Raw genomic sequence first — 72,089 nt, forward strand, 5'->3', positions numbered from 1 at the left:
TCATAACATTTCTTTATTCCTAATTACACAAAACAATCAAATGAACAACAAAAAAAATGTGTACGTTATCGCATTTCAAATTTCTAGACAGAAAAATCCATTAACCCCCCCCCCCCAAAAAAAAAAAAAACAACCAAAGTTGTGAAACTCCATATGTACCTGTCACAATGGCGTAAAGTTCTGTCGGTTGGAATGCCCTTTTGGAACCGTGGCCCTACATATTGAATGAAGACATCAGGGAGTTTGTCATCAGCCTGAAAAAGTAGCACAGGAGGTGTCTACACTTACTGGTAATCAGTTAACTTCTTGTGCTATTTAAGAGCTGGGGAGAGACGATGACAGGTGAGGTTTGGAGGAATATTATGTTTGATGTTCATAAAAAGTGTTTACATCAAGTTGTCATGTCCATATTCATGTTCTCTCTCTCTCTCTCTCTCTCTCCCCATCCCTCTCAGCTGCCGAATGTTTTTTTTTTTTTTTTTTAAACCTGTTTTCAGGTGGTGCTAAAACTTAATCAGCACTCCCTCAAGTCCATGCCCTTTTTAAAATTGCAGTTAACTCTCTCCAAACAACTGCAGCTACAGAAACACTTGTGCCCTCTGGTCAGGCTACCTGACGCTAACGGCGAAAAGGAATGGTGGGCATTTATGAAGGTGTGGTTGTCAAGCAGAGGTGGAGATATTTGAATTAGGAGCATTGTGAGCTGGCAAATTACATAGCAAGCCAATCAAATCCTTAACAGCATGTTGACTCTCATGGAGTCTGATCTGGGCAGACCACAAAAAATGACTCGGTTGTTTGAGTTCACATTTTGTGGATTGGTAGACACACCAGATATCCAAATATGGGTGCTACAGCAATGGAAACGTGAGCTTAGCATAATATGTCCCCTCTAAAATGAGATGTGGTTATTGATGATGTGATCAAAACCTTCAAAATACATACTATTTTTTGGATATTGTTTTAAATACTGACCATGTCATATTTTTATTCTGGGTGTTATTCTACTTTACACTAGTCGACTACTCTTAATTAAAATGCGTCTGTGTAGGCTCTCAGTCGTACAGGAGTTGTCCATCGAGGAAAAGGCTTCTTGAGACGTCATCTGTACTTCTGTGTAGAAGGTGTCGGACGTTTCGCTCCTCATCCGAAGAGCTTCGTCAGCAAACTATTAAGTGCTGGTAGCTTAGGCCTTAAATATAGTAAGAGTGGGCGGAATTGGTGTGCCAACACCCTCCTCCTATTGGTTCGTTACACTAAGCCTGGGCGGAGCAGTGGTATAATCCTATCCTGTTATTCACACCTACGATAAAAGGGAAGTGTCGCTCCCTGAATTGGGTATGAACGACTCTGATACTGGCTTGTTAGCATCTATTGTTCTGGCTCGGCCCTGCCTTCACCTCATTTGCAAGACTAAGAGCTGTGGGTTTTGGTCTCAGTAACCTGCTGAACACAGGGTCCAAATTGAACCTCAAACCACCATTCCGATTCAATGATGGGTTCTGTTGTTTGACAAAAATAGCTTCCTTTACTCCTCTTTCAAACCATCTGTTTTCTTTGGCCAAAATCTTTACCTCGCTGTCCTGAAAAGAGTGATTGGTAGCTTTCAGGTGTAGATGTACTGCTGATTGAGGACCACTAGCATTGTCCCTGCGATGTTGATAAAGCCTTTTTTGGAGCATTTGCTTAGTTTCCCCAATGTAGTGCTCTTTGCATTCCTCATCTTTACAGTGGATGGAATAGACCACATTGCTCTGTTTCTGGTTTGGAGCCTTGTCTTTAGGATGCACTAATTTTTGTCTCAGGGTATTTACTGGTTTGAAATAGGTAGGAATTTTGTGTTGCCATAAGATCCTCTGGAGTTTTTCGGAGACCCCCGCTACATAAGGGACTACCACTCCTCTCCTTTTTGCTTCTGTGGGCTTTTGGGTTTCTTTCCCTACTCTCTTCTTTTGACATTTGTTGACAAGGCTCCAAACCAGAAACAGAGCAATGTGGTCTATTCCATCCACTGTAAAGATGAGGAATGCAAAGAGCACTACATTGGGGAAACTAAGCAAATGCTCCAAAAAAGGCTTTATCAACATCGCAGGGACAATGCTAGTGGTCCTCAATCAGCAGTACATCTACACCTGAAAGCTACCAATCACTCTTTTCAGGACAGCGAGGTAAAGATTTTGGCCAAAGAAAACAGATGGTTTGAAAGAGGAGTAAAGGAAGCTATTTTTGTCAAACAACAGAACCCATCATTGAATCGGAATGGTGGTTTGAGGTTCAATTTGGACCCTGTGTTCAGCAGGTTACTGTGACCAAAACCCACAGCTCTTAGTCTTGCAAATGAGGTGAAGGCAGGGCCGAGCCAGAACAATAGATGCTAACAAGCCAGTATCAGAGTCGTTCATACCCAATTCAGGGAGCGACACTTCCCTTTTATCGTAGGTGTGAATAACAGGATAGGATTATACCACTGCTCCGCCCAGGCTTAGTGTAACGAACCAATAGGAGGAGGGTGTTGGCACACCAATTCCGCCCACTCTTACTATATTTAAGGCCTAAGCTACCAGCACTTATTAGTTTGCTGACGAAGCTCTTCGGATGAGGAGCGAAACGTCCGACACCTTCTACACAGAAGTACAGATGACGTCTCAAGAAGCCTTTTCCTCTTAATTAAAATGTTCATTTAGTTGACAGGGAAATTAGCCACCAGGAACATCCCTCGTTGTGATGAGATTAGAACTGTTCAATCTTACCATGTCTGGATGTTGAGTGTCCTAGAGTGGAAGGTGTAGGACTTTGATGGCTTGATCGGTGACTGGAAGAGTTGGGACGCTCCCTTCTAGAGCAGGACTGCCCTGGAACACCAACATGGCACACGTGGGACAGGAAGATAGGAAATTGCTTTGAATGATTACGTGAACTGAGGAAAAGCTATGTAAAATCAATTTCCCTCACTTTTCCAAGGCCTGGAAATGACAATTTTCTAATTCTATGACTGTTCCAAGGTTTTCGTATGTGTAGGATTTCTGTATTAGTGCACTTTGTTTCTACACCCTTCCCCAAAAATAGGTTGCCAACAATGTCTAAGTTGATATCTTACCATATCTGGAAGAAGAGCGTCTGGGAGTTGAGCCCACTGATGACTGAGAACAAGAAGTGGAATATCCTCCATCACTTCCATGACTTGATTGGTGATCGGGGGGATCAGTTGGAACGCTCCCTTGACCTTGACAACCCTGTAACACCAAGATGGCATGTGTGGAACAGGAAGACAGGAAAATGCTGTAACTGAGAAAAAGACATGTTTTAAATACATTTCCAGAACTTTCCAGGCACTGATACTGTATATTTGTATGTGTGACACAAGCCTGATGATTACTACATACCACATCTTACCATGTCTGCTGTCATGTTCACTTTCAGCATCCTCTGGATGAATTTGGCAGCCGTCTAGTCCAAGTACACACGTCATTATCCATGGTGGATTCTGTAATCAAATATCAAATGCAGCTTATGAAGCTTATTTCACACCAATACAGATGGCCTGACTTTTATTCAAGCTTTGAATTCAAGTCATATATAACTTTACTGTATATTATGCAGTGTGATTATGTGCACAGGGCCTCTTCAAATGGCGGCCCGCCATCTTTTAATATGTTTATTGTGTGTTTTGACTCATTTTAGCAAATACACTGGATTATTCCCCTAATATATCTTTGTGCTCCAGCAGATTTATTTACATTTTTTTAAATTAATCTGTAAAATCTGTCTATTGTGGTAGCCCACTGGACTTACCCTTAGGAGTGGTTTGATCGATGGTAGCAGAAGCAAATTCGTTCTTCTGGATTTCAGGAGGCTTTGGATATGCATGCAAACCTGTATCCTTATCTAGATATAAAATAGTCAAAACAGAATTCATATATCACTGTTTGCAAAACTTTCTAATAAAATAATTACTTGAAAAAAAAACAGAAAAATCTGATTTGACCTAGATTCAAGCAATTTATATCTAATCAATTGTTTTTTTTCTTCGCCGCTGAGATATCTTCTGACAGAATTTGTCCTAAAATTGCTACATAAATTAGCCTACTTTTTGCAAATTAAACAATATACAGTACAGTTTTAAGTTGAGAACATTTACCATCAACAAAATCATATGCCCTCTTCTTTACATGTCTCTTCCTGATTTCTTCTGGCACGATGGTGGAACCCTCATGGTCAGTTTGGGCTGATGAAGTGTAGTTATAGTCTTCACAATCTTTCTCATTGTCTAGAAAAGTCATGCCCAAAGTTAGGATGCACCAAATGTCAAAACAACCTTTTCCAGCAGTAGTTTATTTATGCATCATAAAAAAAGTTAAATGACATACCTGATATTGTCTTTATTTTCACAAGTGGGAACGTGTTCCAGTCATCGTCTGGGTCCTTTTTTTATGGGCTGAATGCACACTTTTCTTTGGCCATCGCACAACATTTCCTTCTTCCTATATCCAGTTTTTTGGGGTAACACCCTCAAACTGTTTGTGACCCTCAAGCCAAACAGCCTTTGCATAAACCATTGTCTGTAACACAGGCAAGGAGAACAGCAAGAGTAGAAACTCGACATTCATCTTATAAAATCTAACACTGTTTTAGTACAAAGTGCATAAGTGTAAAAATGATTTTAGTTTAGTCTCAAAAACAAAGCTTTTTAAAACTCATTCAGAAAACACGTCTCTCAAGTAGGTCAACTTTATAAAGTAGAAGTAAATTAAAAAGAAATATGTTCATAGCATTTATACACTGCTCTTCCATGTCTACTCGCGGGCTGCAAAATATGACCGGGCAGGACACAAATGGCCCGCAAGTTTGACACCATTGATCTAACTGCACCCAAGCCTTTTTTCATAGATTCTGCAGAAAATGGTCGCTAGCTGCATCTAGGAAACTTTACAAGTGGAAATTCAGCATCTGTGTGGTCAGAAACATTTAATTTGACACCAACATTATTCAAATCCGACAATTCTATCAAATTTGATGTCGAAAATTTGTATGTTGGAAAGTGGCGGGCACCTGGGAAAATGGCGGCCATCTTAAAATGTTCCGTGGCTAACGGGCTTTTTTCGAAAAATGGTCCAGTATTCATGTCAATTTCGGTGCTTGCATCACTATTTGAAAAATTATCTCACTTATCTACTACACTATGGGTCGCATGTAGGCAGAAATATGGATACTGGTCGCATTTCGCTGCCGTGTGAACTACTGCGTTAAAATATTGTGCTTGCAGCTAACCTGTAGATAGACAGTTTGCAAAGATAACTTCAACCAGTCATTCTCGATTAGCATCCATTAGCGCACTAATGTTAGCAAGACCAAAATTCAGTCAAGCACACGTTTTATACTACAAACTATAAGAACGTGATACTTACAATGTGCCTGTATCCGTCGCTCTCGTTCTTCAATTAAGTCCAATATGTCTCCCACTTCTTTTGCCGCTTCTTCAGACTCCAAGTTGGATTTGAGTGACGCATGCGCAGCCGAGTACGTAAGACGCTGTCGATCGTCATCACGTGGGTGGTACATCCTTTGATTCGCTGATGGCTTCTCTGACCGCAAAATGATAACCTAGGTTTGATTCTATTGGTCCTGACGGTTCCAGGTGTCAATCACCGGAATCCGCCATTCTGAGCCGGAGTGAGCAACTGTTGAACAGCTGGCTGTAATAACGCAGCAGGGCGCAATGCGCACAGGCAGTTCGTCACTATTTTTAAAATCACAAGCGGTTTTTAGAGCCCCAGTGAAGTTTAATTTAAATGAATTTTTTTTATAAATTGGAACCGAAAAAAAATCTCAATTGACGCTCCAGTTAAATGTGCCATGGAACGCCTTTACGCTGTAGTTTTGCTCTGCTTTATTTTAGCAGCATAAAACTTTGCACATGTATTGTTAGAAGGTTATTACACGACTTCTTCAGTATTTAGGCTTGATCAGCCTATTTTCCAGGAGAATAGATAAAAGTGATTTTTTTCAAATATTTTCCTGTGCTGCTCTGCATTTACTCTGACACATCAACAGTGATGATTACAGATTAAAGTGTTAGCTTTCTTTTGATATCAAGATTGATCACATGAGTTTATATTTACAAAGTTAACTGTTTAGTTTGGGCATGTCATTTTTGGGCAGAAGCGTAAAAAAAATAGGCCTCTGAATATTCTCATTCATCCAGGTCATTGTATTCTCAGTGCATTCAATCGATCGTAACTGATGTGTCCCACCTAGTCTTTGAGCATGAACTGGACTAGAGCTGTCCTATCTAGTCTGACTGGTGTGTGTCCCAACTAGTCTTTGAGCATGAACCCATAAAGCCTGCTTGGATGAAAGGCAAAACGTCCTCTAAGACAACCCGAACAGTCCACCTGCCTCAAAAAATAGAGTTTCAATAAGTAAATATATAAATCGTTTGCATGTGAGAGTGAATGGTTGTTTGTCTATATGTGCCCTGCGATTGGCTGGCGACCAGTCCGGGGTGTACCCTGCCTCTCGCCCGAAGTCAGCTGGGATAGGCTCCAGCATGCCCCCGCGACCCTAATGAGGAGAAGCGGTATAGAAGATGGATGGATGGGTAGATCATTTGTAGATATTAAGCAAAAGTGTATCATTAATTCATCCATTATCTGGTTCACTGTGGATTGGGGGCTGTGGGAGAATGGTACTAATCTGATGTCATTACCTGCCGCATGCCGAAGTTTTCCAACCTCAGACATTTTGACCTTGGCTCATTCATTTTATTTAAGAACCACAAAAGTGCAACATCCCCCATTATATACATTGCTAAATTGGTAGAGGAAGTGTTCATGATGGAGGAAGGTAGGTCAAAGTTAAGCAGGAAGAAGTATTGTGGTGCACAAAACCAAAATGGGTTATATGCGGTCCGAAAAATATTAGTTTGGTCCAGATCAGATGTACGGACTCAACACAGCCCAAATTCCAATTTCTATTTTTGGGCTAAATTTGGACCAACTCAGACGGGCTAAACTCAACCCAATTTTCAACATCTATTTTTGGGTTAAATTTGGACCAAATCAGATGGACTAAAGGCAGCCCAGTTTTCAACGTCTATTTTTGGGCTAAATTTTGACCAACTCAGACGGGCTAAACTCAACCCAATTTTCAACGTCTATTTTTGGGCTAAATTTGGACCAACTCAGACGGGGTAAACTCAACCCAATTTTCAACGTCTATGTTTGGGCAAAATTTGGACCAAATCAGACGGACTAAACGCAGACCAATTTTCAACGTCTATTTTTGGGTGAAATTTGGACCAACTCAGACAGACTAAACTCAACCCAATTTTCAACATCTATTTTTGGGCGAAATTTGGACCAACTCAGACAGACTAAACTCAACCCAATTTTCAACGTCTATTTTTGGGCTAAATTTTGACCAACTCAGACGGGCTAAACTCAACCCAATTTTCAACGTCTATTTTTGGGCTAAATTTGGACTAACTCAGACGGGCTAAACTCAACCCAATTTTCAACGTCTATGTTTGGGCTAAATTTGGACCAAATCAGACGGACTAAAGGCAGCCCAGTTTTCAACGTCTATTTTTGGGCTAAATTTTGACCAACTCAGACGGGCTAAACTCAACCCAATTTTCAACGTCTATTTTTGGGCTAAATTTTGACCAACTCAGACGGGCTAAACTCAACCCAATTTTCAACGTCTATTTTTGGGCTAAATTTGCACCAAATCGGACGGACTAAACTCAACCCAATTTTCGACGTCTATTTTTGGGCTAAATTTGGACCAACTCAGACGGACTAAACGCAGGCCATTTTTCAACATCTATTTTTGGGCTAAATTTGGACCAAATCAGACGGACTAAACACAGGCCATTTTTCAACGTCTATTTTTGGGCTAAATTTGGACCAACTCAGACGGGCTAAACTCAACCCAATTTTCAACGTCTATTTTTGGGCTAAATTTGCACCAAATCGGACGGACTAAACTCAACCCATTTTTCAACATCTATTTTTGGGCTAAATTTGGACCAAATCAGACGGACTAAACGCAGACCAATTTTCAACGTCTATTTTTGGGCTAAATTTTGACCAACTCAGACGGGCTAAACTCAACCCAATTTTCAACGTCTATTTTTGGGCTAAATTTGCACCAAATCGGACGGACTAAACTCAACCCAATTTTCGACGTCTATTTTTGGGCTAAATTTGGACCAACTCAGACGGACTAAACGCAGGCCATTTTTCAACATCTATTTTTGGGCTAAATTTGGACCAAATCAGACGGACTAAACACAGGCCATTTTTCAACGTCTATTTTTGGGCTAAATTTGGACCAACTCAGACGGGCTTAACTCAACCCAATTTTCAACGTCTATTTTTGGGCTAAATTTGCACCAAATCGGACGGACTAAACTCAACCCATTTTTCAACATCTGTTTTTGGGCTAAATTTGGACCAAATCAGACGGACTAAACGCAGACCAATTTTCAACGTCTATTTTTGGGCTAAATTTTGACCAACTCAGACGGGCTAAACTCAACCCAATTTTCAACGTCTATTTTTGGGCTAAATTTGCACCAAATCGGACGGACTAAACTCAACCCAATTTTCGACGTCTATTTTTGGGCTAAATTTGGACCAAATCAGACGGACTAAACACAGGCCATTTTTCAACGTCTATTTTTGGGCTAAATTTGGACCAACTCAGACGGGCTAAACTCAACCCATTTTTCAACATCTATTTTTGGGCTAAATTTGGACCAAATCAGACGGACTAAACACAGGCCATTTTTCAACGTCTATTTTTGGGCTAAATTTGGACCAACTCAGACGGGCTTAACTCAACCCAATTTTCAACGTCTATTTTTGGGCTAAATTTGCACCAAATCGGACGGACTAAACTCAACCCATTTTTCAACATCTGTTTTTGGGCTAAATTTGGACCAAATCAGACGGACTAAACGCAGACCAATTTTCAACGTCTATTTTTGGGCTAAATTTTGACCAACTCAGACGGGCTAAACTCAACCCAATTTTCAACGTCTATTTTTGGGCTAAATTTGCACCAAATCGGACGGACTAAACTCAACCCAATTTTCGACGTCTATTTTTGGGCTAAATTTGGACCAAATCAGACGGACTAAACACAGGCCATTTTTCAACGTCTATTTTTGGGCTAAATTTGGACCAACTCAGACGGGCTAAACTCAACCCAATTTTCAACGTCTATTTTTGGGCTATATTAAGGCAATGACTGACCGACCAGATTTAGTCCAAAAAAGAACGTCCAAATGACGTCTGGTGTTTGGTGGGTCAGGTCTCGTGCTTTTTTGGCGATGTCAGAATTGCGTTTTGTCAGATGCTCATTCATGTAGATGTTGGTGGTGCCTCTTAGCTTCTTTCCCTGTTTCAGCAGTGCAGTTTTGGATTCCCTGTTGGTGAACTTAATGATGACAGGTGTGGTGTTGTTTCTGCCATGTAGTGGGACGCAAGTGTCAATACTGTTGACATCGACATCCACCTCCTTCGAGTGTAGGAAGTTAGCAATCTGTTGCTTTATTGAAGGAACGTCTCTTGACTTGGGTGTGATTTGGAGCCCTGTGAGGACCACATCATTCATTTGTGCCATCTGATCCATCTCGTCAATGAAGTTTTTAATTTGCTCCTTGATATTCTCCTTTGCTTCTTTCTCTTCCTCAAGAGTGGTGCGAAAGTCAGCATTGTCCTTCAATAGTGCCTTGATATCATCCTATAAAATGTTGATATCATTGCATAGTGCTCTATTTTCTTCCCTGGGGTCTTTAGCATCCTTAAGATCAGTACCTGAGGTGGCTTCCATATGGTTTATAGCATCCTTGAGAGCAGTGCGCAAGGCAGCATTATCTTCCAATAATGCCCTAATATCATCCTGCAGAACCCTAACATCCTTGCAAAATGCTGTATTTTCTTTACGGTTTATCGCTTCCTGAAGAGCAGAGCGCAAGGCAGCATTGTCATTCAGCAGTACCTTAATGTCGTCCTGCAGACCCTTGATATCTTCCATAGGGTATTTAACCTCCTTAAGAGCAGCGCTCAGGTCTGCAGTTTCATCTTGCAACTTCTTGACTTCTTTTGTTAGTTTTTTGATATACTTGTTCTGTGCTATATTTTCTTCAGACTGTATCTCTGCAGTTCAATGCAGCTTCTCAATTGCTTGCATTATTTGTGGTAGAGTGATCTCTTTACTCTCCAAGCGACTAGCGAAGGTTTCGTTGAACTTTTTGGTAGCATTTTTCCACTTTAGGTATCCTGGAATATTTAGGTATCCTGACTCTGTTTTTATGTCCACGTCCACTTCGAATTCAGAGCCAGAATCATTTTCCCTTGTGTTTGACATTGTTGCTAAGCAACCTCTTTGAACTTCAGCAGTTCGCTAGTTAGCTAGACTTGCTAGCAGGTATCGATACTTGTATCTGTACCTCTCGACTATCCAAGTTAAAGTTGGGGGATTCAGCAAGCAGCACTGATCTTGTGTTCATGAAGTGTCGTCAGGAAAGCACCAAAATAGTTAAAAATTTCCAGTATCATCAACAGAGCTCCTGCCATACACGTCCTTCCCCGTCAAGGAAAAAAAAAAAGTATGGGGAATGATCATGTAAATGGCAGGGCAAATGAGAGAATATCGAAGCCATGTAATGAAAGATGGAAGAGAGGGGATCATAGGAAATAAAAAGAAGGCCGAACTGCTGGCAAGAACATTTGTGAGTGCATAGCACAGATGATCTACGAAACAATGAAATGAAAAAGAGGGAAGAAACAATGCCGAACACTTGATAGAAAACAATAATAATGAATGTAGAATAGATAGATATGACATTTAATGGCTGAATTAGAGTCTAAAGGGGTTAAAGAACACTACCATACGTAAAGACCAAGTGAGTTATATGGTTAAAATTTTAAGACTTGACTGGTCATGACTTGCATGACCGTGTGGTGCAGTGGTGTGGCCTAGCTAAGTCAACCACATTGTCTTCGCGAAAGTACATCTGTGTTCTGCGCTGCGGCATGGCGTGATCCGAACGCCGGTTGCGGGATCCTGGGTTGTTGTTGGAACCAGCCGGTGAAACAACACCACACCTGTCATCATTAAAGCAAAGGCTTTCGCAAAAGTGCCGTTACTTTGTCCGGATTTGTAACAGTGCACAACCAAACTTTTCCTCTCCCCCTAGCGGAGGCAGGCCGGTGTGGCCGACAGTTCTCCCTCTACTAGTGCTCCACAAGAAGAAAAAACCCGGCAGTGACTGACACACGAGCCGTATACAGCTTTGTTGAGACATGCGGCACGTACTGTGGTGTTTCGTGTGCTGCGATACTGCCCTCTTCTGTGTTTCTGTTGCAGTACACGCCCTACACCACCATTATGAGCAGATGAGCAACACCTGGGACTAATGGGCAACGGCAGCACTTAAGAAGCAAGCACACCTTTCGCCGTTGCCAGATCGTTGCCCTTCGCTTCCCGACTCAGGCTCCTATCGCTCAGCAGTAACCCTCTGTCTGCTAGTCATTCTGCCTACCTTGTTACCTGCCCGGCCACTCCGGCAGTGTTAGCGTTTTTCTGTGCCTTCCTGCTTAGATTATTCAGCAGTGTTTTTTGTTTATCGTCCTACCCTTTTGGTAGCTCTTTCTGTTTCTACCCTTTTTCCCGTGTAGTATCCAGGTCTCCTTTTGTTGCTACTTCTTTAGTTGTCCTTTTGCATCTTTGTTGTACTTTTGCTTTTGTTACACTTTTTGCTGATTTGGAAATAAAACACCTGTCCAAATCGCACGTCGCCTCCCGCGTCTTGGGATCCAACCCGCGGCACGCTCCGTTCCTCACAGAACGATCTGGCCAAAGAAATGGATCCCGCGGAGTTCGACCGTGTCCGAGCCGCCCTTGTACAGCAGGGAAAGCTCGTAGGGGAACACTCTCGATCCCTTAGGGAGATCATGGAGGCACTGGCCGCCATGTCCGCCAACCTCCAATCACTGGACCAACGCATGGAGCAGGTGCTCGCTGCCACCGGTGCCGGGAATGGCAGCCCCTCCCCCGACACCACCTCTGCCGGCGAGACCTCGCCCACACGCTCACCTCCCGCCTCACGTCGAGAGCCAAACATTCCTCCACCGCCACGCTTCTCAGGTGACCAGGCCTCCTGTGACCAATTCGTTCACCAATGTTCCTTGGTGTTTGACCAGCAGCCCCAAACCTACTACTCAGACCAAGCAAAGGTGGCTTTTATCATGAGCCTATTGGTTGGCAAGGCAGCGGCGTGGGCGATTGCACTGAGTAGGGCTAAGCCAGCGATACGCTCCTCCCTGCCACTATTTTTGGCCGACTTACGCAAGGTATTTGAACATCCTGTACGGGACCGTGAGGCGGGGAGCCGTCTCCTGGATCTCAGACAGCGAAGCCAATCGGTGGCCGCGTTCTCAGTGGACTTCCGTGTATTGGCGGCAGAGAGCGGCTACGATGACCACGCCCTCCGCGGCATATTCCGCAAGGCACTGAATGTCCGTGTCAGTGACGAGCTGGTCATTAGAGACGATACCACTTCCCTCGATGAACTATTCGACCTCGCTATCCGCCTGGATGAGCGCTTCCGAGAGAGGGACCGCCAACATCGGGAACGGACCTCCCACGAAGGATCCACCGCCGCTACGATACGCCGGACCAGGACTACCCCCCTCGAGAGGGACGCCCGGAGCACGACGGACTCAGGTTGGGACTCCTCCTCCACCGAGGAACCGATGCAGCTTGGGGGACGACGCCTCTCCTCGGCGGAACGCTCACGCCGACGACGCCTCCAACTCTGCCTCTACTGCGCCGGAGCGGACCACCAGCTGTCCAGGTGCCCTGACAGGCCGAGACGCCGACCCGACTCACCCCCGGGCTCAGTGAGCTCCGAGAGTCCAATATCCCCGCAGGATCGATCCGTGGGAGGGGATCGATCCAAATCGTCGCTGTGTGAGTATGTGGAGAGGGCGCCAGCCAATAAGACGCCCTCCTCGGGCCAGCTACGGCTCCAATTGGCGGGGATCATTACAGGGCAGGGGCGGCGCATTTCCGTGGTCGCGCTTGTAGATTCGGGTGCCGACGACAATTTTTTAGATGCAGACCTCGTGAAGAAGCACGGGCTAACTACTATTCGGCTACCTAAGCCCAAGGAGGTTTACTCATTGGATGGGAAGTTATTAGCCATAGTCGCTCACCAAACCGAATCACTATCTTTACAGCTGTCCGGCAACCACCACGAGCACATTAGATTCTACGTCATTCCTTCACAATCTGCCCCGGTCGTGTTAGGGCTTCCCTGGTTGCGCCTTCACAACCCCACTTTCAACTGGGAAGCTAATACAGTAATTAACTGGGGAAGTAACTGTTACGCTCGTTGTTTATGCTCCGCGGTGCCCCAGAGCTCTCCACCTAAGAGGCGCACAATTGATATCGACCTCTCGGGGGTTCCCCGAGCTTATCACGACTAAACTTTATAATATATCTAAGCCCGAGCAAGATGCGCTGCGGGACTATATCTCCTCATCGCTCGCCGCGGGTCTTATTCGACCCTCGTCCTCTCCCCTGGGAGCCGGTTTCTTTTTTGTCTCTAAGAAGGATGGCTCCCTTCGCCCGTGCATTGACTATCGGGGCCTTAATGACATCACTGTTAAAAATAAATACCCACTTCCCTTAATGGACTCCGCATTCTCCTCCTTACACACTGCCAGTTTTTTTACCAAGCTGGACCTTAGAAGCGCGTACCACTTGGTCCGCATTCGGGAGGGAGACGAGTGGAAGACGGCCTTCAACACACCCATGGGGCATTACGAGTATTTGGTTATGCCCTTCGGGCTTACTAACGCCCCCGCCGTGTTCCAATCACTCATCAACGACGTTTTGCGCGACATGATTGGACAATACTGTTTCGTTTATTTGGATGACATTTTGATTTTTTCTAATTCTCCGCAGGAACACGTGCAACACGTTAGACAGGTTCTCCAGCGGCTCCTGGAAAATAAATTGTTTGTGAAAGCCGAGAAGTGCGAATTCCACTCCGCCTCCGTCACCTTTCTGGGCTACATAGTGGAGAAGGGCAAACTGCGAGCCGATCCCGCCAAGATTCAGGCGGTGGTCGATTGGCCTTCTCCCACATCAAAGAAGCACTTGCAGAGGTTCCTGGGCTTCGCCAACTTCTACCGCAGGTTCATTCGCGACTTTAGCATTAAAGCGGAACCTCTGACAAGGCTCACATCCACCAAATTACCATTTATATGGACACCGGAGGCGGAGCGGGCGTTCGTAAGACTTAAAAGACTTTTTACTTCTGCACCTGTACTCACTCACCCCGACCCATCTTTACAGTTCATAGTGGAGGTTGATGCGTCGAATACAGGAGTGGGCGCCGTCCTCTCCCAGAGGTCCCCGGTCGACCAGAGACTGCACCTATGCGCATTCTTCTCGCGCCGCCTCACACCACCTGAAAGGAACTACGACGTGGGGAATCGGGAGCTGCTGGCCATCGTGCTGGCTTTGCGGGAGTGGAGGCACTGGCTGGAGGGCGCAGCCCAGCCCTTCCTCGTTATCACCGACCACAAGAACCTCTCATACATACGCTCAGCACAAAGGCTAAATTCACGGCAGGCACGTTGGTCTCTGTTCCTCACCCGTTTTGAGTTTGCCATTACTTACAGACCCGGGTCGAGGAATACTAAGCCTGACGCCCTATCCCGGATCCACGGCCCAGCAGAGGAGGACACAAGCCCGGAATCCATTGTACCTGTGGCCAAGGTGCTGGGTGCGGTCCTGTGGGAGGTGGAGGAGCACGTCACGAAAGCACTAAGAGACACCGACATCCCGGAGGGGTGCCCCAAAGGTAGACTGTTCGTTCCCCCTAATCTCAGGTCTGAAGTCTCACAGTGGGCCCACACGGCCAAAGTCTCGTGCCATCCGGGCCTTCGACGTACCTTGTTCCTGGTGTCGCAGCGGTTCTGGTGGCCGTCCATGGCCTCCAACGTCAAGGAATTCGTGGCGGCCTGCTCTGTCTGTGCCAGGAGTAAATCATCTCACCGACCTCCTGCGGGCTTGCTTCAGCCACTCCCGGTACCATCCAGGCCCTGGTCCCACATTGCTTTGGACTTTGTTACCGGACTACCTTCATCCCATGGTTACACTACAATTTTGAATATTATAGACCGCTTTTCTAAAATGGTTCATTTTATTGCCTTACAAGGACTACCCTCAGCACTTGACACCGCACGCCTGCTGGTCAGACACGTGTACCGCATCCACGGCATCCCCATGGATATTGTGTCGGACCGGGGCCCCCAATTTACATCCCGGGTGTGGAAGGCCTTCTGTCGGGCATTGGGTGCCCAAGTCAGCCTTTCATCCGGATACCACCCCCAATCCAACGGCCAGACAGAGCGGGCCAATCAGGACCTGGAAGCAGCGCTCCGCTGCGTTTGCCACAGACACCCCTCCTCCTGGTCGGCGCACCTCCCATGGGTAGAGTACGCCCACAACTCCCTCGTCAGCACGGCCACAGGTATGTCCCCGTTTAAAGCAGCGTACGGCTACCAGCCCCCCCTACTCCCCTCACAGGAGACGGAGATCGCCATACCCAGTGTCAAGTCGCACCTCAGACGAGCCCATCGTGTCTGGCGGGACACCCGCGCCGCCCTCAACCGCACGGCGGCCCGCAACAAACTACTGGCAGACCGTCACCGCATCCCTGCACCCTCATTCCAACCAGGACAGGAAGTTTGGCTTTCCTCCCGGGACCTCCCTCTGGCTGGCACACGTAGGAAATTGGCGCCGAGATTCGTGGGGCCATTCAAGGTGGAGTCTATCATCAACCAGTCCGCAGTCAGACTCAAACTACCATCATCCCTCAAAGTACACCCCGTCTTCCACGTGTCCTGCCTCAAGCCAGTCAACACCAGTCCGCTGTGTCCGCCGGCCGTGGCCCCACCTCCGCCCCGCATCGTCGATGGCCAGCCAGCATACACAGTGAGAGCCATCTTGGACGCGAGAAAGAGGGGGAGGGGGGTGCAGTACCTGGTGGACTGGGAGGGTTATGGGCCTGAGGAACGCTCTTGGGTGGCTCGCTCCTGTATCCTCGACCCACAACTCCTTCGTGACTTCCACTCGTCTCACCCCACCAAGCCAGGTACACCGCCAGGGGGCGCTTTATAAGAGGGGGGGATACTGTGGTGTTTCGTGTGCTGCGATACTGCCCTCTTCTGTGTTTCTGTTGCAGTACACGCCCTACACCACCATTATGAGCAGATGAGCAACACCTGGGACTAATGGGCAACGGCAGCACTTAAGAAGCAAGCACACCTTTCGCCGTTGCCAGATCGTTGCCCTTCGCTTCCCGACTCAGGCTCCTATCGCTCAGCAGTAACCCTCTGTCTGCTAGTCATTCTGCCTACCTTGTTACCTGCCCGGCCACTCCGGCAGTGTTAGCGTTTTTCTGTGCCTTCCTGCTTAGATTATTCAGCAGTGTTTTTTGTTTATCGTCCTACCCTTTTGGTAGCTCTTTCTGTTTCTACCCTTTTTCCCGTGTAGTATCCAGGTCTCCTTTTGTTGCTACTTCTTTAGTTGTCCTTTTGCATCTTTGTTGTACTTTTGCTTTTGTTACACTTTTTGCTGATTTGGAAATAAAACACCTGTCCAAATCGCACGTCGCCTCCCGCGTCTTGGGATCCAACCCGCGGCACGCTCCGTTCCTCACAGAACGATCTGGCCAAAGAAATGGATCCCGCGGAGTTCGACCGTGTCCGAGCCGCCCTTGTACAGCAGGGAAAGCTCGTAGGGGAACACTCTCGATCCCTTAGGGAGATCATGGAGGCACTGGCCGCCATGTCCGCCAACCTCCAATCACTGGACCAACGCATGGAGCAGGTGCTCGCTGCCACCGGTGCCGGGAATGGCAGCCCCTCCCCCGACACCACCTCTGCCGGCGAGACCTCGCCCACACGCTCACCTCCCGCCTCACGTCGAGAGCCAAACATTCCTCCACCGCCACGCTTCTCAGGTGACCAGGCCTCCTGTGACCAATTCGTTCACCAATGTTCCTTGGTGTTTGACCAGCAGCCCCAAACCTACTACTCAGACCAAGCAAAGGTGGCTTTTATCATGAGCCTATTGGTTGGCAAGGCAGCGGCGTGGGCGATTGCACTGAGTAGGGCTAAGCCAGCGATACGCTCCTCCCTGCCACTATTTTTGGCCGACTTACGCAAGGTATTTGAACATCCTGTACGGGACCGTGAGGCGGGGAGCCGTCTCCTGGATCTCAGACAGCGAAGCCAATCGGTGGCCGCGTTCTCAGTGGACTTCCGTGTATTGGCGGCAGAGAGCGGCTACGATGACCACGCCCTCCGCGGCATATTCCGCAAGGCACTGAATGTCCGTGTCAGTGACGAGCTGGTCATTAGAGACGATACCACTTCCCTCGATGAACTATTCGACCTCGCTATCCGCCTGGATGAGCGCTTCCGAGAGAGGGACCGCCAACATCGGGAACGGACCTCCCACGAAGGATCCACCGCCGCTACGATACGCCGGACCAGGACTACCCCCCTCGAGAGGGACGCCCGGAGCACGACGGACTCAGGTTGGGACTCCTCCTCCACCGAGGAACCGATGCAGCTTGGGGGACGACGCCTCTCCTCGGCGGAACGCTCACGCCGACGACGCCTCCAACTCTGCCTCTACTGCGCCGGAGCGGACCACCAGCTGTCCAGGTGCCCTGACAGGCCGAGACGCCGACCCGACTCACCCCCGGGCTCAGTGAGCTCCGAGAGTCCAATATCCCCGCAGGATCGATCCGTGGGAGGGGATCGATCCAAATCGTCGCTGTGTGAGTATGTGGAGAGGGCGCCAGCCAATAAGACGCCCTCCTCGGGCCAGCTACGGCTCCAATTGGCGGGGATCATTACAGGGCAGGGGCGGCGCATTTCCGTGGTCGCGCTTGTAGATTCGGGTGCCGACGACAATTTTTTAGATGCAGACCTCGTGAAGAAGCACGGGCTAACTACTATTCGGCTACCTAAGCCCAAGGAGGTTTACTCATTGGATGGGAAGTTATTAGCCATAGTCGCTCACCAAACCGAATCACTATCTTTACAGCTGTCCGGCAACCACCACGAGCACATTAGATTCTACGTCATTCCTTCACAATCTGCCCCGGTCGTGTTAGGGCTTCCCTGGTTGCGCCTTCACAACCCCACTTTCAACTGGGAAGCTAATACAGTAATTAACTGGGGAAGTAACTGTTACGCTCGTTGTTTATGCTCCGCGGTGCCCCAGAGCTCTCCACCTAAGAGGCGCACAATTGATATCGACCTCTCGGGGGTTCCCCGAGCTTATCACGACCTTGAGGCCGTGTTTAGCAAGGATTCCGCGTTAAGTCTTCCCCCGAACCGACCTTATGACTGCGCCATCAAACTTGTCCCTGATGCGTCACTCCCCAGCGCTAAACTTTATAATATATCTAAGCCCGAGCAAGATGCGCTGCGGGACTATATCTCCTCATCGCTCGCCGCGGGTCTTATTCGACCCTCGTCCTCTCCCCTGGGAGCCGGTTTCTTTTTTGTCTCTAAGAAGGATGGCTCCCTTCGCCCGTGCATTGACTATCGGGGCCTTAATGACATCACTGTTAAAAATAAATACCCACTTCCCTTAATGGACTCCGCATTCTCCTCCTTACACACTGCCAGTTTTTTTACCAAGCTGGACCTTAGAAGCGCGTACCACTTGGTCCGCATTCGGGAGGGAGACGAGTGGAAGACGGCCTTCAACACACCCATGGGGCATTACGAGTATTTGGTTATGCCCTTCGGGCTTACTAACGCCCCCGCCGTGTTCCAATCACTCATCAACGACGTTTTGCGCGACATGATTGGACAATACTGTTTCGTTTATTTGGATGACATTTTGATTTTTTCTAATTCTCCGCAGGAACACGTGCAACACGTTAGACAGGTTCTCCAGCGGCTCCTGGAAAATAAATTGTTTGTGAAAGCCGAGAAGTGCGAATTCCACTCCGCCTCCGTCACCTTTCTGGGCTACATAGTGGAGAAGGGCAAACTGCGAGCCGATCCCGCCAAGATTCAGGCGGTGGTCGATTGGCCTTCTCCCACATCAAAGAAGCACTTGCAGAGGTTCCTGGGCTTCGCCAACTTCTACCGCAGGTTCATTCGCGACTTTAGCATTAAAGCGGAACCTCTGACAAGGCTCACATCCACCAAATTACCATTTATATGGACACCGGAGGCGGAGCGGGCGTTCGTAAGACTTAAAAGACTTTTTACTTCTGCACCTGTACTCACTCACCCCGACCCATCTTTACAGTTCATAGTGGAGGTTGATGCGTCGAATACAGGAGTGGGCGCCGTCCTCTCCCAGAGGTCCCCGGTCGACCAGAGACTGCACCTATGCGCATTCTTCTCGCGCCGCCTCACACCACCTGAAAGGAACTACGACGTGGGGAATCGGGAGCTGCTGGCCATCGTGCTGGCTTTGCGGGAGTGGAGGCACTGGCTGGAGGGCGCAGCCCAGCCCTTCCTCGTTATCACCGACCACAAGAACCTCTCATACATACGCTCAGCACAAAGGCTAAATTCACGGCAGGCACGTTGGTCTCTGTTCCTCACCCGTTTTGAGTTTGCCATTACTTACAGACCCGGGTCGAGGAATACTAAGCCTGACGCCCTATCCCGGATCCACGGCCCAGCAGAGGAGGACACAAGCCCGGAATCCATTGTACCTGTGGCCAAGGTGCTGGGTGCGGTCCTGTGGGAGGTGGAGGAGCACGTCACGAAAGCACTAAGAGACACCGACATCCCGGAGGGGTGCCCCAAAGGTAGACTGTTCGTTCCCCCTAATCTCAGGTCTGAAGTCTCACAGTGGGCCCACACGGCCAAAGTCTCGTGCCATCCGGGCCTTCGACGTACCTTGTTCCTGGTGTCGCAGCGGTTCTGGTGGCCGTCCATGGCCTCCAACGTCAAGGAATTCGTGGCGGCCTGCTCTGTCTGTGCCAGGAGTAAATCATCTCACCGACCTCCTGCGGGCTTGCTTCAGCCACTCCCGGTACCATCCAGGCCCTGGTCCCACATTGCTTTGGACTTTGTTACCGGACTACCTTCATCCCATGGTTACACTACAATTTTGAATATTATAGACCGCTTTTCTAAAATGGTTCATTTTATTGCCTTACAAGGACTACCCTCAGCACTTGACACCGCACGCCTGCTGGTCAGACACGTGTACCGCATCCACGGCATCCCCATGGATATTGTGTCGGACCGGGGCCCCCAATTTACATCCCGGGTGTGGAAGGCCTTCTGTCGGGCATTGGGTGCCCAAGTCAGCCTTTCATCCGGATACCACCCCCAATCCAACGGCCAGACAGAGCGGGCCAATCAGGACCTGGAAGCAGCGCTCCGCTGCGTTTGCCACAGACACCCCTCCTCCTGGTCGGCGCACCTCCCATGGGTAGAGTACGCCCACAACTCCCTCGTCAGCACGGCCACAGGTATGTCCCCGTTTAAAGCAGCGTACGGCTACCAGCCCCCCCTACTCCCCTCACAGGAGACGGAGATCGCCATACCCAGTGTCAAGTCGCACCTCAGACGAGCCCATCGTGTCTGGCGGGACACCCGCGCCGCCCTCAACCGCACGGCGGCCCGCAACAAACTACTGGCAGACCGTCACCGCATCCCTGCACCCTCATTCCAACCAGGACAGGAAGTTTGGCTTTCCTCCCGGGACCTCCCTCTGGCTGGCACACGTAGGAAATTGGCGCCGAGATTCGTGGGGCCATTCAAGGTGGAGTCTATCATCAACCAGTCCGCAGTCAGACTCAAACTACCATCATCCCTCAAAGTACACCCCGTCTTCCACGTGTCCTGCCTCAAGCCAGTCAACACCAGTCCGCTGTGTCCGCCGGCCGTGGCCCCACCTCCGCCCCGCATCGTCGATGGCCAGCCAGCATACACAGTGAGAGCCATCTTGGACGCGAGAAAGAGGGGGAGGGGGGTGCAGTACCTGGTGGACTGGGAGGGTTATGGGCCTGAGGAACGCTCTTGGGTGGCTCGCTCCTGTATCCTCGACCCACAACTCCTTCGTGACTTCCACTCGTCTCACCCCACCAAGCCAGGTACACCGCCAGGGGGCGCTTTATAAGAGGGGGGGATACTGTGGTGTTTCGTGTGCTGCGATACTGCCCTCTTCTGTGTTTCTGTTGCAGTACACGCCCTACACCACCATTATGAGCAGATGAGCAACACCTGGGACTAATGGGCAACGGCAGCACTTAAGAAGCAAGCACACCTTTCGCCGTTGCCAGATCGTTGCCCTTCGCTTCCCGACTCAGGCTCCTATCGCTCAGCAGTAACCCTCTGTCTGCTAGTCATTCTGCCTACCTTGTTACCTGCCCGGCCACTCCGGCAGCGTTAGCGTTTTTCTGTGCCTTCCTGCTTAGATTATTCAGCAGTGTTTTTTGTTTATCGTCCTACCCTTTTGGTAGCTCTTTCTGTTTCTACCCTTTTTCCCGTGTAGTATCCGGGTCTCCTTTTGTTGCTACTTCTTTAGTTGTCCTTTTGCATCTTTGTTGTACTTTTGCTTTTGTTACACTTTTTGCTGATTTGGAAATAAAACACCTGTCCAAATCGCACGTCGCCTCCCGCGTCTTGGGATCCAACCCGCGGCACGCTCCGTTCCTCACACGTACGTTACGAAACAAGTTTAGGATTGCAACGTGCATATTCCAATTTATTGTGAGGAGGGTAATATTTTACCACGCTTATGTATACAATGTGTTTGATGTAGCTCTGTACTGTGCAGGTGTACCTAATGTTGTGGCCAGTCAATGCAGGTTACTGTTACCGCTGTTTGTGTACAGCCATCTGAAAATCAACAAAATTCTTAGACTGTTTTATGATGACTTCATGGAATAAGACAAAAGTACATTTCAAGGAAAAAAGCCTGCACAGCAGCGCTGTCTTGTCAAATGCACCGCGTAATTTACGAAACAAGTTTACCAAGATACAAACCGAAATAAAGTGGAGGCAGCGGGTGTGTCACTGGCTAAGCACAGAGTGTGAAGAGTGAATACACAAAGAGGATTTTCTTTCATCACGATTACGGATAATGACGAAATATACTCGTTTCATGCTCGTATTCGGCAAAAATGCATTATCCGTAACGGACACTTGCTTATAACGAGTATCTGGCTCATGCCGAGTTATAAACAAGTTTTCTATGATCTATCTATGAAAACATTCTGTTTATAAATAAGGAATTCTACTTTGCGGAAATTCACTTATTACAGTAGGATCTGGAACCAATTAACCGTGATAAACGAGGGATTACTTTGTATATAGTTCTTTATAAAAAGTCAAATTGTATATACTAATATTATAGGATAATGTACAATGTAAACACTCACAGTTCACAGTTCAGGTGGCACAGAAGTGGATGAACCATCCCAAAGTAGAACAAACAAAAATGGCAATTTTCATGTATGTAAAATGTGTGTGGGCATTGTTATGCATTGATATAAATACTGTAGTTTGCTCATAAAAAGCATGTCACATGTAGGCCTGTCACGACAACAAATTTTGCTGGACAATAATTGCCCTAGAAATTATTGCCAAAAAACAATACTATTGTCAACATTATTTTGAGACCATTTTTTCATGAAGGTAATGATAATATATGGCTTAATAATGTGAGTACAACGTATCAAAAGCAGTAAACTTTCATTTTTGGATAGTATTTAAAAATGTAATTGGAATGTCAAGAGGTTTTAAATAAAATTAAGTAAACAAACAACATAATAAAATAAACAAAAAAGACACAAACACCCCAGTGAAAATAAGTGTATTTTTGAAAAATATGCACTCAAATAAAAATCATAATCAATTACAATATTTCTGATTTTGAATCAGTGTCACTTTCATTTTTGTCTGAATATTGGGAAAATACTATTCATATACAATGTGGAATACGCTGTTTTTGTTTAATGAGGTGTGGCGTTTTGTTGGAGTTTTGGTGCACAACGAGGTGTTATGATTCGAGAACCACGGCAGCTGAAACGTAGGTTCCACCGTTTTGTATTGTTTCTTTCATTGTCTTTGTCACAAGCGTTTTCATTTCACACAATGACGATGCGCAAACAGGCTGAAATTGACATGTGATGGTGTTTTATACACAACAGGCACCAAGAAAGCATTCCACACTGTTTCCTCTGTTTAATACAATATGTTTGCAGTACATTTTCACATGGCTAGGGCTACAAATTACTGTAGTATCTGCGTCATGACCCTTGAAAGTTACTGCACCGCCGCTAGTACGCCTGTGAATACTCATTCACTCGTAGCGCTTTCATGAGAATCACCAATTTGCATTTGCGTGCTTGTTACTCCTAACAGCACTCACTTGCAGCACTGTGTGTACACTCGCTAGCGCCAACAAACACGGATGTCAATTTATCACTGCCTGCAAAATGATCACGTTTGTTTTTGTTTGTCGTGTGGTTAATCAGTTTATTGATTATCGCGTCACCCTGCTCATCAGGTGGATGTGCTACACTTGCGAGGTGGGACTCAGCTGTTAATTGTTGCTAATCAGCCTGACTAGGAGACTCTAAAAGTAGCTTTGAAGAGCCGTTCAGTTGGTATGATGGATCAGAAAGCTCAGCACCATCAGTAGGCTTATCTTGTGTTTACTTTGTGTGAATATCAAGCTTGGCGTCTATGTGCGAGGTTGTAATTATTCTTTGTTCTTTTCCAATTACTCGTTTAAAATCAAGTGACTCCTACACAAACGTGTTTGTCATTCTTCTGACATGAACTTATTTATGCAGCGCTAATTCTCAACAGAAGTGAGCTCAAGTCATTTTAACATTGAGAAGGTCAAGAACCTTGAAAAACAATTTTTATTTTAAATCTTGGATCCTGTATAGTGCTGAGACATAAAATACTTTGAGCTTTTTTTTTTTTTTTTAGACACCCCAAATGGCATTCCCTCTTAAGTGCCCCCATTTATTTCCTCTTTTTCCAGAGCATGATGGAGCATGGCCAGCAAAGGGATGACTTTTAGACCCGGACAAACGCTTTTCCTCTGATAACTCAAAGTTGCATCATTGAACAGTGCCAGAACCTTGAAATAATCTGAAATTGTGTTGAGATGCTGGGAAGAAAGAGGAGCAATATCAGTAGTCAAGCCGGCCAGGTTCTCTTTCATGGAAAAGTCTCTGGAGCATATTAACTGTATTATTCCAACGTGTCTCCACCTCCTAGAGTAGTTTGAGAACAGGCCGACTCATTTGCAGTTGAACATGCGATAGTCTCTCCTAAAAGTACAGAAAATTATTTTTTATCCATAAATATACACGTGTGTGTGACAGAAACTGATGTGGGTGGGACATTTTACCTTTGCAGTAGTGCTGCTCTTGAAATATCCAATGATCTTCCTGCTTTTGTCCCTTATTTCTGATAATTCCTCATTAGAATTAAGTGTTTTTGTTTTTTTTTAAACAGATTTAATGACTGGTCCACACATATGGCGTGGCAAACTCCCATTTCTTTAGCGCATGCACCCATTGGCAGCTCCATCTGTGACTAGGCAGGTGACTTTGTTACAGACACCCACTATACAAGTGTGTTTTTTTTTTTTTTTTTTACACTGGCCAAATTTAAGGCAGTGTGTGATGGAACGTGCGTAACACCTAACACAACACACAGCGGCTTTAGCCTTCTCCTTCGAATCATCTTTTTCGCTTTCATGGCCTAAATACAAGATGAAAATCAAAGCAATACTGTAAATACAATTCACAAGCAATAGTAGAACCACTTGTACTCGATATACTGTATTTAAATTCACACCTGGCGAGTAGGGGTACCCTATGGGTTCAGTGATTTCCAATTTTTTGACCCCACTCGCATCTACAATAGAGAATGGCAGACAATTCTCCACTACCATGGCAATCAATGCCTCCATTATATATACTTCTTACCTGGAAAAACAAAAGAATTACTTAAAAGCAAACTGCTCAACAAAAGACAATTCAAATAAGTTTATAATCTCAGATGTGAACTACATATACAAATGTTTTAATTTTTATCAGGCAGTGACACAGTACGTATAATGTGTACTTCCATTGCACCCAAAGTAGCTTACCAGAGCTTGAACCAGCTGACACGGTGTCCTGATGTAGGGCCCTGTGGTGCCTCAGCATGGCTGAGGTATTCCCACTGTACCCCCAGCTCTCTTGAGCACAAGATGCACTTCACCTGTGGCAAACGTACGCATGCACAAAATGGTTTATACTTTGTGAGCACTGAGCAGACATTGTGCAATTTTATAATTACTATATAAGACAAACCTTATTGGGAGTGATCAAGTCAAAGTACACTAGGTCCCCAACTTACAAACACCCGACTAGCGAACACTCGCGGATACGAACACAAGCTGACTGGTCTATATTTTATTTTATTTTGCCTTGTAGTCATTCAATCAGTATTTATACTGCTACTGTACATGCTTGACCAGTAGAGGGCACTGTGACGCTGCTAATGGGACCAACAGAGGAAGAGTTAGACGCTGGGGAGATATAGTGTAAAGCTAAATGGAAAGCTAAATTGTACAACCCGGACAGAGCGTGTGATTAAAGTTTATGAAGAGTTAATAGGCCTGCTTAATTCTACACCACCCACAGAACACTACCTCTTTTAGAAGAGTCTAATGACGACGACCATTTGTCCTTTTTTTCAATAACTCCTCCTCCAACTCCACCACAACGACGTATGCTGGACCACTCCTCTTCAAAGGTAAATAACATTTATTGCTACGTATTATTATATCACTTTTATTGTTTTTTTAATTAATTATCCTTTAATATTACTACTGCATCCAAACTCATATTTACATACATACACATATACTGTATATGTATACACGTACATGTAGTACCTATATCATTGGTAATATTACCTTTTCCCCTACTTAAGAGCAATTCGACTGGAACCAATTGTGTTCGTAAGTTGGGGACCTAGTGTACTCCAAACAGGGGAAAACGTTCTTTTTCTCGCTGTTTGCATCTTTTAAACACTCGCTAATAACTAACCAAAGAGCAACCAAACCAAACACAAGATGTGCAGCAAACCACTTCCTGAATAAGTCATGTGGTACAGTGCTTCAGGCAGGCTTGAACATCATTGCTTACGTCACAGGACCACGCTCCGAACCACACTTCGCCTGGATTTTTGCTGGTTTCCTCAAGACACACTTCGAAGCCTCAACTCCGACCGTAACATCACTATGATTTGGATGGAGCTTTATGCATCGATAGTGCAAATAAATCACGCATGCGTGAGCTGCGATGCTATGAGGGGTGGAGCTCTCCCTGTTTTCCACAGCGAGATCTAAAATGCAAATGTTTCTCAATCTTCAGTAAGCCTGGATAAAAGAGGATGTTTAGTTTATATTTTATTGTCAATTGATTGCTGTATTTGTAAATGAATTTTTTTTGTAAAATGAAGTGGATTATTTTACAATTCTGGTAAATATAAGTAATTGATAAGCCTACTGTGTCGTTCATTTATTGTGAAACTCGGTTACTATTACATACTGTTTATTCAAAAGTGTGCTACTCACAAACCTCAATGAGTCATGTTGATGTGAGCCATAAAAAAACACACACAACAAAATCTTATTTGCTGTTCAATTGTCCTAAGGCCGCCTTACCTCTGTGGAAACCATTGCCGACGAGAACTTTGAGCTGCTAACCTCAGCAGAGTCCGACATCGAAACGCTTCAGAAGCAGAATCAACTGCTTTTGGACCGGCTTGATAACTTGGGCAAAGATCCACTTAAGTTCGTGTCGGTGCTGCTGATGAGCGTGATGGGCCCAGATGTCTTTTCCACGACCACCCAAACTGGAGCGGGCTCACCGGACCCCGACCTTCAGATCCGGCCGGAGGGAAACTCCACGCACGTTTCTGATATGCTTCTCCAGGTTTCAGCAGAAAGAGGAGGCACTGCGCTGGGCTCGGGACCACGATGTCAAGTACCGTGATGCCACTCTGTGTATTTAACCAGGATGTCAGCATAGAGAGCAACATTTAACACCATCAAGCGAGCCCTGTACCAGAAGAATGTCAAGTTCTGCATGCTGCGCATCGCACATGGAGACGACGTGCTCATTTGCAACTCGCCTGATGAAGCCCAGAAGTTGTATAACCAGAGGTTTGGCAAAGCGCAAAACTAAGAACATTGTATTTAGCAATTATGTAGTCAGTAATGTTTGTTGCTTGGTTTGAGGGGGCTACACCACCCCCATATGCTGCTAGCAACAAGTATGGTTAATTCAATGTTTTATTGCATATACACCAATAGTTTTTGTAATATATAGATGACTTTTGCTGCAGCCATTCGTTTAGCATAAGCCATATCATATCAGTGTATCTTAACGTTGAAAGTGTTTTAGTATCATTCTTTCATGCTGCTGGGAGCCTTCACGGCCAAGTCGCATACAAGTGTCTGACAAGAAGTCTAGGAGTGTAACGTTTAGCCTGCAGCTTACCCCAGGGAGAGTGTTAAGTATAGGCATAGTTTCACTTCTGTATTCTTTTTTGTGGGGGATTGGGATAGGGTTATGGGAAAGGACACCCCCAGATTTTGGCGAGTTGTGCCTCCTTTTGCTTGTTTCAGGGGGAGACGGGAGTGGAGGGAGGAGGAGAAGAGGAAAAAAGGGACTGGACATTCTGCAATGCTACTCTTCTGTTTTCTGTATTCACGACTTTTGTTGTTTAACTACCTAGATCCTCATGGAAGACGGTGGGAACATTAAGAAGACTGCTATACGATTCATTAGCTGGAATGTCGAGGGGCTGAATGGACCTGTTAAAAGAACCAGGATATTTCATCATCAGAAGCATTTAAAATGTGATATTACATTCCTCCAGGAAACACACCTTTTGGTGAAGGATCAAAACAAGATGGGTAGGTCAGGTGTTTCACTCAGACCTTGATTCCAGATCTCGCGGCATCGCCATATTGATACATAAAAGAATTCAATTTGACCTAACTAATATTACCCGGCATCCACAAGGGAGATTTATAATGGCTACTAGGGTCCTTTGCCATAGGCCTGTTGTGTTGTTTAATGTATTTGCGCCAACTTGGGACGATGATAAATTCATGGGGAAAGTTATTTCATTAATACCGAGCCTAAATTCATAACAACTCATCTTCGGAGGGGGGGGTGTGACCTAAAAGTGGCATTCTTACAGTATTTTCTAATTTGTAAAAGAGCACATATCCCCAAGCGTGCTGTAAGGCACTGGCAAAAATAAAGTCAACAGAATAACATGTCAAATGTAAATAAAACATTTGCTTTTTCTTTGATGGGATTAATACTTTACATCCTAGATTGAATATCTATATTTTTATACCTGTTAAATTCTGAACATTTAAGTTTTAACATGTCTTAATGTTGCTTGAAATGCAAGTGGAGCCACCAAACTAACTTTGGTTGTATACTGTGTGCAATATAAATGTTTGTAAAATATAACAATAAAAAAACCACAAATCTTAATCTTCTGTCCAATTAATATAAAATAAATAGCGCAAACCCCCTTAAATAATGACACATCTCTTACAAGCACAGAGAAGTAAATAGAAGTATTTGTCACGAGTGCGATGAAAATGCTGTTTTAGCTTGGAAAGGTAAACAGTCCCATACTCAAAATGGTAATCGTACAACATTTCGAAGTAATCAAGTTACAAAGCAGAAAAGTTACCATACTCGCCTCTGTCGGTCTGGCTGCTCAAGCAATGATTACTATTGCAACAACAGATCATCAGCTGGGTAAAACTAACCTGCTTCACGAAGGTCTCAACCAATGTTCACTCTAAGCTGTGCACGTGTGTAATAGCGCACTGGTGTTATAATCTCTGCGCACATTTTGCGCTCCGCACAAAAAATAGAAATCCCACTTGAAGTGAAAATTAAAAAAACAACTATTAAGTCTATGCTATTTTGGAATGTGAGTCAATGAGTGAGAGACGACTGGTTGCTCCAGGCGATGATGCGATTCACATATGTGCTGACACACCGAATTGACGTAATTGGAGTGTGTGAGGACCTATCTTTGGCACTTGGGATCTTCATTCCTACCTCCCCTTTATTAGCTTGCCAGGCAATCTCTCTACAGTCAATGTAGAAACAAACCAAGACAACTTCTCATTACTGCATTAAGCATCGCCAAGAAAACCAATTCTCATCAATTGGAAATCAAGAAAGAAATTGAACAAAGCTCCTTTTAAAAATCTCTTGTTAGATCATGTAGCTATTGAGAGAATGTCTGCTGAATCCAAAGAACAACAGTCAGAATTTCAGCCTATACGGGCATCAATAATTAATTCCTTGACCTGACTCTCGAAGGGCTGAGGGTGTCTGTCTCTGCCCCTGGGGGTCTCGCTCCTCAGATGGCCCCGGCGCCTGGGGGGTGGGCTAGCGCAGGCTTGGTGTCCCTGGTCCTGTTTGTTGGGCTGCCTCCCTGGGGGATCTGGTGGGTGGGATGGTCATTCAGTCAATCAGTGCTTCAGTCAACCAAGTTTTGAGATCAGACTCATGGTGTGCCGCCATGGCTGTTTCGGCCCTGAAAATCTCAAGGGCTACACAGTTTGTGTATGACAAGCCAATCATCATAACATCAAGTCCTGAGGTTTCTGACACTGAGGACGAGGACATGGGATCGACTGTCTGCAATGGATTGGCTTCACCGACATCATCACCACTCCTTGCCAGCCTGGTGCGAGACTCAACTGAATCACCACTGCCACCTGCCCTACAAGCTCTGGATCATAGTAACATACTTCCTCCACTTGAGGAAGAAGAGTTGTTTCCCACACAAGAGGTGGAGGAGGATGCTTGGTTTGACATACCTCCACAACTCAGCTTCCCTGCCACAGATCTCATGTATATAATTAAAACGACAACCTGCTAACTCTCCCATGAGATGCTACAGGCATGCGTGAAAGAAATGTGCTACAGCTGTTGACACAACCACCGCGATGAGCTTCAACACGTATCTTTACATCAATGACGATTTTTGGATGAGAGACCACTTGCACCCTTTGATCGACAGGCTCTACACTCTGAGATTTCTTCTAGCGATTCACTACGCTCTTTCATTATTTGGTACAGAAGCCGACACCGAGAAACATAACAGAAGTCTTCTTAGCCGCGCTTCAGCTGGAGAGAGGACTGGAGAGAGGCTTGCAGGGTATTGACCCTGCAAGCCCTGTACAGATTTTATCAAGTCTAAATAGGGGGTCACTTCGCAACTCCAGTTTGAATGTCGTTACATATCACGCAATGGATGGACATTTTGGACAAAACAATCACATCTGCATTGAGTGGAGATGCTGCCGTTGACATCAGAAATATCATGGAAAAAGCCCGTTCTCTCGCTGTATCAGAGTTGCCATGGGAGTTGTTGGTCTTAAAACTGGTTCACATGTCTGAAGTCTGTCTGACACAATCAAAAATATTCGAATCATTGGCCGAATGAATTTAATGGCAGTCATTTAATTTAAATTTCTGCCTTGTTTGTGGATGCTGTAAGATATTGTATACAAAACAACATCCTGTAAACATTTAGAGTTATCACTGCATGCCTTTCTTGATGTAAAGGTTGGTCATTCAATTTTAAATCAAGGTTTAATGCTTAGGAGGTAAATAAAATATACATTTGAATGTTGTGCTGTGTGGGTTTTTTTTTTTTTTGGCCTCCTCCTTCCCCCTGCTGTGTGTTTGTGTGCATGCGAGCACATGAGGTTTTTTTTTCCCTCACATTCACCATGAACTTTCATTTAGCCTCTCAGACTTTGCCTTTCTTCTGCGCCGGGAGAACGCAGCAGCCTGCGGGCCTGGTGAGCTGAATACCCGGCGAGCAAAGCATCCAAGGCGTAAACGAGGCAAGCGGGCCGGCCTGCATGCTAGGCTAAAAGCTAGAGCGACTAGGCCACCGCTACCAAGCCTGCTGCTCGCCAACGTCCGCTCCCTCGAAAACAAGATGGATGAACTAAGAGCAAGGATTACAGCTCATCGTGAGATCAGGGAATGCTGTGTCCTCACCTTCACAGAAACCTGGCTGACGGAGGATATACCGGACTCGGCGATCCAGTTGGAAACATTTGCTGCTTACCGGGGAGATCAGACTTTAGCGTCTGATAAACACAGAGGTGGCGCCGTCTGTGTTTACGTAAACAAACGGTGGTGCACAGACGTACACACAATGGAAAAGCACTGCTCGCAGGACATTGAGCTGCTGATGGTGAAATGCAGACCTTTTCATTTGCCTCGTGAGTTTAGCGCTGTGTATTTAACTGCTGTTTACATTCCACCACGAGCTAACACCACTAACGCACTAGGCCTCCTGCATGACATCATTGATAAACACGAGACCAAACACCCAGATGCTGTATTCATTATATCTGGCGATTTCAACCACTGTAACCTCAGGACTGTCCTCCCCAAATATTACCAGCATGTGAGCTTTCCCACAAGGGAAAATAGCATCCTGGACCAAGTCTACAGCAATATGAAAGGTGCTTTGAAGGCTGTTCCAAGACCCCACTTTGGAAAGGCCGATCACATCTCCATATTCCTTTATCCAACATACAGACAACTTCTTAAACAAGCTCCCCCAGTAAGTGTAGCAGTTAAAGTGTGGAATGAAGAAACTGATCAAGTACTTCAGGACTGCTTTGGCTGCACAAACTGGGATGTGTTTAAAACTGCAGCGGGGAGGGAAGATTGTACTGTTGATTTGGATGAATATGCTTCTGCTGTTACTGGCTACATTAGCACATGCATAGAGACTGTTAGCACCACCAAGTATTACAGAAAATACCCTAACCAAAAACAGTGGATGAACTGTGATGTAAGGGCTAAGCTGCGTGCTCGTTCGACTGCATTTGTCATGGACACCGCTGAGGACTACAAAAAGGCCAGATATGACCTGAGAAGGTCCATACGAGAGGCCAAAAGACAGTACAGACAGAATCTGGAGGGCTACTATTCCACCTCAGACCCTCGGCGCATGTGGGCGGGGTTCCAGCACATCACAGACTATCGACAGTGGAGTAGCGTAGCCACGTCCAGCCAAACCACACTTCCTGATGAGCTGAATGAGTTCTATGCCCGCTTTGACACCCAAACTCCTGATGAGCAGAGAGGGTGGCTGACCTTGGGGAGCACACAGGACTCACCTCTCATAGTGACATCAGCTGATGTGCGCAGGGTTCTGAACAAAACAAACCCACGAAAAGCAGCAGGCCCAGATAACATCTCAGGACGTGCACTTCGGGTTTGCTCATCAGCGCTAGCTGATGTGCTTGCTGACATATTTAACCTGTCGCTTGCACAAGCATCTGTACCGACCTGCTTTAAGTCCACCACCATAGTGCCCGTACCCAAGAAGAGCAAGGTGACCTGCTTGAATGACTATCGCCCTATAGCACTCACTACTATTGTTATGAAGTGCTTTGAAAGAATAGTCTTGACCCACATCAAAAAGAGCATCCCGGCGGCAACTGTGGACCCTCTACAGTTTGCATATCGCCAGAACCGGTCCACGGATGATGCAGTCAACACTGCCATCCACACAGCCCTTTCTCACCTACAGGGCCAGGACACATACTGTATGTCAGAATGCTATTTATAGACTATAGCTCTGCTTTTATTACAGTCAGCCCCCACAAACTCACAGATAAGCTCCTCACACTTGGCCTGTCTCCCTCCCTCTGTAACTGGGTGTTTAACTTTCTCACAGGCAGGCCCCAGTCAGTCAGAGTCCACAATCGCACATCCAGCTCAAGAATTGTGAGGACTGGGACCCCACAGGGGTGTGTGCTGAGTCCGCTCCTCTACACGCTCTTCACCTACGATTGCGTGGCCTCCCAGAACAACACCAGCATCATTAAATTTGCGGATGACACTACAGTCATCGGACTGATCACTGGTGGTGTTGAAACATCATACAGAAGAGAGGCGGCGGACCCCATAGCTTGGTGTCGTGATAACAATCTCCTTCTCAATACAGATAAGACTAAAGAGATGATCATCGACCCAAGAACAAGGGAAAAGGAGCCGCATAGACCCCTGTTTATTGATGAGACTGAGGTGGAGAGGGTGAAAACCTTCAAGTTCCTTGGCACACACATCAGTGAGGACCTCACCTGGTCTCACAACACCCAACAAATTCTGAAGAAATCCCAAAGGAGACTGTACTTCCTGAGAAGACTGAGGAAATTTGGCATGTCCACCACAATCCTGAGTTGCTTCTACAGATGCACTATGGAAAGTATCCTTACAGCCTCCATCACTGTTTGGTACGGTAACTGTACAACACGTGATAGGAAGGCACTCCAGCGGGTGATCAAGACCTCACAGAACATTGTTGGGGCAGCCCTCCCCTCACTGCAAGACATTTATAAAACTAGAGTCCTACGAAGAACACACAACCTCATCAAGGACAGCACACATCCACAACACTCATTATTCACACTCCTACCGTCAGGCAGACGCTACAGGAGTTTAAAGTCCAGGACCACAAGGCTGGCAAACAGCTTTTACCCACAGGCCATCAGGCTTCTCAACGAAGCACTCACACACCGCACGCAACACACGCACACACTCATAGCTCTTTATTTATTTATTTATGTACTTATTTGTATATTTATTTGTATTAATGTCTCTTCTTTTTGTTGTTGCTTAATTTATTGGTATATATGTTTATGTTTCTTATGTTCTTATTCTTATTCTTTCTTGTGTTTTCTTTCTTTTCTTGGAAGAATGAACAGAATAAGATTTTCATTGCATAGTATAACTGCTGTTTTACCATGCACATGACAATAAAACTCTCTTGAATCTCTTGAATTATCAATAGATAAAATAAGGCGGCAGATCAAAATCACATCATTCCACTATGAGTGACCGCCGTATGCGCACGATTTTTATGATCCAGCACACGCTGGGAGATTTAGCGGTGTGGATTGATTAAATCAAGCCCTGCAGAATGAAGCAGGCCGTAAAGTTAAACGTGATAAGGTTAAAGTTTCTTTTATCCACGCAAGACGCCTGTACTTTGCATAAACCAGCCAGAGTCAATTTTCTCAGGAATAAAGTTTTTGTACCAAGGCCTTTAAATCAATTTCAGGCTGATCTTTGTGATATTCGAGCACTCTCTGATCATAATGACTGCTATAAATCAGTCATCAATCAAATTGAATCTCATGGAAGGTTTTTATGTGACTTTACCGTGAAACGCTAGCTACGATGTGTTTCCAGGAAATACAACAGCAGCCTTCAGAGTAAATGTGGCGCGACATATTCAACTCAACGGGGTCTGGCATGTAGCTCTTAGTGAGATATCGCACCCGATGGTCACGTCTGAAGCAGTTGTTGAGAGCAAATTTTAAATCCAAACATTAAGCTTGAATGGCGGATGTTATAAAGGAGAAATGCCGTAATTAAAAAAGTAGCAAATAGAATTTCAATCCGTCTAAATAAAAAATGGTGATGGTAGAACATATGTATATATGTGTGTGTGTGTGTGTGTGTGTGTGTGTGTGTATATATATATATATATATATATATATATATATATATATATATATATATACACACACACACACACACTCATATATATATATATATGTACAGTGTATATATATAATTTGATAGCAATGAAAATGATCACTCTATAGAGGGGGGAAATCAAAGACACCCCAAAAATGAAAGTGAAAAAATAATGCAGCACACTGGTCCATTTTGCCAAAATGTCATTGTAGCAACTGAAAATGATTCTCAGTAGTTTGTGTGGCCCCCACATGCTTGTACGCATGCCTGACAACGTCGGGGCATGCTCCTAATGAGAGCATGGTGTCCTGGGGGATCTCGTCTCAGATCTGGACCAGGGCATCAACGAGCTCCTGGACAGTCTGAGGAGCAACCTGGCGGCACCGGATGGACCTAAACATAATGTCCCAGAGGTGTTCTATTGGGTTTAGGTCAGGTGAACGTGGGGGCCAGTCAATGGTATCAATTCCTTCATCCTCCAGGAACTACCTGCATACACTAGCCACATGAGGTCGGGCATTGTCGTGGACCAGGAGGAACCCAGGTCCCACTGCACCAGCGTAGGTTCTGACAATGGGTCCAAGGATTTCATCCCGATACCTAATAGCAGTCAGGGTGCCGTTATCTAACCTGTAGAGGTCTGTGTGTCCTTCCATGGATATGCCTCCCCAGACCATCACTGACCCACCACCAAACCGGTCATGCTGAATGATGTTGCTGGCAGCATAAGGTTCTCCACGGCATCTCCAGACCCTTTCACGTCTGTCGCATGTGTTCAGTTTGAACTTGCTCTCATCAGGGAAGAGCACAGGGCACCAGTGGTGTAGTTGCCAATTCTGGTGGTCTATGGCAAATAACAATTGAGCTCTACGGTGCTGGGCAGTGAGCACAGGGCCCACTACAGGACGTCGGGCCCTCAGGCCACCCTCATGGAGCCTGTTTCTGATTGTTTGGTCAGAAACATTCACACCAGTGGCCTGCTGGAGGTCATTTTGTAGGGCTCTGGCAGTACTCATCCTGTTCCTCCTTGCACAAAGGAGCAGATACCGATCCTGCTGAGGGTTGAAGGACCTTCTACGGCCCTGTCCAGCTCTCCTGGAGTAACTACCTGTCTCCTGGAATCTCCTCCATGCGTCCAGGTACCGCAGTGATGCCCTGGTCCAGATCTGGGAGGAGATCCCCCAGGACACCATTCGTAGTCTCATTAGGAGCATGCCCCCACGTTGTCAGGCATGCGTACAAGCACGTGGGGGCCACACAAACTACTGAGAATCATTTTCAGTTGCGACAATGACATTTTAGCAAAATGGACCAGTCTGCTGCATCATTTTTTCACTTTCATTTTTTGGGTGTCTTTGATTTCCCCCTCTATAGGGTGATCATTTTCATTTCTATCAAATGATGTGGCATCATTTTGTTACTAATACATCACCCACTTATTATCAGGAAACATATTCAAGATCATTTTTCCCCCAGTTTACATCTGATGTGTTTTCGAAGTGTTTTCGAAGTGTATGTGTGTATATATATATATACAGTAGTACCTCGCATAACATAAACCTCCTTTTACATAAATTCCACTGAACATAAAGAATTTATGTAAAGTTTTTGCTTCGTATTACAGAAGAAATTCCATATAACGTAAAGCGTCAAGGCGGTGCAAGTTCAGACTAACACTTGGTGACGCCTTCTGACGCATCACGCTCTCATTGGCTGATGTTCGAGGCACCGCCTCCGCTCTAATCTCATTGGCTGATTATCGGGGCACCGCCTACGCTCTCTTCTCATTGGCTGAGTTATACAGCACGTACGTGAGTTTGTGTGAGAGACAGGCTTGTCCCTTCAAACTCCTTCCTCATCGTAGTTGCCCTTAAACTAACTTAAACAATTAAATTAAGTTACAAATTAAAATTTTGCACACAGCATTATCGTGTAGTGCGTGTGCGTTTGTGAGACCAGCTGACTCTTAGACTCTTTGAGTCGTGTTTAGACTCAGGCTAGTCCTCCTCCTCCTTCCTGCCTCCACTTGCGCTCTTGATCAAGACATCTCGTGAACGGTTGGATTGTTTTTGTTTTTCAGTTTTATTCATTTACAGTAATCTTACTTTACTTTACTTTACTTTCCAGATAGGCCTCACAGTGCATGTAATCAGAAGGCTTTGCATGATCGTTTGGTTGCTGACGAGATATCACGATCCCTTTTACCTTGAGGACGTCATCATTGTGGATACGGTTCCCCTTATTGCTTCAGAGAGATAACTGAATCCTTCGCTCTTTAGAGCCTTAAGGAAAGGCAGTTGCTCTATCCACATCTGGCTTACTCTATCTTTATGATTAGACTCGAAATGACAAGCCATTTTACGGTACGTTTTTGAACAAAATGTACAATAAAATGTTTTACTGTACAATCTGCTACCATCATGTTTTTTAAAATGTCATAACCATAACAGAATTGCCAGAAGATGGTCCACTCTCTTTTGATGTCTGAGGATGGCTTTTCTGGAATGGTACAGTGACTTCCTTAGCATGATCTGAAGATCTTTTCTGGCCTTTTCGCTGACTCGTCTTATTTGTCTTTTGACATCAGCTGCATCATCGCCGTCCTTTTCTCCTATTAGATTAAAATTTTTGCTACTATTGCCAGAATTGAAAATGTCCTTTTTTTTTTTAAAAGTCATGACAGTGCAATTTCTTGTTTAGGACAGATACTTTCTGCTCTGAATGTCTTTTTTGCACTTTTCCTTTCTAGTTTGATATCAAGTGAACTGTCCCTGTTGGTCGCTCCAGATTCAGGGACATAGTTATCCTCACAAAATTCCAAACTTGATTTCTCTGTCACCAACCCGAGAGCTTCTCTGCCCAGCTAAAAAAAAGGGTGGGTTTAATAGTCTTATTTTAAAGTCCTGCTTGGTAAGTATCGGACATCTTTTTTTTTCACAGCAGATCTCATTGTTCGAGAAAACACTGACACGCTCACTATTAACCAGAACAGGTTAGTACTCTAAATATTGCCAGTTACAAATAATAGTAACTCTAATTGCCACACGAAAGTTATTAGTTTCACACTATATCACTAAAATGAAGTAAACAGATGGGTGTCATGGATCGGCCTCATTTACCCGATCCAGCTATTTAGTCAACATCGGAGCCGATATCCGATCTACACATCCCTGCTCACTGCTGCATCCTGCTGATGATGTAGAACCGAGGTCCTCTCCCTCTCCTCCTCTTGCTCCTCTGCCTGCGCTGCCTCACAGCGCTCTTCACACGTCATGGTGTGATTTCAGCTTCTGTACATAAAGCATACGGCGACTTTTAGTCTGTGAAACACCTAAAAAAATAAAGTTCAAATGTTTTTCACAATCGCTCAGTAAAAGCTATGCGCCTTTTCTATTTAAATCTAAATTGAAGGGACCAAGTAAAGAGCCAGAGCAAAGAGAATTACTAGACGATAGACTAGACACTAGACTAGAAACACCGAACAGCCATGACACCAGAGATGCAGAAATTGAACCATTATGCTGAACACCATGTGCTAATCTTTAGTTGTCTCACCACTGCCCCAAATAATATTAAAAAGTTATTGTTTCTGCCTTTTTAAACAGTGATGCTGTCAAGTTCTCTGCGAACAGGACAGTTGTATTGCTGAATACAATGACTTTGCTGTGTCTGTGCTTTATTGAAGAATCCATATTGCACATGCTTTAGCCATATCAAGAATACACTGTGTTCAAGTTTTCCTTTATTCCATGCTTGCATTATTGAATGTATAACAAATGTACAAATATTAGCCTAGCATCTAGCTCTCCTGCTCTCTGCCCAGTGTGTCAGATGTTCAGTTAGTCCTCATCATTCTTTCGTGATGATGGTAATTGTATGAAGTGTTGCCTGCTTTAAGCGTTGGAGGCGAGGGTTTCTCTTTTGTGTATACTGTACCCAGAATTATCGACAACTACATGACACAATTAATGCAGAGCCACATAGTTATAATTCAAGCATTATTATTATTAACAGATATGGACAGACTCTGAAAGCAAAATCTATGGGCAGAAAATTGCAGCAATGATGAATATTTCTGGAAAGAGGCAAATATTATGAATGATTGTAAAATACGTCTGCTCCCCATTACGAAGACGACAACATAGGGACTTTTTTTTTAACTGTGTCAAAAGTGCCGACTTTTGTGTTGGTGATGTTCTCCATGATAATGTGATTATCAGCCCTGATGAAGTCACTGGTTCTATTGAGGAAACTGGCTTGAAATAAGTCTTGTGGCCTTGATCAGATTAAAAATTCACAAAAGGATCATTATCAGAACAAGTCTAACCACAAACGGCGTAGCTTTTTGTCTGTTATCTGCATTTTATTGTCTTCAACAATTAAATAACAGCATTTTTTGTGAGGAAGATCTACAGTATGTATACTAACGAGAATTAGGGGAATTTAAAGCTAAGGATAAATTTTGCTTGAATACATGTGTCCTGATGCTGTATACTTATGATTCGGTTGAATCATGTGCTTACATATATGAAATATTTTAAATATAACTTTTAAAAATATAAACAAATAGTTGTCATAGTAGTAGTAGTAGAAATTGGAGGGAACAGAAATACATGGTTTGAAAAAAGGGTCATAATAGTATAAGATGTAGTGTATTTTCAATTGTTTTTAAGACAGTAATAATATATCCGGCTGCGGCGGCTGCTGGGGCGCCGGGCCGGCTGGTGGGTTGGGGCTTGGTCATGCTTGCGGGTACTGTGGGCCTGGGTGGCGGGGTGGGGGTTGGAGGGCGGGTGCCCTGTGGCCGGGCCCGCTGGGGGGGTTGTTCTCTGCCGGGCGCTTGGGCGTTTGTTGCCGTTGCGCTTTGTGCTCTGCTGGGCCGCTGTCTGTGTCCTCGCCTCCCCCGGTCTGTCTGCGGGCTTGTCGGGGGTGGGGCTCCGGTGCGCAGGTGATGCGCTGTCGACTCTGGTGGCATGTGGCTGGTCTGGCTTCTGGTGGATGGTGGGGTCCGTCGGCTAGTCTTCTGCTGGTCTCGCCTTCTCGGCTCTGGTTCTTGGCCTCCCTGCGGCTTGGGGTGCGGTGCTCCCGCTCCCTCTTCGGGGTTTGCTGGCCCGCGGGTGTCGGTTGGCGCTGTGTGGTGGTTCGCCTGGCTGCTCGCTCGTTTTCCCGCCCGCATGCTCAGTTTCCCGCTTTCCTCCTCGCTGGCTCCTCTGGCGGCATCCTACCGTTGGGAGGGTGTGGCCTGGTGTCTTCCTGCTCCCCGGCGGTCCGCGCTCTCCGCGCCTGGGTTCTGGATTGTATGTCTGGGACCCCGGGGTCCCCGGCTCTGCTGCTCCTTGGGTTACCAACGGGGGATAGGGTGAGGCTTCCGGGTGTCGGGCAGTCGACCACTGTGTGTGTGCATGCATGTGTGCGCGCTTGGGTGCGTAGAAGTGTGTATGTGCCGTGCGCGTGGGTGCGTAGGAGTGTGTAGGTGCGTAGGAGTGTGTATGTGCGTGCGCGTGGGGGCGTAGGAGTGTGTATGTGCGTGCGTGTGTGTACTTTTATTTATTTATTTATTTATTTTAGTTATTTATTTTGGGGGGGGGGGGGCATACAGGGGTTTGCTCTGTGGGGTCGGGTTCTGGGTGATACTTCTCTGCCGTCCGTGCCTCTGCCGGTTGGGTGGAGGGTGTGCCTCCTGCATCCCTGGGCGGGGCGGCCCTGTGTTGGGGGTCGGGCGGGGGTTGGCCCGGGGCAGGCCGGGCTCCGCTCCCTGGGGGTGGGGGTGGCGGTGGGGGGATTGGCACTTCCGGCGTGGACGGGCTTCTTTCCGGTTGTGGGTGCGTCTCTGGGCCTCCCGGTTTGTGGCCCCCGGTACTCGTCTGCCTTTGTGGGATGTGATCTCTCGCTGGTCTCAGGGTTGCCAGTCCTGCGGCCTGCCGGCGCCCTGTCCTTGGCTGGGATTACCTTTCTTCGGCCCCTTGCTGGTCTTCCTGGGGGGGAGGGCTCTCTGGGCTGGCTCTTGGGGCACTGATCTTTGTGCTGCCTGCCCCTGTGGGCCTGGTGGCCTTCTGGCGGCGGGGGCTCGGCCTGGCTATTTGGGGCGGGGCTCTCTGGGAGGTGGAGGGCGGCCCCTTTCCTTTCATGCATTCTCAGTGACAATTACACGCCCACACATTCTTGCACCTTTATATATATATGAAGTCTTCCCCACATACAGAGATACCTGTACATATGCACACTCACAGTACATACGTACTTCCCCACATTACTCACTGAGTTAACCAGGGTGTTATTATGTTGTTGGTTTTATTACAGCGACAGTGATATCAGCAGTATGATTATAGTTTTTTTTACAATGATGTGCATTACAGTAATTATCATTCTGTTCACTATCATAGATAATCATTTCATTACTACTATTATGTGTGACTGTTTCAATACAGTATTATCATTGTGATCACTATCATAGTTCATCATTTCATTACTAATATTATGTGTAACTGTTTCAATGCAGTATTGTCATTGTGATCACTATCATAGTTCATCATTTCATTACTAATATTATGTGTAACTGTTTCAATGCAGTATTGTCATTGTGATCACTATCATAGTTCATCATTCCATGACTGCTATTATGTGTGATTGTCATTGACAGCTTTGTCATTGTGGTTGTTGATATTGTTTTGTCCTTATGTCCTTGTTCGTCTTTATAGTTGTCACGGACATTTATTTGCTAATGTCGTTCTGTATGTTTCTGTTGTTCTGTTCTTGTTGTCACAATTGTTGTTGTTGCTGCTGTTGTCCTTGTCTCTTGCCTCTCTTTTTGTTTTGTCCCCCTCTCATCCCCTGTTTCCGTTTCTCTTCTTCTCTGTCCCCTCCTGCTCCAGTCCGGTCGCTCCAAATTTGCTTTATAACAAGCATCAAAGTCCAATAAATTTTGTATAACAGGGGAAGTGTATATCACACTTCTCCCTGGCAGAGTAAATCTGTTGAGCACTTGACGGCATTTAGATCTACAATTCTATCTGCTTTAAAGGCTGGACAGGACAGGGTTAAAAGAAAAAAAAAAAAAAGACAGTAATAAAATCCAAGACTTGCTCAAATGAAAATCAAAATAGTTTGTTTTTGGTCTATAATCGGGTATAATTGATTAAAAAAACAACAACTTAAATTTAAGGTATATTACCAAGCTGTCATTATACCTTTGACCCATAAGAGGGCAATAGAGAGTGGCACAGTGTGACACACCCAATCATCAGTGGGGACATCACCTTGAATACACACTTACCCGATGGGGACCTGTAAATTTTTGCTTGTTTGCTCATAGCTTTGGTTGTGTTACTCCACTTACTAAAAAACGAAAAGAATTATTTTCCATCAGAAATGTTATGGGGCTGGCACTATACCTCAAAATCAGGCTTACTTATACACAAGATTAGTAATAACATTGATTTTAATGCTTTGTGGTTTTTTTGCGGGGTCAGACTTAAAATTGACAACAAAAAATACCACTGACTTCCCATTTCTCAACTCAATTTTCAACCAATTGCATTTACGCAATAAAAATGCATTTCCTCCTTTTAGAGTTTCATTTTGTGTAAAATTAGTCCAATTTGTCATATTTACTGTTCAGAATGAAAGTGGACAGTTTTGACATTGTAGGCGATAAGTGTCCGACTTTGTGAAGCTGGTGGGTTCTGGTGGCGGCAGGGCTTAATGATGGTCCATGACGACCATGATGACCATTAAACATTTAGCAAATATGTTTAGAACTACAAACATATCTGTCTTTTGTCGTGTCAGGATAGAGGTGCCTGCAGCTTTACAAGTGTAGTGTGGGTGTGTGTGTGTGTGTGTGTGTGTGTGTGTGTGTGTGTTCATGTCCATGTGTGTGCAGGTGCACATGCGGAGCTGGTGGCACCCTTCTGGGAAACAGCCGAGACGGCAAGCCCTGCAGTGTTGCTGGGACCCCGGCCGGGACAGCAGCGTCGTCAGGAAACCCATAGGCGTCTGGACAAGGGGGAATTAGAGTTGAGCAGCCGCAGGTCCGCAATTGCTGCAGGTGAGCATTCTTGGGCTGCCATGGAGCGGAACTGGTGGTGGCTGGCACAGAGACGGGACAGAAACTGGAGGCGGCCAAAGCGTGGGCAGAGCTGGACAGGAACTGGAGGTGGCCACTGTTGCGTGGGCTGAGCTGGGACAGGAATTGGAGGTGGCGATTGGTGCATGGGCAGAGCTGCAATAGGAACTGGAGGCAGCAACTGCCGCATGGGCCGGGACAGGAGCAGGAGGCGACTTGTCCTTGTCCTGGCGTGGAGGTGGAGCAAGAGGTGACTTGTCGTAGGCCTGGCGTGGAGGCAAAGCAGCAGCTGAAATGGTCAGACCTTGGGCTGCTGTGGAGCCGGAACAGGAATCAAAGTGGGCTGTGCGTCCTCAGTTGCACAGTTGGCCATAGCCACCCCTGAACGGATGGATTCCAGGTGTCCCACACTGCTGACACAGGGACCGGGGAGGCTTGGAGGTCCATCCTGCACTGACTACCCGGTCGGAACAAGTGGTGGCTTAAGATGTGGTGCCAGGATAGTGGCGTCGGGAGTTGATGTGGTGCGGGCTCAGGGAGCGTCAGGAGCTGACAAGGTGCGGGGAGTCAAAGGAGAGACAACCCTTTTTGCCGTTGCACCAACAGCAGAACTTGTGCAGTTGACGTGTTGATGGTGAGCAGGGGCCGTAGTAGGCTGGACAATGGGTTGGCACTCAGGAGCAACATGTGGAAACTGCACCTCGGCTTGGCGTGGTGAAGAAGAAAGAGAGTGACTGCACCTTGGAACTGTGTGAAGTACTTGCCGGAGTCAAGCGAGGTGTGCGCACTCAGCCTCCATCGCTTTGAGGAACAGCTGGCTCCGGTAATCAAACGCTGTGAAGTCACTTTCTGGTTGGAGCATTCTGTCACATTCTGGTATAATGTGTGACCACAAGATGCAGAGATGGGGACAAAGTGCAGGGAAAAGTCTTAATTATAGTAAGCCGAGCAAGAAAAACACAAACTAGCAGAAAGCAAGTTGCTTAAAACATACAATGCTCCAACAAAGGAAGAAGCTACCAGCTGAACTAAATAGCCCCTCAAAAGAATGGTAGAGTTGCTGCCTGTCGTGTAAAACAGAAAACAGAAGATACCAAATAAGAGCCTAAAATAGAACATAAAAGGAAAACACAGAACAGGGTCCCACAGGTCACACAGGGCGTGACACATGTTTTAATGCTGTGCAACTAACAGCAGTTGTATGAGTTTTACACTTATGTAATGTATGTAATACACATATAAGAACCCGTTTTTTACAAAACTGACGCATTTTTCACATTTTGTGTCGACAACAGCAGTCAACCATGGATGTCAACTTATGTAGGCATTTTTCAGTAAGAAGAACAAATTGGACTAGGACTGGATGAGATGGTCCACAAAGACTAATTGTTGACATAACGGAACTGACCTAAGCAGGTTCCACTGCAGATATCCACTTTATTCATCAGATGGTGGATGTCATGTCTCCACATTAGCAGAGTGTTTAAAACCATTCTCACGAGACAAGTTAGGCGCTTGTGATCGAGTGTGCCACACCAAGACCTGCAGGTAAGAAGAAAATATAGAAAACCAGAAAAAACAAGCAAGGCTCAGACAAGTTTTCTCAGCAGAATTTGTAAAATGTGAAAGCTGGTGTGAATTACATTGCAGAGTATACTGAGCATGCTTCAACATCCTTGCCATACCTTGGTGCAGTTATCTGCTTTCGGTTCCAGGTCGTCGAGGGTAGCAAGATCCATTAGTAGACTGCCCTCTTGACGTCCTGTGTACGGCTTGAAATAAGCCTCGGGTTTTGACAGGATGAGTTGCAGATTGACTGCAAAGCCAGCCATGTCAATGGCAAAGGGTCGCTGTGGGGCAAATGCAACCTCCCATCCATATACCTTTCCTTTGGTGTTTACTTTGATGGACTCGTATCGAAGGCCCCCCGCAAATGCAACGGGCCACACTGAGACCTTTTTGGTCCATCGCATCTGGTAGTTGGAGACAGATATGTAGTCACTCACTGATTCCACTTTCATACTAACTACTACAGTGGAACCCATTTATGTTGGCAACCCGTCTATGCAGACCAAGTCATCAAGTTGTGTTTATTATTAACAAGTGCCCGCTTAAGTTGACATGTACATCGATGGTTAACTGCATTTGTCAACGTAAAATGTGATCCAAGTGGGTCACTTCCATGAAAAATTGGTGCGATTATCTCAACATGTGTTGTAGTGTGGTTAATGTCATCATCAACACAACTATTGTTAGTTGCACATTAAAAAAACACACACAATGACTTCCTGTTCAGTTCAGATTAAGCCTTAATATAGTCAAGACGTGCACTGATATTGCTGTTTAGACTATAAAATATTCTATGAAAACACAGAAACCTAATTAAAATTAAAACTGCGAGAAGCACACCCACACAACTCAAGGTTCACATGAGTCGGTGGGCACACGGGATGCGGGCCTCGATGCCAGTATCCACAGTTTAAAAGCATTTGTTCGTCATTTCATATCGCCACTGGGTGCCACCAGTAAAACTCATGGCAGAAGTTCATTAAAAGGGGGTGAACCCAAAAAATCTGACATTTCCTGCCGGGCCAGATGCGCTTGCAAATATTTGGGACTTTTTGTGAATGTTAAGGTCCTCAATCATGTGAGGGAAGTTGCTGAATAATAATAGTTAAGGCTGCGAGCAGGATTGAACGTGCCCTTGCACCCCCATGCAAATTGGTGTTCACATGAGTTAGCGGTCACACGGTACTTCAAGGTGTCCTCTTCATCATATGAACAAATTATGATTTGAGAATCCACGTTATGAACTTTTACAGTTTTGTGGCCAGTCATCAAGTTGACCATCAAAGTTTGTCGCCATGCCCCGCCTACATCCTCTCTCATAGGCTAAATTGGTTGACAATATATTATCGCCCGATTGGCCGGTATGTGTGATTTTAATTTGAGATCATTTGGTCAAAGATCCTAGGACTAGTTTCGTCAAATTACAACCCATGCATTTTGCCCAAAATGGCTGCTTCAAATAAAAATGGCTGACTTCCTGTTTGTTTGGAACATGAGTTCCAGTGTTTAAGTTTATTATGACATTTTTGCAGAGCTGCAGGAGATGTTAATTTCTCTTGGCGATGAATAAAGTATCTATCTATTGTGAGACTTTTTTGTGTGACCTGTCATGATTGACATCTCCACCAAATTTCGTGACGATCTGTAAAACTCATGGCAGGGGTTAATTAAAAGGGGACGCTACTGAGTGAGTTTTGGGAGTTTGTGTTCAGAAGCCCAAAAATCTCACATTTCTCGCCGGGCACTTGCACCTTTTGGTGACTTTTTGTGCAAGGTCGCTTCAGGAAAGCAGAATAGTAATAATACTAATAAAGCTGTGAGCAGCATTGTCCATCCATTAATCTTCTATACTGCTTATCCTCACTAGGGTCGCAGGTAAGCTAACTTTTGACGAGAGGCTGGCTACACCTTGTTATTGCCAGCCAGTGGCAGGGCACATATAGAAAAACAAGCATTCACACTCACATTCATACTCACATTCATGGACAATTTACAGTTAGTAACCTAACATGCATGTTTTTGGAATGTGGGAGGAAACTGGATTATCGGGAGAAACCCACGCACGGGAGAGAACATGCAAACTCCACACGGAGATGCCCTGACTGTGTGGCCAACATGCTAACCACTCGGCCACCATGCGGCCCCCCCTTACCAGGGTGCCAAGAAAGTCACAGAATGATAATAATAAACATAACAATTTTAATTGTTAAATTGGAAGAGTCAAAGCTTTTTTAATCCTATCATGTCATGTTTCATAGCAATCACAATACATTTGTATTTTGTAGACCAAGTCCACTTAAGTTGGCGCGTTTTCCGAATAAAAACACACTGCACTGGGACTGGATGCTTTGGTCCACACAGACGGGTTGTCACCCTGAGTGGGGCAAACCTAAGCGGTTCCACTGTATTAAATGACTTCTAAATGACATTAATCCTCACCTCGTCAAACAGTTTCAGGCTGTAAGTGTTGTCATCATCTCCAAAGTAGACAACACCAGGATTAGGGTTGCTCACATTGAAGGTACTGCGGAGCCACTGCAAGCCCAGGTTTCTTTGTGATATCCCCCTGATGGATTGACGGTTGGAGTCTTGAGGCGATATCACGTTGAGGTGGGTGTACTTGAGTCCGCTTTCCCGGAGGAGGTGACTGACAAGAGGTGTCCTTGTTTGCGAGTCCTCCACCACGATCCAGTGCAGGTTGGCCACATTGAGAAAAGTGTTGGTGAGTCGAGTCAGTTCGGCCTTCTGCATTGGACGGTGGTAGGTAGGTGTGATGACATAGATGGGTGGCAGGCTGGCAGAATCACCATCTCCTCTGTGTCCTATGAAAGTGAAATACTCAATACACTCCTGAACAAATATTTGTGTTCTACGAAGGTACTAACAATGCTGCATCAGGAGCCAGGTGCGTCAGTTTCACTTCGACGTGTACATTTATTTGCTTTTCTCTAATGGGCAAAATTTTATCCATCCATCCATCCATTTTCTATACCGCTTTATCCTCATTTGGGTCGCGGGGCATGCTGGAGCCTATCCCAGCTGACTTCGGGCGACAGGCGGGGTACACCCTGGACTGGTCGCAGACAAAATTTTATAACCAGTATATATAAAATATATATAAAAGTGTTATTATGACCGAGCAAAAACATTTTGCTAGGTGACCCTCCTACAGGTACCACTTTTCATGTACGCAAAAGTAAATAAAGTAATTCTCATCCAGACTTTCTTACCCTGTGTAATTGCTCGTGGCCAGGCAAGGCTATTGTGCCAAATCCAGTTGAGAAATATCCAAAGCAATGGGATGAACAGAATAACAGCAATTCGTCTCTTTTGCAGCATCTCTCTGCAGGTATTGCAGGTAAGCAATACCAAATATTAAGACAGATCTAAGAAGCAAAGTCGTGTGAAATACACTACAAACAGTGTGGACCGAGCCCTGCCTCTCTTTTCTGCTGTCAGATGGTTTGCCAGAGTCTCATCGAGGCTGATCAAAAATCGTCCTCCATGGCCTAACCAGCCTAACCGGTTGAGTTTCCAAGTACGAGTACAAGTAAAAATGCTGCAGCACGTCATCATTCCTATCTCTTCATTTTATCTTATTCATCAGAAGGACACAAACTATCAATGCTATGTTGTTACTTCTGTTTTCTGTTATTAAGACCAGGTTACATGTCTATCTACTGTATTCATTCATTATACAATGCCAACTTGGATTTATTCATTTATTTGGAAAGTTTGCAATCATGGCTGAGCAGGAAGAGGAGCTGGAACGCTAGCTTCCCCATTGCAGTAGCTAACCGTGACAGACACCACCTTGAAGTATACCAATGAGTTCATCATAAAAATGAAACAAAAGTCAATAAAAACAAAAGAAGTGGCGAGATAAAGACCGTGTTTTTTAGTTTCACCATGTAAAGAAAGCCATGGATATTTTTCTATGCAAATGATGTAAAGCCGCTGCTTGTCATCGTCCTGAATGCGACCAAAGCATGCTTTCGCCATCATTATTTCTTCGGCAGCGCCAAGAAGCCTCTCTGTACTAATAATATCACATCCTGTTTCCGCATATAAGAGTTTTTGAAGCGCGGCTTTCAGGGTAGGTTGGAAAACACTCTCAACTACCTTGCTGTAGTGGTTAATGTAAATGACACTTCCTTGTACTATCAGCTGTCTTATTGTCTTGATTCTCGATGACTCCTGTACAATTAGAAAGAAAATAATGGCATTACAAATAAAAAAGACAAGAGAATTAAACATACTGAAGAAAAAGTGTGTTTTGGTATGGGTAATGCACCTGTTATTTACCGATAGTTTGTGTGTATCATGTATTTCCACGGAAACACGGTAGTATTAAGCATACACTACCGGTCCTTTAGAACTCTCCAATTTCCCTGGAGGAAACACCGACATTTGGTTGTGTTAGGATGGTCTGTCTCTCTTCCTTTGTTGATTGCCTTTTTTCTTGCCATTTTTGTAGCAACAAATTACTTAATTAACACATATCTGTTGTGAATCTAATGGATACAGCATCAACAATTAGACATGGCTGTAAAGAACATCCGGCATCCGGCATCTTGCACGATAGAAAAGGGCTGGTTATCCAGTGCGATACACTCCGTAATTTCCTGATTGATGGCTTACGCCCTGGGAATTGCAAGTATTGAAGGAAGGAGTCTTGGTTCGTTCCGCCTCGCATAACCAACACTTTGCAGTCATTGTAAATTGCAAGTTTAATATCTGAAAGAGACACGACCATTGTTCCCTCTAAGCTGCTCGTGTGGGCAATCGCGCACTGCTCTCTAGTTCTCTGCGCACCGCAGATCCATGCAACCTTAACTGGAAATGAATGACAGAATGGAAGTTCTCAGGTTTTGGACAGGTGTGATACTAAAGTGTGAATGTCTGATACTGCTCACAGAGGTCCAAGGGATTCTCAGGTTGTTTTTGTGTATGCTCCGATACTTGAAAAATTAGGGGGAACATTGGACAGTACAGACATAATGTTAGTCGGGAGCGAGCAAGATTGTTACAAGCCACCCACGGTTGTTAACACGCTTCAGAGTGGTTTGATGAGGTCATCATTTGTGCACCAGAAAATACGAAAGCCCATAGGCCTATATGCAGTGTTCCATCGTTTAATGTGGGGATTAGATAAAAAAATACCCATCTTCAGTGAAATCCATATAGTAGAAGTAGATTTTTTTCAATGCAGTATTGTCATTGTGATCACTATCATAATTCATCATTTCATGACTATTATGTGTGATTGTCATTGACAGCGTTATCATTGTGGTTGTTGATATTGTTTTGTCCTTTATCCTTTAGTCCTTGTTTGTCTTTATAGTTGTCACAGACATTTATTTGCTGATGTCGTTCTGTATGTTACTGTTGTTCTGTTCTTGTTGTCACAATTGTTGTTGTTGCTGCTGTTGTCCTTGTCTCTCTTTTTTTTTTTGTCCCCCCCCCCAGAAATCTCCATGGACTATGATGTTTGCAGATGACATTGTGATCTGCAGTGAGAGCAGGGAACAGGTGGAGGAGAAGCTAGAGAGGTGGAAGTTTGCCCTGGAAAGGAGAGGAATGAAGGTTAGCCGCAGTAAGACAGAGTACATGTGTGTGAATGAGAGGGACCCAAGTGGAAGAGTGAGGTTGCAGGGAGAAGAGCTCAAGAAGGTGGAGGATTTTAAGTACTTAGGGTCAACAGTCCAGAGAAATGGAGGGTGTGGAAAAGAGGTGAAGAAGCGTGTACAGGCAGGATGGTACATGTGGAGAAAAGTGTCAGGTGTGATTGTGTGATAGAAGAGTTTCAGCTAAAATGAAAGGAAAGGTGGACAAAACTGTGGTGAGACCAGCGATGTTGTTTGGTCTAGAGACAGTGTCAATAAGGAAAAGACAGGAGATGGAGCCGTAGGTAGCATAGATGAAAATGCTGAGGTTCTCTCTGGGAGTGACCGGGAAGGATAGGATCAGGAATGAGTACATCAGAGGGACAGCACATGTTAGAGGTTTTGGAGATAAAGTCAGAGAGGCCAGACTGAGATGGTTTGGACATGTCCAGAGGAGAGATAGGGAATGTATAGGTAGAAGGATGCTGAGTTTGGAACTGCCAGGCAGGAGGCCTAGAGGAAGACCAAAGAGGAGGTTTATGGATGTAGTGAAAGAGGACATGAAGGTAGTTGGTGTGAGAGAAGAGGATGCAGAAGACAGGCTTAGATGGAGGCAATTGATTCGCTGTGGCGACCCCTGAAGGGAAAAGCCCAAAGGAGAAGATATACAATGACAACAAGGAGAATGGAGGATACAACTCACAAAAAAAAAGCCATGCAGTTAGAAGGATTATATTCATTAAGATTTGACTTTTGATATCATCGTTGCAAGGGTCTGCTCAACAAAGTACTGGAATTAGGAACCCATGTACAGTATCTATATTCAGCGACACTCACAGTACAACACGAAAAACGGCAGGGCAGGAAGACCTGGAAGTGGATCAAGAAAGCAACAAGGGAAAAAGGAAGAACCTTTTTATTTTGTTTTTTTTATAATAGTAATAATTATTACCATTATCATAACTTTGATTGTAGGGAAGAATAATGGTAATAGTGCATGTTGTATACAGGAAGTGGACATATGTATCAGCTATGGATGTGATACGGATTAAATACACTCTGCTTCTTCCTACTCCTTTTCAGACATGTGCAATTGTGAATTGTAATATGACGCATTCAATGTAAACTGCATGCATGTTCGAAATAAATTAAACCATAACCATAACCATACGTATTTCCACAGCAACACGGTAGTTTTAAGCATATTTCAGTGAGAATGACAAGAGAAATCTATATTATCATTTAGTGTGCTGATGCGATTCAATGTAATAGTGCAAGGAAGTTGTAATGAGCACTTTTTTTAAACAGATATTACCTGTTAAATCAAAGTTCAGAAAATAGTGTTTTACAGAGGGTGAGAATACTATGATAAGAATTTAGTATTGTAGGAATCTTTCCAAATTATGCGTGATGGGTTTGTGGTAATCAGTAATGGGTAAATATTACCTGAGTTTTCCTGCGCCATGTTGAATCGGGAGAATAGGGGAGGAAAAAGAGTTTCCTTCTCTCGATGAAGGTCCGGACGTCAGTAGAATGTACCGAGTAGAGCTGATGAATTTTAGAGTATTACTGAAAGGGGGTGGAGATTTATCAAGCATAGTCTGGTCCCTGAGATCCTCCTCGTCTTGGAGACAAGTCAGGACATGTTTTTCACAAATAATGTCTCCTTCTCCTTCACTTCCATCTAGGGATGCTCCAGGCAGGGTTTATCGCTGCCGATTCCGATACCGATCATCCGGACTGAAATTGTCCGATACGCATCACCTGGATTAATTATACATTTTTCAATGTGTTATGATGAGTGCCATTGGCCAAGGGTGCTGCATAAAGGGGAAACGTCAGGACAATTCCAAGGTCCCTTGACTACCAAGGAGTCCAAAAATAGACAAGTAGGCCTAATCAATAATTAATTAATAAAAGGGAAGACGGGGCAACATGAGTTTTTTCATTGGACCCAGAACTCCTCTCTGCATCCCTGCTACTGGCTATATGATATGAAAAAAGGAACCATGAAATCACCTTCATTTAGACAAAAACATATTTGACTTGATTTGATGTCACTGGTGAAATGAGACGCCTTCTTTTAGGAGACATTGGCCTGCTGGCCGATCAATCGGAGCATCATTGGTACAAAAATAAATATTTATTGCCACAGATTATCCAGTTGCGCTACTTAAAATGATTTTCATCCAACTTCTGTCAACAATTCCTCAGTATAGGACAGTAACAAATAAGCATTGTAAGTGTCTGCACATGACTCATCAATTCATAGTCAGATGTAAAATGGGGGATGGAGCTGCAAGGGACACTTGGGTGTGCACGTTCCTCTGACGCAGGTGTAAATGTTTGGGAATGGGAGGTGTAGTTGTAAGTGGGAATTTCTTTAAAATGGATAATCAGTGAACACAGTCGGCCGTAAGACAGTGTTGATGAGTTAAATGTGTACATACACTACTTTTGTGGGTAGATAAATGTCTCACATTGTACTCATTGTCCCCGCAAGTCTATCATTTGCCACAGGTTATCTGCAATCTATAGATTTATCAGTGAAGATAAAGATGGAATGCAGAAAGTATGTCTGTATGTTTCTTATCTTTAGTGAGAAAAGTCATTGTCTGTAGTTACAGCAGTGCAAAGAGACAAAGTTTTTGTTTTTAAAACATTATTTTCATCAATAATATTTTCATCAATAATATAGCTGTCGTGCAATAATCTTTGCTATAATGCTCTGTGGATGGGTAATATGCAACCAACGGCACAAACCCTTAGTTCAGGGGTGTCCAAGTTTTAGAAAACAGTCCCTTGGCTCTTTACAGAAGAGGATAAACTCAAATGAGGTGTAACAAATGACTTTATTGAACTGTACAGAGTTTCAAAAACAACATTTACAGTTGAAATGAATAAAAAAGGAATTACAGTAACTGAGCCGTTACGGATAATGCATTTTTGCTGAGTACTAGCATGAAAGCAGTATGATTGTGATGAAGGAAAATCCTCGTTGGTTAACCACTTATGTATTCACTCTTCACGCTCTGTGATTGGCCAGTCACACACAGCGACCGCCCCTCCTGTACTCCCTAGCGGCCACTAGAGGGAGTCTGCAAAAGTGGCCGCTATAGACAGGTGGCCTCTATAGACAGGTTGGCGTCCAGTTTGAATGTTGACCAGTAGAGGAAAAAAAAAAATAATAATGTTGACCAGTAGAGGGCACTGCGGATAAAAGTTGTACAGCACTACTAGGCTTGTTATTATCATGGTTCATGGTTTTAATCCTGAACATGCATATGAGTCAAACAGTAGCATATTACATAGTACAATTCACAATTTTGCATGTCCAAAAAGGAGTAGGAAGAAGCAAAGCTTATTTAATCCTACCCCTCATCAGTTTCACATCAGTTGCAATACATTTATTCACCTCTTGTTCTTCCAAGTGTACTTTGTAGGTCTACATGACAACGTAGTGCAATCATAGCCAAGGTTTTTACTTACTAAAAGGAAGCTAGAGGCTTAATAATAACTGATAGAATATATCCACCACCCACAGAACAAAGCTGTGCTAGTAATGTCTTACGCTTGTTTTTAATATTTTACTTTTTATACGGCAGAGTGTCATTACAGCTTTAGTTCACCAGGAAGTGACGGGAAGTGACGGTGGGCGTCCTGAGCAGGAGAGCTAGGCTCAGTGCTAGCTGTGAGTTTGGAGAGAGTTGGAAAGTGTGTTTATGTTGGCGTGGATGTAAAGTCCTGCAGTGTTCTCCGCTGTTAATAAAGCCATTAAAGTGCATCGGCGACGTGAGTCTCTCCTTCCCCACAACAAGCGGCATTACAGTATTGACCAGTGCACATTGTCTCACACCAGGAAATAAACGGTGTCACTTGTTACAGGCATTGGCTGGACAGCTATGTAGTGGGGCTTGTTTAACCTTTGCCTTGTGGGCAAGCAGGAAGGAGAGACGATGCTGAGAGATGTGTGTGTGTTCTGAGCTGCTGTCTGGTGGCCGCGTTCAATAAATAAAGTTGGCAGAAGCAACAGGAGAAGTTTCCTTCTTTGCTTCGGAGCTGAATAACACTGACAAGTTAACAGACTAGTAGCGAACGGAAAAGAAGACAGCTTTTTTTTGTGTCGAATACAGAAGATGAGGACTTTGATGGATTTGTGGATGAGGATTGATGAAAAATTACGTGAGTACATTCTAAAATACTTCAATTAAGTACAACCGAACTCAGTTTTGCTGCCGCATGCATGCTAGCGTATGTTTTTTTTTACTGTAGCGTCGCTGGGAGCACGTCCTGTTCCCAGCCTACTTTGCGGTAATGTTTTGGTGCAAATGCTCTTAAAGTTACATGTTTGACCAGGAAATAGCAAGCTCAAAAGAAGACGGCTTTTTTATGTGGAACAACTGACAGTTTGTGTGGATCTTGTGAATGATTGTGACTGAGCTAGGACTCAGTAATTAAAGTCTACACACGACGGCTTCATTGTTTGAAAAACAAAACTTTTTCGTGCATGAAGCTTCTACTTGAGTCGGAAATTTGGCTGCTATATGCGGTCAGATATTGACCAAGGGAGACAAAATGGGTGGCCGCTGGCCGTGTTGGACAGGTGACTGCTATACACAGGGTCTATAACATGTACATTTGCTGCGGGGGATTTTTCAGTGGCTGCTATAGGCAGGTGGCCGTTATATAAAGGTGGCCGCTAAGACAGGTTGGACTGTATTTACAATGGTTTTTATTCGTGTGAAAGTTATAGTTAAACATTTCAGTTAAACCTAACACGGTAGCACGGTAGTCTGTCGTGGCGAGCCTGGTTGTTGAAGCAGCGGTGCCAGCCCTCCACATCGTCATTCGTGTGGATGATGATGGTGAATATTATATATATTATTGTTATATATTATTTGTATTTTATCAAGCATAGTCTGGTCCCTAGAAATTATGTTTCATATCTCTCCCTTGATTGCATGAAAGCCGGCAAGATGATCATGGCGAAGTGGATTGAAATGTGCAAACGTGAGTACTCATTTTCAATCAAAAATGCTTTTTTTATACTTATATACTTTATACCAGGGGTCACCAACTTGTGAGAGCTACTTTTACAAAATGAAAATGGCCAAGAGCTACTCATTTTTGTAACATTTATTTTCAGAGCTTATTTTAAACCTAAACAAAGCGATTATGCTTGTTTTACCAGAACATGAACAAAATGCTGGTGTCCACAACTCACATTTTGTATTTCACAATGCATTTCTTTCTACTGTTCTTTCATTTTTAACTGAACACCTGAATGAAAAGCAGGCTAGCGGGCACCACGTTGGTGACCCTTGCTTTATACTGTACACTAGGTCCCCAACTTACGAACACAGTTGGTTCCAGACGACCGTTCTTATGTGGAATCGTTCTTAAGTAGGGGAAAAGGTAATATTAGCAATGATATAGGTACTACATGTATGTGTATACATATACAGTATATGTGTATGTATGTAAATATGAGTTTGGATGCAGTAGTAATATTAAACGAGGATAATTAATGAAAACAACAATAATAAAATGATATAATAATACGTAATGATAAATGTTATTTACCTTTGAAGAGGAGTGGTTGAGCATACATCGTTGTGGAGGAGTTGGAGGAGGAGTTATTGAAAAAAAAGGCAAGTCGTCGTCGTCGTTAGACTCTTCTAAAAGAGGTAGTGTTCTTTGGGTGGTGTAGAATTAAGCAGGCCTATTAACTCTTCATAAACTTTAATCACACACTCTGTCCGGGTTGAACAATTTAGCTTTCCATTTAGCTTTACACTGTATCTCCCCAGTCTAACTCTTTCTCTGTTGGTCTCATTAGCTCTAACGCTACCTGTGTTGGTCCCATTAGCAGTGTCACAGTGCCCTGTGTCAAGCATGTACAGTAGCAGTATAAATACTGATTGAGCGACTACAAGGCAAAATAAAACAAAATGTAGACCAGTCAGCTTGTGTTCGTATCCGCGAGTGTTCGCTAGTCGGATGTTCATAAGTTGGGGACCTAGTGTGTATATATATATATACAGTATATATACACACTAGGTCCCCAACTTATGATATATATATATACTGCTCAAAAAAATTAGAGGAACACTTGGAAAACACATCAGATATAAACTGGGGGAAAAATGATGTTGAATATGTTTCCTGATAATAAGTGGGTGATGTATTAGTAAGAAAATGATGCCACATCATTTGATAGAAATGAAAATGATCACCCTATAGAGGGGGGAAATCAAAGACACCCCAAAAATGAAAGTGAAAAAATAATGCAGCACACTGGTCCATTTTGCTAAAATGTCATTGTAGCAACTCAAAATGATTCTCAGTAGTTTGTGTGGCCCCCACGTGCTTGTACACATGCCTGACAACGTGGGGGCATGCTCCTAATGAGACTACGGATGGTGCCCTGGGGGATCTCCTCCCAGATCTGGACCAGGGCATCAATGAGCTCCTGGACAGTCTGAGGAGCAACCTGGCGGCGCCGGATGGACCTAAACATAATGTCCCAGAGGTGTTCTATTGGGTTTAGGTCAGGTGAACGTGGGGGCCAGTCAATGGTATCAATTCCTTCATTCTCCAGGAACTACCTGCATACACTAGCCACATGAGGTCGGGCATTGTCGTGGACCAGGAGGAACCCAGGTCCCACTGCACCAGCATAGGTTCTGACAATGGGTCCAAGGATTTCATCCTGATACCTAATAGTCAGGGTGCCGTTATCTAACCTGTAGAGGTCTGTGCATCCTTCCAGGGATATGCCTCCCCAGACCATCACTGACCCACCACCAAACCGGTCATGCTGAATGATGTTGCAGGCAGCATAACGTTCTCCACGGCATCTCCAGACCCTTTCACTCCTGTCACATGTGCTCAGGCTGAACCTGCTCTCATCAGGGAAGAGCACAGGGCACCAGTGGTGTAGTTGCCAATTCTGGTGGTCTATGGCAAATGCCAATCGAGCTCTACGGTGCTGGGCAGTGAGCACAGGGCCCACTACAGGACGTCGGGCCCTCAGGCCACCCTCATGGAGCCTGTTTCTGATTGTTTGGTCAGAAACATTCACACCAGTGGCCTGCTGGAGGTCATTTTGTAGGGCTCTGGCAGTACTCATCCTGTTCCTCCTTGCACAAAGGAGCAGATACCGATCCTGCTGAGGGTTGAAGGACCTTCTACGGCCCTGTCCAGCTCTCCTGGAGTAACTACCTGTCTCCTGGAATCTCCTCCATGCGTCCAGGTACCGCAGTGATGCCCTGGTCCAGATCTGGGAGGAGATCCCCCAGGACACCATCCGTAGTCTCATTAGGAGCATGCCCCGACGTTGTCAGGCATGCGTACAAGCACGTGGGGGCCACACAAACTACTGAGAATCATTTTGAGTTGCGACAATGACATTTTAGCAAAATGGACTAGTCTGCTGCATCATTTTTTCACTTTCATTTTTGGGGTGTCTTTGATTTCCCCCCTCTATAGGGTGATCATTTTCATTTCTGTCAAATGATGTGGCATCATTTTGTTACTAATACATCACCCACTTATTATCAGGAAACATATTCAAGATCATTTTTCCCCCAGTTTACATCTGATGTGTTTTCCAAGTGTTCCTCTAATTCTTTTGAGCAGTGTATATATATATATATATATATATATATATATATATATATATATATATACTATAATAATATATATACTATACTTATACTTTTTTTGGGACACCCTGTATATCTGAACTTTCATTGGTAGAACCATGTGTTTTTAATTCAATGTATTGCATTGTTAATATAACATTTTGCAGACTATGTGAAGGAGCTTTTAGCAAGTGTTGAAGACGTCTGTTACAGCAAGGACTACGATGGAGACGACTTCAAGGACCTGCTGTGTGTTCAACACACACAATTGCCACTGACTGCTGCATATTGTCAAAAAGATGCAGAACATAAAAACAGCATAAACACAAATAATATATATTGTCTTTATTAATAGCAACAACAATATCTGTGACAAATAGCAAATATTTTGCTGAAATATGGGATCATTGGTAACTAAATCCCACATGATTGACTGCAAAAACATTTCCTGATTGCGGTTACAGCACATGATGGGAGTGGCACGCGGGCGTGTCAGCCAAGATACTGGTAACACCAGTGGATAAACTGTCTGTAGGCAGCTGAAATGACATGTTCTTTTATTGTACAATATATGCCTTGTAGCAAAATGTGAGTGAAACCAACATCTTTTGTAGACTGAAAATGACAAAATTCATGAAAAGCAAATATACCCATTTCAGGCATTCAGGGCATTAAACTGATCACAGCTGGACTGTTCAGGTTGCGATCGATTTGAATACCCTGAGAACACAATGGAGGAGTGAGAATATTCACAGCCATATTACAGGTACAGTCACATGCAGGCCACAAGTACAACACACACACGCACACACACACGCACGCACACACACTGACCGCTTCCGACTGCGTTTGGACTTGTTTTGGACTCGTCATGCTGTCTTAAGGATCTGTGACAAACAGCCACAGGAGTTTGTCCTGAAAGGCTTTTGAGCTGCAGAGTGAGAAGGATCAAGTTCATGACGCTCGTTCAGTCGAGTCTCAGTTTGCTCAAATGACACGTTTCTGTATTTTGTGTATTTAACACACACACAAACGATGAGCCTCTCAAAATGAAACAAACTATATTTTATGACCTCACCGTGGCTGACATCTTCCTGAAGTATTTTTTCATTGACAGAAAAAAACTGTCAGTCATCCGAGGAAAACAGCCTTTTTTTTCTCTTCTTACGCGTGTCATGCGAGTCACTTGTGTGTGTTTTTAGAATACACATATAAAGCATTCAGACGACTCACTGAAAGAGGTTGTGATGACATGTAGTGTTGTATGCTTGTCACTAGGTGTCAGTAATGTTACTGTAATGTTGGGTGAGACACACAAGCACCAGACTTGATTGGCGGAACAACAGGCTTTTATTGCAGCTTTGAATGATAATAATAATAATCATAATAATAACAATCATTGTAATAATACCACCGACTACTGTTGTGGCTGTAATCCACTACAAGCTAAAACCCTCAACGTCACTTCCCATCCTCCACACATCGGGAACACATTTACAGCAACATACACAAGCACAGTTATTATTTATGTCTTCATTTTGCTTAGTACATTGGGTAATAGGAGAGTAACGGTGATTGTAGGCTCTAATAAGTTTTAAAAGTGTATTTTGAAGGTCGCAAACAGGTTTTCCATGTCTGATATGTCAAATTTTCTCTCATTATGTCGACCATATTGGGTAATAGGAGTGTAAAGGTGACTATAGTAGAGTTATTTCATGTCTAGAGGGCTCTAATAATGTTAAAAATCATATTTAGAAGGTTGTGAACAGGGTTTTTATGTCTATTTTCCAGGAAGCAACACAGATTGACAATCAATTTCACATCTCTTGAGCAAAGGGAATAGACAACAGGTGGTATGTCTTTCCACTTTAATTTTGAGTGTGACTACAAATCCAGCCTTCCATGAGCTAATAAATGATTTTGTTGTCAGCACCTTCAACAATGTAAAGACCAAAATATTTAACAAGAATATTCATTAATCCAGATGTAGGATGTGTTATTTTAGTGTTCCCTTAATTTTTTTAGCAGTATAAATTGGGTAATAGGACTGTAAAGGTGGCTATTGGGGTGTTATTTCATGTGTAGAGGGTTGTAATAGTGTTGAAAAGTGTATTTAGAAGGTTGTAAAGAAGTTTTTTATGTCTTATGTCCTATTTTCTCTTTCTATTTTGACTGTAGTGGGTAATAGGTAGGGATGAGCGAGTACACCACTATAAGTATCTGTATCTGTATCCGTAGCCGTATCCGTATCCGTATCTGTATCTGTATCTGTATCTGTATCTGTATCTGTTCACCCATCTAAATAATCTGTATCCGTATCTGTACTATTGGTATAGACCGAAAGCGGGCGTGGTTTAACAGGAAGTGCGTGGGGCTAAAATCGGAACATTATTTTAAGTCTGAAATTGACATTCATTGATTAGAAGTTGTTGTATATATTTTGTTTATTATTCAGCTAAATGTGTACTGTCATTTTTTCTAGCATATTTAACGCATACGCATTATGGCAAGCCACTGCTTTCTGTTATGAAGACAGAAGTGTAGCTCCCCACAGAGACTGCCGCTCTTTTATAACTTTATTCTGACTTGAACACATCAACAGCAGTGCAATTAAAATACCATGTATGTATTTCCAGCTCGAAAAAACTAAATAAACGTCTCTAGTCCAGCCATTGCAACAACACTTCCTCATTGTCACGAGACAAACCACGAGATGCATTCATGGACACGCCGAACATCATATTAACGTCCTTATAATGCGTGTACTGTATGTCTGGTCTATATCAGGTCACCAGATGGCCCCTAAGGACCACATGAGTTGCCCGCCAGCCTGTTCTAAAGATAGCTCAAATAGTGCCACTATGTAGTTTTTTTTTTATTTAAATCACACTTACATGTAAACTGGAAATGAGAATATATTAAAAAAACACTTTCAAAATTGTACAAAAGACTGTTTCAGTAGTGCCCATTCTCTTTGGTCCCTTTTAGTGAACATATGATTACATGTAGCTTTCAATTACGACACGAGATTGGCACATGAATTCAACAAGGCAGCCGCGGAGCTTTAAGAGTTGTTGTCGTAACATGGACCTTGTTTTTCATGTTCAACTAACTGTGTGCCTTGATAAACGGGAGTAACCTGTTTATTTGTCATTCGTGCAATGCTAGACGCTGTTTGCACCGTGATATTGTATGTGTTGTGAGCCTTGAGCATCCAATCGCCATGCTATTCCCTAACGGCTGAGCAAAGTCAGCCTCTCAGCATGGCCACCAATTCACAAAATTGCCAGCTTGCTATCTCAATGTGTTTAGTGCACTGCTGATAGCTGAGCTGTTACGTTGCTATTCATTTGTGTTCATGTCTAGGGAGTGGCGGTCGCTGTGTGTGACTGGCCAATCACAGAGCATGAAGAGTGAATACATAGATTTTCCGTCATCACAATTAGAGATAATGATGAGCTGCACTCGTTTCAGGCTCGTACTCTGCAAAAATGCATTATCCGTAACGGCTACTCGTCTACAAGAAGTATCCGGCTCATCCCTATTATTAGGAGTGTAAAGGTGACTAGAGAGGTGTTATTTCATGTCTAGAGGGCCCTAATAAGCTTAAAAAACGTATTTAGAAGGTGATAAACAGGTTTTCTATATCTTTTATGACTTATGTTCTCTTATGTCTAACATTTTGGGTAATAGGAGTGTTAAGTTGACTATAGGGGTGTTATTTCATGTGTAGAGGGCTCTAATAAAGTTAAGTGTATTTAGAACATTGTCAACAAGTTTTTTTTATGTCTTACATCGTATTTTCTTGTATTAGGTCTACTATAGTGGTTATAAGAGTGTAATGCCAACTATGGGGTGTTATTCCATGTGTAGAGGGCTCTAATAATGTTAAAAAGCGTATTTAGAATGTTGTAAACTGTTTTTTAATGTCTTATACATCTTATTTTCTGTTATCTTTACTGTACAGTATTGGGTAGTTGTATTTAGAAGGTGGTAAACAGGTTTCTCTATCTTTTATGACTTATGTTCTCTGATTATGTCTAACATTTGGGGTAATAGGAGTGTAAAGGTGACTATAGGCGTGTTATTTCATGTCTAGAGGATGTTACAGGTCCCAGGCGTGGGCACCGTGAGGCAGATAAAATACCTGAATGGAAATGCAGGCAGAACAGCAAAATGAGGACGACATGTAGCGTTCCCTTGCAGATTGCGTCTCTTTATTTAACAAGCACAAAAGTCATGTACATACATATTTCAAGTCATTCCAGTCATTTGCATTTCTGTCCTTAATCACTTTAACATAACTTACACATTTCACATTTCCATATAATCTTACTTCCTTGTGACTAACACAATATATTTTGGCACAAATCACCATTAATTGTATTTATTTGTTCTAATAACCCTTTTAATGCATTCTATGACATGCTTACTTTACGACATATGTCTTCTTAAATGGTCACACTTGTACATAAACATCTGTAATACCACAGGTTACTGTAATATTCCTCACAAAAATATATGATTATGTATCATGGTAACTTTCTTTGTAACATATTTCTATACACACACAAATATTCTTAACAAATACTTCCGTTTTTAACCCATTTTAATGACAATTGCAATATTCCGCAGTTCCCCTGGATGGCGATCTAACCAAGAGTTCTACCTCCCGCCAATTAAAGTACATGGAGCAGCGGCTATGCCTTTGATGTATTACGACAAACTTTCTCTGTAACTTTCACTTATTTTACCAAATTGAATCAGCGCATAATTTCACAAGATATATCCTAACATGAACACAAGTACCTATATGGACTTATTCTGTTGTTTTTGGACAATTTACCGACCTGAATGGAAATGCAGGCAGAACAGCAAAATGAGGACGACATGTAGCGTTCCCTTGCAGATTGCATCTGACGCAATACAGGAAGTGTCTCCGTAATGGGGTCCTGCCGCAACTGAAGAGAGACAAAGGTTCCGCCTCACGCTGTACAACACAAACTACAAATCCAATTCCATAAATGTCAACAATATATACAACCATCACATTTCAGAAATATTAAATTCTGCGCCTTTATATAGCATATTTTACCTCAATAAAACAAAATCAAATCTATGTGGACACCATATTTTCGAGTGTGCCACACGCTCCCCCACAACAAAAGTGGCTCCCAACACTTTACTTACATTTAAACTAAGTATTTTCTTTTAACACACTCAAAGTTTGCTTACATTGGTACTGAAATACTCTGATAACCATAAATATCAAATGGTACAAAAGGATACTGGACCAAGGGTAAACTCGGGAATGATGTCCATGGATGAGTCAAGGGCACAAGGTAGGTACCAACAGAGTTCACGATGGGAATGGGTTGGTAAGCAGGCTGACCCAGGGATGGGTAGGTGAACCTCTGACCCGGACGTCTCTCCCTTGTAGACTTTCTCAGCGTGACTGGAGATGCAGGGTCAGGGTGTGCTTCCGACTCTTGTAGGGCTGCATCCAACTGCGACTCTTCAGTCAGGTCTGAGTCCATATGTTCCTGATCAAGCTGTTCGGTGGGATGAGAGATGTCCTGAGCGTCCTCACGGTCCTCCTCTGGTGAATGTCCTCTCCACTGATCCTCTGGTTGAATTTCAGTTCCGGTCTGCGTCAGGTTTCTTTCAGGTAATGTCTGTCTTCTGGTTGGTTTGAATGAACTTCCATTGTTGCTATGGGTCACTCTATGATTGGTTACCTGTACTGGTTCAGGCTGATTTCTGACTGGACTGTGCGTGGACACATTCTCAGTAACTACTGTCTTTCCATCAGTCCAATATGTTGGTATCCTCAACCGGTAGCCTCCGTCCGACTCCTCATCTGAGTCAGATGTCTCAGCATTCACAGTTCGGTTCCTGTTGTCATTCCTTCTCACTTGAAGATTTGCTCGCTTTTGCGACTTTTACGTTTGTTTGGTGTTCTGTAGTGGATCATCTACTGGTAAGTCATTGACCAGCAACAGCAAATTTCTGTGCAATGTCCTTGGCTTTCCTTTGCAATCATTTTCTGGTTGCACAACATATACTGGGTTATCTGAGACTTGTTCTTTCACCACATATATCCTCTTCTCCCAGTAAGAACGTAGTTCTTACCAGGTCTACCACGCTCACCCAAATTTCTCACCAACACTCTGTCCCCAGTCTTCAGGACTACACCCCTCACCTTCTGATCATAGTAAGACTTTCCTTTGGCACTTGAAGACTGGCTGTTGCAGTTAGCAATGCGGTATGCCTCAGTCATTCTTTTTTGCCACTTTTCTGCATATCCTTTGTGTGTCACTGTGTCAGTTTCCTCAGTCAAGCCAAACAAGAGGTCAACTGAAAGGCGGGGATGCTGACCATAAAGGAGGTAATGGGGTGAATAGCCGGTGGACTCATGGTGAGTGCAATTATATGCATGGACCACTTGAGGGAGGTGTTCTTTCCATGACTCCTTTTCTTTGTCTGTCAAGGTGCGCAGCATGTGCAGTAACGTTCGATTGAACCTCTCTGCTGGATTACCTTGCGGATGATAGGGAGACGTTCTGGTATGTCCCACTCCCGACATCTGTCCAAGTGTCCGAAACAGTTCATTCTCAAATTCCCGTCCTTGGTCATGATGGAGCTTGCAGGGAAACCCAAAACGTGGTACAAAGTCGTTGTAGATCCTATCTGCTGCTGTACGGCCAGATTTGTTTTTTGTGGGATAGGCCTTGTGAAGTGGTCAATTACAACAAGGATGTACTCATAACCCCCTTTGCTCTTCTCCAGATGAAGGTAGTCAATACAGACCATCTCTAATGGTGTGTTAGATTTTAGAGAGCTCATAGGTGCTCGTACATGAACAGTGGGCTTTTTGTGTTTTATACAGCTGCATTTCTTTGTCACATATTCCTCAACATCACGCTTCATGTACGGCCAGTAGAATCTGTCCCTTGTGAGGTGAAGAACTCTTTCCACTCCCACATGTCCCATATTGTCATGGAGATGTTTAAGCACCATTGGTTGATATTTAAGGGGCAAAACTTCTTCAAACTTCTTCTTTCGGTCGTTAGTCAGTACAAGATGCCATCTTTAACGTGCAATCGGCTCCACTCATGCAGGAGTTTGCATGCAGTTCCTCTGACAGATTTTCTCATGTCCTCTGTGAGCTTGTTGCCTATTTCCTTGAGTCTCACGATCTCTCCAATCGCAGGATCTTCTCTCTGGGCTTGAATTAATTGGTCATGACTTAGTTCATATAGTGGTGTACGAGGCTGCGGGATGACATCAAGCGAGGATACAACAAGTGCAGCTACCCATGCCACATCTTTCCTCTGAGCTGCTTTACTTCCTTCCCAAGCCGCGTCCACTACTTCCTTTGACAATTCCTCTGTGCATGTGGACATGTAATTGTCAATGTCATGAGGGACTCGAGACAGTGTGTCTGCATCGATGTTGACTCGCCCTGGTCGATATCTGATGTCAAAGTGGAAGTCCGACAACTCTCCTACCCAGCGGTGACCGACTGCGTTTAATTTGGCTGTGCTCATGATGTATGTTAGTGGGTTATTATCTGTATAGATGGTGAAGTGTGTAGCATAAAAGAGATAATCTCTGAATTTCTCACATACCGCCCACTTGAGAGCCAGGAACTCTAACTTGCCACTGTGTAGATGATAATTCTTTTCAGCTCCGGTAAGAGTTCGTGAGCCGTACCCGATGACTCGGAGTTTTCCTTCTTGCCGCTGGTAGAGAACAGCTCCCAGGCCTTGCTCTGATGCGTCGGTATGCAAGACGAACGGGAGGTCAAAGTTCGGATATGCCAGAACCGGAGGATGAGTCAGCATGTCAATGAGTCTCTCGAGCACACTTTGATGTTCGGTTGTCCAATTCTATAGGCGTCCTGGATGACAGCTGAGGACCTTTGACTTTACTTTGTCGAGACTTGGCTGGCACTGTTGATTTGCCTTGAAGCATCTCATACAATGGCCTCACTATCTTTGAGAAATTTTGGATATATGACCTGTAGTAACTAAGGAAGCCAAGGATTCTCCTCAGGTCACCTACGGTCTGCGGTGTTCTGTCCTTCAAAGCCAGCACAGCATTGAAGTCTTTAGGGTCAATTCGCACTCCCTCAGCAGAGACAAGGCGTCCTACGTAGCGAACTTCTCGCCGGAATAATTCACATTTTTCAGGACGGAGCTTCACCCCGTGAGCTTGCAGAGCACGGAGGACTTTGCGGACCACCTCCACGTGATCTTCAAATGACCGTGAATAACAAAGGACGTCATCAAGATAAGGGATGCAGCATTCATCCCTGAGAGAAGTCAACATTTCTTCCATACTTCTCTGGAATGCTGCTGGTGCGTTGGACAGACCAAATGGGATTCTGACTCATTCATAAAGGCCCCAGGGTGTGATGAAGGCTGTGAGATGTCGTGAACCTTCAGCCACAAAGCCCTGGTGATACGCCTTACCCTGGTCAAGGATGCTGAACCATGAATAGCCACCCAGGGTATCAAGCAGGTCTCTTATGCAAGGCAATGGGTGTCTGTCTGGTACAGTCTTTTGGTTCAATAGGCGGTAATTTATGCAGAGGCGCAGTGTGCCATCCCTTTTCCGCACACATACAACTGGGGCAGCATAGGAAGACTTCGATTTCACAATCCATCCCTTTACAATGAGGTCTTGAACATACTCTTTTACTTCTCTCAGTAGCGGTTTCGGGATTGACGTGTACGCCCTCTGCACGGGTATGTCGTCTTTCAAATTTATCACCATCTGCAAATTCGGGTTACATCCAATGTCATTTTCGTCTTTGGAAAAGGCTTTGGATTCCTCAAATAACATTTTTCTAACTGTCTCTTGTTGGTCTTTTTCCAAGTGATCAAGGTTAATGGGTGGATGCCATGATGAAGTTGGCTGAACATTGACCTTGGTGACAGCTGCCACAAATGGTACTTCACTTGGGGAGTCAGCGTTTACGAGCCTTTCAATGTACTGGAGGGTACCTAATGCTGTTTTGCGTGGCAGGGTGATGTCATGGTTGGTGTTATTCTCCACAGCAATGGTAACATATGGCTTTAATGGCTTCTGCATTTCAACCACCCCTGCACCTATGTCCAGCTGGTCTGAAGGCTGACTGCTCTCATCTGGCTCAAACAGTAACAATCGGTCAGAATGGTGCATGGTTGGGGGGACACCACATCTCACCCAGCTTACTTGTCCGGCTGGGATAATCATATCTTTTGCAGCCGTTCTTAAGCGCCCATGAGACAGGCGTGGCTCCACTGATTGAATAAAGCATACAACTGTTTCTGCTTTCTCACTTGAAATATTGATGGCATGCTGAAGCAAGTGGATCAAGGTGGGTACTAGTCGCTCTGGCTGACCTTCTACAACTTGTTCCAAAACATTATAGCCAATTAATGGTCTTTCCATTGTCAAGGTAGTGACTAAGAAAGGGACACTGACAGCAAGACTTGGATCCTCATTCCCCGGAAGGTTGGTTTTAATTGGGACACAGCCCTCAAATGGAATGAGCTCTCCGTTAACTGCATAAACCTTCAGTTTCATCTAGCTCCTCAATGATCTCTGACAACGGTTGAATGTTCAAATCAGGCAAATGTAGATCTTTCCATGCACGGCTAATGATGCTAACTTGTGCGCCGGTGTCGAGCAATGCAGTAACAGCCAATCCACTGAGATTACACTGCATTAGCGCCTTCTTTCCAATTATATTGGCAACCGCTTCACGTCTTGTGCCTTGTGGCTCAAAAGAGAACTGAGTTGACTTACTTTGCTTGTGGTGGTCCTTTGTGTTGTCTACTTCTCGGACAGTGAACGGGTGCGAGTCTGTTGTTACGTTATTTTGACTTTGGGGCTGTTCTTCAGATCCAGTCACTGGGCGCCCCGCTGCAGCGACCGGCTCACGTTTCCCTGACTCTTTCGTCCTTTGAGGCAGCCGATAGCTCGGTGACCCTCCTCTCCACATGAGAAACAATGATTACAGTTTGTTCTGTTTTTTGCTGAAGACATTGTGGGCAGCCATATTGTTTCTCTACTTTAACTCTCATTTTATCTTGACTGTACTGTCTAGTGTTGTCTGCTGGTGGTGACTGCAGTTGTCGTCGCATGACCTCAATGATGGTGGTGAGCTCTTCAACTTTGGATGCGATGTCCATAATTGGATCTGTCTTTACTTTCGGTGCTGAGTTCACATGCTTATTTACTTGCTCTTGAAAAGCGTTTGACTCATACTGGACTTCGTGGGCCTGTACTGGGACTGGTCGACGGGAAGAGCCTATCCTCCTTTGCCTTTCACTCTCTTCATTGGTGATTCTCATTACATGGCAGAGTATTGCCTCGTCGCTGGCCTCAACACTTGATAAGAGGGGTTTTAGTTTTCGAATGTCACTGTGTTTGTGTCCAAATCCTTGATAAACTGTGTGCAGGAAGACATCTTGAACTGTTGAAGCGCTGTACTTTATTCTTGCATCTGGTAGGTTGGAGGTGAATAGGACACGTTGCTTCAGGCCTATCACCCTATACAGGAATTGTTGTGGTGTCTCATTGTCATCTTGCTTGGCACACATGAGCTCTTGAAACAACTCCGTGCTATTCTTTTCTCTTAAGTGAGCTTGGAGAAACCCCTTGAGTTCTGTCACAGTTAGGTCATCTTTATGTGTTAGCATGTCTTTAAAGGTTCCAGGTTTTATTATTCGTAGCACACTGCGAACTATTTCTGCTTCATGGAAACCTTCTTTGCTTGCTTCCTGAATTTGTTTGCAGACATTATTGTAGCTGATGTCTGAAGAATGATCACCAACCTGACCCCCTTGCACTTTAAACTCTCTTCTTTGGAGGTTGGAGAGGTCTTTCAGGGAAATCATTCCCACTAGGCAGACTGGGCAACTGGCAAAACTTGTGGGTTGTCATACAGTGTCTCATTGTGCAACTTGACATGTTTCGGCAACAGAGGAGTGTCTTTTGGTGACTGTGTTGGTGTGACACTTTATCTGAGCTTCTTACCCAGCTCTTCATAACTGGTGAGCATTGACAGTAACTCAATGTTGGTGGGATTGGATGCAACAAAAGGTGGCGCTAGGTCACTTGTGGAAATCCTGCCACCAGGCAATGTAGACTCGATCGCCACGGTATGGCTGACTGCTTCGCCGATGTGTGGCGTCTGGCGAGTTGCATCATCCACCGCAGGTTGCATTCCTGAATCTGACAAGTGCAGCAAATGCCTGTTCTTTACAAGATCATCAATAGTGTCTTTTAACATCAACAATTCAGTCATTCCTGTGTCCTCTGACTCAAGCAAATGTTTATTGTGCATGTAAGCATTGATGTAGTCGAAGCATCCTTCGGAGTCTCCATCCTGAAGCTCAGACAGATCACACCCTGGCACTGGACCCACCTCCTTGGCAATGTGAAAGAGCTCTCCCTCTGACAAAGTGAGCAGTGACATCCTAATGTCCCACACTAGGCTTTTCCTCCCATTCCCAGACATGGCAATAGCTTTTCACAATCTTTGGCGATGAATCACGCAGTCCAGCGATGGCGATCTCTGCTCCAGCTCACTCCTTCAGGCTCTCTGTTTACATCAGCTTTGCATCAGCGTCGTATGTCATCAATTGATCAGCTCCAGCTCCCGCCAGGAAGTGGTGCTGATCCCGGACGAGCCCCCAAGATCTGTTACGGGTCCCAGGCGTGGGCACCGTAAGGCAGATAAAATACCTGAATGGAAATGCAGGCAGAACAGCAAAATAAGGACGACATGTAGCGTTCCCTTGCAGATTGCGTCTGACGCAATACAGGAAGTGTCTCCGTAATGGGGTCCTGCCGCAACTGAAGAGAGACAAAGGTTCCGCCTCACGCTGTACAACACAAACTACAAATCCAATTCCATAAATGTCAACAATATATACAACCATCACATTTCAGAAATATTAAATTCTGCGCCTTTATATAGCATATTTTACCTCAATAAAACAAAATTAAATCTATGTGGACACTATATTTTCGAGTGTGCCACAAGGACTCTAATAATGTAAAAAAAAATGTCGACTACATTGGTAATCAGAGGGTAAAGGTGACTGTAGGGGTGTTATTTCATGTCTAGAGTGTCGCCTTTGGCATATGCCAAAATTAAGTGTGAATCCCAACGCAGAAGAACACAGGCAAAAATGACTAACAAAAGGTATTTAATAAAACTAAGGGTATCCACAAGGGAAAAAGAACAACATAAATCAGGAAGTCCACAACGGTAGAAAGAACAGAAAACACTGACAGCAGAAGGCTGACAGGGAAAAAACTAGCTCAGGAAGGACAAAAAACACTGCAGACTACCCGAGGCAGGAATCTAGTAACAATAGCAGCACGCAGCTGAAAGCAGGACTTGATATCATGAGCAGCAAGGACAAAAATACCAGAAAGCAGGGAAAAGGGCCAGGACAATGAGACATCGCTGCTGCCATGCTTAAGGTCCAGAGGAAATTGCTTGCAGGTGTGCTCAGGAGTCTCCGCCTCCGCAGGACGGAGTGCACTGCAAGCAAAAGGCAGACAGGCGGCAGCAGAGCAACTAGCAGAGCGTCACACAGAGGGCTCTAATAATGTTAAAAAGCGTATTTAGAAGGTTATACATGTGTTTATTTGTTTCTCCTGGATGCATGGATGGATGGACAGGTTCCGGGCCTTCCTTATCCAGGGTTCAAATACTGCTCTGTATAGAAATACATACATGAGAAATTTGCAGAAATTGAATTAAAATACAAATTTCCTTTGCTGAAAGACTCATGTTTAACCCACCCTATACACCACAAGGCAATTAACTGCAAGTACAAGCCACATGTTGGACGCTAAAGGTGCATAAACGATGGTACTTGCAAAGCAAAATCAATTTGCCGTGGCACTTTGTGAGCCACTGCTTTACTCTGTTCCTGTGGTCATGCCCAAGTTGTTGTTTGGTAAAATTGGGTTAGGAACATGATGAAAGGCGTGGATATTGGTGGCGTAAAGAGAATCCGATATATGCACGGTCGGGTGCGTGGGGGTGGTTGAGCCTCTTCTTGCTTTGTAGTGGCGCTAACAGGATTTAGCAGCAGCCGTGTAACCGGGTTCCTCCGTAGAGCCCCGCTGGCTTCCTGACTTCCTTTTCCATCTGTAATCTCCTGCGGCATTGTTTGCTCTTCTTTATGGCACAAAAGCAGGACAAAATGAGTGTGTGATTGCGTTTGACTGCATGCTTGGATGCAGGAGAGAAAGCTTAACAAGGAAAAAGGAGCTACTTTGGGTGAACAAGTTTGAGTATAAGAAGAAAAAAAGTGACATTTTACAAGGGTAAAGTCATAGAATTGAGAGAATAAAGTAGTCATTTTACGATGTAGCCCATGGAATAAAGTTGTAGGTTTTTTTTAAGGAAAAAGTCATAATGGTAGACAAAGTTGTACAATCACAACAAAAAAATCCATCCATCCATCCATCCATCTTCTACCGCTTATCCGAGATCGGGTCGCGGGGGCAACAGCCTAAGCAGGGAGGCCCAGATTTTCCTCTCCCCGGCCACTTCGTCCAGCTCCTCCCGGCGGATCCCGAGGCGTTCCCAGGCCAGTTGGGAAACATAGTCTCTCCAACGTGTCCTGGATCTTCCCCGAGGCCTTTTACCGGTCGGACTTGCCCTGAACACCTCCCCAGGGAGGCGTCCGGGAGGCATCCTGACCAGATGCCCAAGCCACCTCATCTGGCTCCTCTCAATGTGGAGGAGCAGCGGTTCTACTCCGAGTCTTTCCCGGATGACAGTGCTTCTCACCCTATTTCTAATGGAGAGCCCAGCCACCCTACGGAGAAAACTCATTTCGACCGCTTGTCCTTTCGGTCATTACCCAAAGCTCATGACCATAGGTGAGGGTAGGAACGTAGATCGACCAGTAAATTGAGAGCTTTGCCTTTTGGCTTAGCTCTCTCTTCACCACAACAGACCGATGTAGAGTCTGCATCACTGCAGACGCCGCACCAATTCGCTTATCGATCTCGCGTTCCATCCTTCCCTCACTCGTGAATAAGACCCCAAGGTACCTAAACTCCTCCACTTGGGGCAGGATCTCATCCCCGACCTGGAGATGGCATTCCACCCTTTTCCGGGCGAGAACCATGGACTCGGACTTGGAGGTGCTGATTCTCATCCCAGCCGCTTCGCACTCGGCTGCGAACCGATCCAGTGAAAGATGAAGTTCACGGCTTGATGAAGCCAGCAGGACCACATCATCTGCAAAAAGCAGAGACTCAATCCTGCAGCCACCAAACCGGAACCCCTCAACGCCCTGGCTGCGCCTAGAAATTCTGTCCATAAAAATAATGAACAGAATTGGTGACAAAGGGCAGCCCTGGCGGAGTCCAACCCTCACTGGAAACGGGTCCGACTTACTGCCGGCAATGCGAACCAAACTCTGACACCGGTCATACAGGGAACGAACAGCTTGAATTAGCTGGTCCCATACCCCATACTCCCGGAGTACTCCCCACAA

The 72,089-nt window shown here is 44.8% G+C and overlaps 1 protein-coding gene and 2 long non-coding RNA genes across 8 annotated transcripts in view; all 3 read right to left on the reverse strand.

The window, feature by feature from the left end:
- LOC129182013 (uncharacterized) overlaps positions 1–5,683 on the reverse strand; it is a 6,583-nt gene extending 900 nt beyond the window's left edge. For 2 of the 4 annotated variants that reach the window (XR_008570550.1, XR_008570549.1), the window contains exons 1-8: positions 5,406–5,683; positions 4,368–4,559; positions 4,139–4,267; positions 3,793–3,885; positions 3,394–3,484; positions 3,098–3,285; positions 2,751–2,852; positions 160–254 (exon numbers count right to left, since the gene is read on the reverse strand). This is a non-coding gene — a long non-coding RNA (uncharacterized LOC129182013). The remainder of the gene's footprint in view (positions 1–159; positions 255–2,750; positions 2,853–3,097; positions 3,286–3,393; positions 3,485–3,792; positions 3,886–4,138; positions 4,268–4,367; positions 4,560–5,405) is intronic. The other 2 variants (XR_008570551.1, XR_008570552.1) reach the window with 2 other exon arrangements.
- A 17,202-nt stretch (positions 5,684–22,885) lies between these two features.
- Positions 22,886–37,965, reverse strand: LOC129181501 (uncharacterized). The gene is made up of 2 exons (XR_008570444.1): positions 37,795–37,965; positions 22,886–29,594 (listed from the first exon to the last, which is right to left on the reverse strand). It is a non-coding gene; the product is annotated as an uncharacterized LOC129181501 (long non-coding RNA).
- A 10-nt stretch (positions 37,966–37,975) lies between these two features.
- Positions 37,976–51,426, reverse strand: LOC129181500 (galactosylgalactosylxylosylprotein 3-beta-glucuronosyltransferase 1-like). Of its 3 annotated transcripts, none has more exons than XM_054776782.1 (5): positions 51,362–51,426; positions 46,749–47,131; positions 44,426–44,713; positions 44,149–44,282; positions 37,976–43,613 (listed from the first exon to the last, which is right to left on the reverse strand). In XM_054776782.1, the coding sequence occupies exons 1-4, from the start codon at positions 51,378–51,380 to the stop codon at positions 44,199–44,201; spliced, it is 774 nt and encodes a 257-aa protein (XP_054632757.1). In that variant the 5' UTR covers positions 51,381–51,426; the 3' UTR covers positions 37,976–43,613; positions 44,149–44,198. The 3 variants fall into 3 exon arrangements, with proteins under 3 accessions (XP_054632757.1, XP_054632755.1, XP_054632756.1); XM_054776780.1 differs by lacking the exon at positions 51,362–51,426 and adding an exon at positions 47,540–47,889 and having other exon boundaries at positions 37,977–43,613; XM_054776781.1 differs by lacking the exons at positions 37,976–43,613; positions 51,362–51,426 and adding an exon at positions 47,540–47,892 and having other exon boundaries at positions 43,855–44,282.
- Positions 51,427–72,089: the final 20,663 nt, after the last annotated feature.

This window comes from Dunckerocampus dactyliophorus, chromosome 5 (assembly GCF_027744805.1).
Source record: "Dunckerocampus dactyliophorus isolate RoL2022-P2 chromosome 5, RoL_Ddac_1.1, whole genome shotgun sequence".
NCBI lineage: Eukaryota > Metazoa > Chordata > Actinopteri > Syngnathiformes > Syngnathidae > Dunckerocampus > Dunckerocampus dactyliophorus.

Bases quoted from the DNA above. Each gene is read 5' to 3' on its own strand.
- LOC129181500 (XM_054776780.1), bottom strand. From the start codon at position 47,648: ATGCTGCAAAAGAGACGAATTGCTGTTATTCTGTTCATCCCATTGCTT. The intron at 47,132-47,539 runs GTAAGAAAGTCT...TCACTTTCATAG, and splicing joins GCCACGAGCAATTACACAGG to GACACAGAGGAGATGGTGAT. The intron at 44,714-46,748 runs GTGAGGATTAAT...TCCAACTACCAG, and splicing joins GCCTGAAACTGTTTGACGAG to ATGCGATGGACCAAAAAGGT.